Source organism: Drosophila yakuba, chromosome 2R (genome assembly GCF_016746365.2).
Source record: "Drosophila yakuba strain Tai18E2 chromosome 2R, Prin_Dyak_Tai18E2_2.1, whole genome shotgun sequence".
Lineage (NCBI taxonomy): Eukaryota > Metazoa > Arthropoda > Insecta > Diptera > Drosophilidae > Drosophila > Drosophila yakuba.
Window position 1 is genome coordinate 849,343 of NC_052528.2, and position 72,089 is coordinate 921,431.

The window sequence follows — 72,089 nt, forward strand, 5'->3', positions numbered from 1 at the left end:
AGACTGCAGCGTCTTACAAGCGCTGCATTATATAATTAGATGATAAGAACCTATGTAAGAATGAATAAAAGGCGATGCCCTCGCAGTAGCGAGTTAGTTAGATTCAAACACCCGAATTGAACTCATTAAGTGTACGCATTAGTTTATATTGTCAACATTTTTGGTCCTTCGAGAACATCAATTGTTTTCCCCCACCAGTGGTAAGAAACACAGAAGAAAAAACCAGCGCTTCAAAGTAAAAAGAGCAAGGTTATTCGAGTGATTCTGTTGTTCCCCCACCAGTGGTAAGAAACACAGAATAAAAGACCACGCCTTAAAGTACTAGGACGATAAGGTGAAGCATTGGGTTTTTGTCACAGTGATTGTTTTCCCAAGATGTTGTCGGAAAGATCTGTGAAATTGATGCAAGACCATGGAGAGCTGCAGAACAAAATACTGCAAGCCATTAAGGAAAAGGCATCTATACCAGCAATAAAAACATTGGTAGTCCGATTTACTACTAACAACAATGAGCTGGTAAAATTGGGAGTTGGCGATCATCAATATTTTAATGATAAAATATTTATTAAAACTATGGATGCTGTCAAGGCCTACAAGGAGTCGCAGTTAAAGGTAGAAACACTTGAAAAGATAAATATACCAAGTGGATCAAAATTATCTGATACCGCATCAGCTCGGAGCTTCAGTCCAGTTTATAATCTGGTTCAACTGGTGGACAAAAGAGCGGACAGGGTGAGGCAACAGATGAGCCTAATTTACGAAACCCTAGATAGTTCCAGTGAGATTGAACTAGTCAAGCAGCTGACAATAATGAAAAGTCATTGGTCCAACGTGACGGACACACTGAAACTGCTTGAAAACAAGTATGACAGAACTGCCTTTGATCAAGGCAGACATTCTGCAATCTGAAGTTTCCGCACTAGAGATGGTACTTCAGAGGAAGTTGGAACAGTTCAAAAATTGGAACTACGACTTGCCAGAACTCCCAAAAGTGGAAATGCGAAGGAATGGCCAACATTTTAAGAGCTGTTTTCTTTAGCTAATAGACAGCAGGAAGGATCTCAGCAACACAAGGAAGCTGGGATATTTAAGAGCCTGCTTAAAAGGAGCAGCTCAAATGGTGGTTAGCCATTTGATAACGGGATCAGCGGCTAGCTATGCAGCAGCGTGGGGGCTTATCGGCTATCGCTATGAGAATAGCAGAAAAATATTCTCCCACAAATTAATGGAACTGGAGTGCTTGAGATGATGAGAAAAATTTAGGGAAGTTTTTGGATACTGCGACCGAGAGCATATTCATCATAAAGCAAAAAGGAAAAATAGGTAGCTCTGCTACGTAATTTTAGCAGAAATTCTGCTGCGGAAATTTTCGCCATAAGCCTGTATGAACAGCATGTAAAAAGGGCAAGGATGGCCACGATATGATAAAGTGTCTCAAATTCAGAGCACAATAAATCGAAAAAAGAAAAGAATTCGTTCAAAAGAACAGCACGTGCTTTAGATGCTTTGAAAATCATTATGCTATCGACTGCAGAAAGGAAATTACATGCAATCGATGCTTCAAAGGACACAACAGCCTTCTTCATGAAGACACAAAACGCAGTATCAACAAAAGCCTCAAGCAAGGCCAAGACACACAATTGGCTACAGCTGTTGTTTTAGTGAAAAACAAAGTTGGAGGTTACAACGAGTTGAGGGCGCTTATTGACGGTGGATCCCAGAATACGCTGATTTCAGAGGAAGCAGCACAAATATTAAGGATTCTCAGAGTAAGGAGTACTATAGAGGTCGAATGTATCTCCCAGACTACTCAATTATCAAGAAATAGTGTCCACCTGACGACCAAACCAAAAATTCCAAGGCGCTTCAAAACATCAACGGAAGCATTGGTTTTACCAACACTCCATAGAGCCCTTCCCAGCAAAAAGTTTGATATTGATATCAACAAAGAGTGGAAGGGCTACAAGCTAGCAGATCCACGATTCAACGAGCTAAGCAGAATTGACTTGGTGATAGGTGTGGATCTATTTCCCCTGATTATGATGGAGAAAATAAAAACCGTAAATGGAATCTTGGGACAAAAAACCAAATTTGGATGGATTGTGTCCGGAAATATAACTCGAGCAGCAAAGCAAAAAATTATAAGTGCCACCACAACAATAAATCTAAAGGACCTGGAACGCTTTTGGGAATTGGAAGATGAAGCCGATGAGACGATTACAGACAATGCAGAATGCGAAAGAAAATTCCAAGAAACAACTGTCATCAACGAGGAAGGCAGATTTGTGGTTTCAATTCCATTCCACCAAGAGGCAAAGCTGGGAGACTCTCGCAAACAGGCAATGGCAAGGCTTATGCAAATGGAAAATAAGTTTCAAAGAAACCCAAAGAACTGGGCTGCATACAACGAGTTCATGAAAGAATACCTTAAGATGAGACACATGGAATCTGTAAAGACAACGGGCCAAGGTAAATACTATTTACCCCATCAAGCAATCATCGGGCCTGGAAGCCTAACTACGAAGCTACGAGTAGTTTTTGACGCATCCGGAAAGACGACAAATGGACTAAGCCTAAATGATATTATAGCTGGTCCTAAGACTTAAAAGGATATATTCGATATTCTAATTAAATGGCGCAAGTGGCAATATGTTATGGTAGCTGACATTGAAAAAATGTATCGCCAAATAAAGGTTGCTGAGAAAGACCAAGAATACCAATATATCCTATGGAGAGATGATCCAAAATTGACGATCAGTGAGTTTAAGTTATCAACCGTAACTTATGGCACCTCGGCAGCTCCTTTTTCAGCAGTCCGATGTCTACGAGAGTTGGCAGATCGCTTTTGTCAAGAGGATAGCGTCTAAGCAGGAACAATTAGAGACGACTTTTATATGGATGACCTCATAACTGGTGGAGACACAGTCAACGAGTGCTATGAACTTCAAAGGAAATTGAGACAAGTGATGGAGAAGGCCGGCATGCATCTGCGAAAATGGTTTGCAAATGACGAACGTATTTTATCCGACATTCAGGACGACGGTGCTACGGAGAAAATCTGCATTGAGGAGAAGTTGTCCAGAATTTTCGACCCACTAGGATGGTTGGCACCTGTATCAATTCAAGGCAAATGTTTCATTAAGGAACTGTGGAAGTTACCGATGACTTGGGACGTTGAATTGGAATCCAACTTAGCTAACTGGTGAATGGAATATGCTAAAGGTCTATCATATTTAGAAGAAATTAGCATTTCACGCTGGACTGGATGGTCCAAAGGTATTATGGAGCTACATGGATTCTGCGATGCATCAGAGAAAGCATATGCAGCGGCTGTGTATACAAAAGTAGGCGACAGAGTTACTTTGCTAGCAGCAAAAAGCAAAATAAATCCTATAAAAAACAGGAAAACAATTCCAAAGTTGGAATTATGTGCTGCGCATTTATTAGCAAAGTTATTAGCGAAAGTGCAGGCTATATGGAGCAACAAGATTACAACGGAGTGATTCGCAAATTACTATTGCTTGGATACAGAACAAGCGCAGCAAAGATAAGTTCATCAGAACTAGAGTGGCAGATATCAATAAACTAATTCCCAATGTCAAATGGAATTACGTTAAATCGGAAGAAAATCCAGCAGCCGTGGCTGCAAAAAGGATATCACCGCAAGCTCTTAAGATCTGTGAAATTAGGTGGAGAGGGCCGAATTGGCTATCTATAGATGCACAACACTGGCCCACTCAAAAGGAATCGGAAATTGTTGTGGTATCCACATTGGTAAAATCCGAATATCTGCAAAACTATCTTTTAACGAAGTATTCATCGATCGACAAACTTCTTAGAGTAATGGCGTATGTATTAAGCTTCATAACAAATTTGAGAGGCAAAACGCAACAGCCGTCACATCTTACGGTGGAGGAAAGCTAGCGAAGATTGACGTGGTACAGATACAACAACACCTGGATTTTGGACTCGAAGTCAGACTACTCAAAAACAAAAGACCATTAGACCCAAAAAGTAAGTTACAGGCGCTAAATCCATTTTTGGATAGTGATGGCGTACCTCGAGTTTGTGGACGACTACAAACCCTATAATGTAAAACATCCAATTATACTGGATAAGTCACATTTGACTTGGTTAATTGCAAAGGATGCTCGTAAAGAAACTCTGCATGGCGGAATTAAAATTATGAGAACTTATATTTACAGAGAGCTCTGGATATTTGGCATACAACAAAATTCCTTAAAGAAATATGTAATATGAAATATGAAATATGTAATATGAAATATGAAATATGAAATATGAAATATGAAATATGAAATATGAAATATGAAATATGAAATATGAAATATGAAATATGAAATATGAAATATGAAATATGAAATATGAAATATGAAATATGAAATATGAAATATGAAATATGAAATATGAAATATGAAATATGAAATATGAAATATGAAATATGAAATATGAAATATGAAATATGAAATATGAAATATGAAATATGAAATATGAAATATGAAATATGAAATATGAAATATGAAATATGAAATATGAAATATGAAATATGAAATATGAAATATGAAATATGAAATATGAAATATGAAATATGAAATATGAAATATATATGAAATATGAAATATGAAATATGAAATATGAAATATGAAATATGAAATATGAAATATGAAATATGAAATATGAAATATGAAATATGAAATATGAAATATGAAATATGAAATATGAAATATGAAATATGAAATATGAAATATGAAATATGAAATATGAAATATGAAATATGAAATATGAAATATGAAATATGAAATATGAAAATATGAAATATGAAATATGAAATATGAAATATGAAATATGAAATATGAAATATGAAATATGAAATATGAAATATGAAATATGAAATATGAAATATGAAATATGAAATATGAAATATGAAATATGAAATATGAAATATGAAATATGAAATATAAAATATGAAAAAAAAATATGAAATATGAAATATGAAATATGAAATATGAAATATGAAATATGAAATATGAAATATGAAATATGAAATATGAAATATGAAATATGAAATATGAAATATGAAATATGAAATATGAAATATGAAATATGAAATAGGAAATGTATTGTATGCATACGATACAAGCAAGAGATGTCCAGTCAACTAATGGGAAATTTACCAGTTTATCGAGTAACGGCTGATTACTCGTTTCAAAATATTGGAATCGACTACGCCGGACCAGATTCCAGATTCGCTGCTCAAAGGGAAGAGGTCAAAAAACGTATAAAGGATACATTTGTGTATTTGTTTGTATGGCAACAAAGCAACAGCCGCCAAGTAAAGCTAAATCTGCCGGAGGGACAGCTGGTTCTTATAAAACATGAGAACACTTCACCAATGAGAAGAATCATTAGTACGACTAAAGGACAAGATGATAAAGTCCGGGTAGTCACGGTTAAACCAAGCGATGGGGAAGTAAAAAGATCGCTAAACAAGACCTGTAAACTTCCTGTTAGCGAAGCAAAACCAGCTGGAGCTGCAACGCCATCTATAACGGAGTCATTGCAGCTATGCAAGGACAAGAAGCTTAGGCAGCGAGTTCCAAAAGGCAAAAGGAATGGCACTGGAAGCATAGCTACTGTGCTATGCTGTTTATTGATGTTGCAAGCTACAATTGCGACAGAAAATTCGGAAGAAGTTCCCAAAGAACTTGGGAAAATTTACGACATCGACGCAAAAGCTGCAGTTATGGTGAACAAAATTCGTAAAATTGAAGTCGCTACATCCAGTTGGCAATTATTGTTTTATTATGACATGCAAGCCTATTTTGATGTCAAATCCCGCTTGGCTTGCGAAAAAATCAATTCTAAATTTTTTGCGTTCAATACAGACATAAACGCATATCACCTAATGTCTGAAATGGAAATTAACCAATGCAGACAAGAGGATTCGACAACATGGCATTGCGAAAGTAATTGGGCATGGAAAAACGCAGATGATCACTCTTGCGAAATATCTCCATTGAAACCAAGCAAACCGAGCACTCATGAGAAATGATGGAATTCCAAAGCAATTCGTTCATCAAAGAGATAAGTGGATCCAACCGTTGGCTATTTAGACTGTTTCGGAATACAACAGCTAATATAAGATGCAACGAACAGCATCAAGTAATAAGACTGCCCAATTAAGGCATTATACAACTACTTGCAGGATGCACAGCAATATTAGGGGATACAACAATAATTACTCCTCAAATAGTAATTTCGACAGCGTCTGAAATGTCTATCTTCCCCAGTTTACGAATTATAGATGACAAGGAGACATGGAACGTGGTCCCGCTGAAGCACTTGATTGTCAACAACACTAATGAACTGCAAAATCTTCAAATGCGCATCCAGACTCTGAAAAATAACAAAGTACACATTGATGACTTGATTTTCCACACGGCAAGCGGACACTCGGCTCTAGGGCTGACAACGATTATCATAATTATAATGGTCATTTATATCCGGAGGCAACGCATAAATGAGAGACAACTACTGACCGTAAATTTTTCCCCCCCCGCAATGGTCTATTGCCGAAGTGTCAAGAGATATGACCACGCGGAGGTGATTGGCGTGATCATAGGCCTCAAACATAGATTTAAGAATAAATCTCAGCTGCATTGACCAACGCAGACTGCAGCGTCTTACAAGCGCTGGATTATATAATTAGATGATAAGAACCTATGTAAGAATGAATAAAAGGCGAAGCCCTCGCAGTAGCGAGTCAGTTAGATTCAAACACCCGAATTGAACTCATTAAGTATACGCATTAGTTTATAGTGTGAACAGCCTTCTTTTGCGTTCTGACCCTTTTATAATAGATCAAAGAAAACTACCAGAAAAAGATAAATCTCAATTTTTTTTATCGACATTTGATTTGTTAGATTATATTTGTTAAGTTTTTGCATTCAAATTAAAATTCGTTTCAATTTTACTTTTCCTATTAAGAAATATATTTTTTCTTATATATGATTGAAAGAACTGGAGATTTTTAATTTGTTTATATTTATGGGACCTGCAACTCTACTGGAATTGTTTTTGCACACCATCGGCATATTAGCAATACTATGGGAGCTATAAGATAACGTCGTCCGATAAGGCGTGTGGCTTAGTCAGCCGTCATTCTTGGTCTGATTTACATTTAAAGGTTCTCATATGTATATCTTAACCTAATGCCGTGCAACTCCGCTGCCAGCGAGACCGGAAGAGGATTGGCTTTTTTATATGCTTAGTTTATGTACTAGAGCGCTGAGAGTAGCGATCGAGCGTGAGAATCGTATGCGCACATATTCTCACGCATAATTATGCTGACACTGCACTTGACCATTCACATACCATGTGTGTGGTCATATTACGCCCAGCCACTTATGCTTAAGACTTTTGGTTACGTAAACAAACTGCAACTAAGTGCCACAATGGGTACAGTGTGTACTCGATATGTGCGTATACCACATAAGTAATGAAGTACATTATTGTTGCCTCCTTGATTATAAGTAATACCCATTACAATGAAACCTATATTTTCAGCAATGTTAATGGTATAATAAAAAAGCGTCTCTATGCAATAGCCTAATATATGTGTTTCAACTTTCCGGTAACACATATAAAAGGCATAGAGACGCTTCTTCCACTTCCTACTTTTTTTTTTAAGTATCCCGAATAACAAATACGTAAATGTTATTAAGAAATACGTAAATGTTATGTTATTAGAGCAATCAAGTTAATGATATAATCCATATTTTACATTAACAGATGCATTGTAAGTTTTTTCCATCTTATATTTGTGTCATTTTCTTCCTTAAAAAATTTATCTTTTAAAAAAAAATATGGCGCATAATTTTTTTTTTATAAAAGCACTATGTATTTAAATTCAAAACTTTGTCAAAAAGCCACAGTACGAGCAGCACGAAATTTTTGTGCGCAAAATTACGAAAATATGTACACAATTAAAAGTTTCTTAATTTTGCACTACTTAGCACAATCTCCTCACTAATCCAGCAAATCAACATTATTTTAATATTGTTTCTAGAAAATAATAAATACTTTAATAAATATTTCATATTTTTTTTATTTAACTACAATAAGTCTTTAAATTTTAGTATAAGTAGCCTTACCGATTTATCCTGGTAGAGGAAAGGTAAAGATCTGCAATATATGTATGTACATATGTATATGTTCATATGAAGAAAATATACATATAACTGCATTAAAACATTTTAATGCTTATAATTGAGAAACCCGAAAATAAAATGGAGAATAAAAAAAAGGAAACGGAAAGAAAAACGCAAATTTAAATTGAAATTAAATTATACATTTTTCTGTTATGAAAGGTTCATTAAAACGCTTTATTATCGACTTTATTATTATTATTATTGAAGAAGAAATAGACCAAATACCTAAAATTTTATAAAATTTTAATGAAGTATCAAAATGTCAATCAAATTCTTGCGTGAGTTCGTCCGGTAAGAATAGGGTCATTTCAAAATGGTTGGTTAAATCGACAAATTTTTGTATATTGTAGAGGATGCATGCTTATTTGGTGAATTGAAAATTCCAACCAATTTATCACTATCAACAGCCGAGCCGATATGCATAACCAGTATGTACGATTCTATACAAAGTAGGGTCTTAGGCATATCTGCATAAAACGCTGTCAAAAATCATCTCTATTGCAGGGCAGAAATATTCGGAAATAAAATATATTTACCTTACAATACAATATACAATTCAGGTTTAAATATCATTAATATCAAACTTCTAGTTCATATAGCACCTATAGAAACCGTCGAAGGATTAATTGGAAATATTTGTAAAAATCATAAATTCGTTGTTTTTTTTATCATAAAATGCTTTCGTGCACAAGCTTATTTTTATTAATATATAATTATCGCACGGAAATTTAAACTTCTGATTATCAAATCAAGTTGACTTTCTTGTTCAGATTCTCTTTGTCTCTTTTCTTAGTTCTTCGTAGTTGTGCCTTTTAGGACTTTCTGTTAAACCAGTGCAAATGAATCTGAAACGCACTTTAAATTATTTTTAATTGTATGTTACAGCTCATTGAAAACAAGAGAGAACGCTATAGTCGTGTTCCCCGACTATCTGATACCCGTTATTCAGATGGTGGCAGTGCGAAGAGAAATTTCAACACTGACCGATTTTGCCGGCTTGAGAGCGTTAGAATGAAAATGAATGAAAATATATCACAACATTTTCAAAAGTGTGGGCGTGACAAAAAGTTTTTCTGCAGATCGATAGAAATTTGCAATATTAATAAACAAAATATCAAAACATTTCACAAAAGTGTGAGTGTGACAGGCATTCTGCCTGTTGCATACTTATCAACGAATCTAGTATACCCTTTTACTCTACGAGTAACGGTTATAATTATTAAGATGAGTGTTTTAACAAACAATATCAGTTTATCTAAAATAATTGTGTATTACCGTTTAGCGGTTCAGAGTGAGCGTGTCCAAAAAATGTTTGAAACATCTTTAAAAATGGGCAATTAAGTTTAAATAAGACAAAATGTGAGCGTGACAGTTTTGGACGGATTTTGGGCGTCAGAGTGGACGTGGCCAAATGTCATAAGCATATCTATAGAAACTGGCAAGGCAAATAATAAAATGTTTAAAAAAAATGAATATTTTTTTTTTGGTTTTTGTGACCGTTAAAATGGAATCTATGTTTTTAGAATCTTCGTGCTTAGTCCTAACTTTCTATCTTCTACAGTTCCCGAGATCACAGCGTTTATGCAGACAGATGGACTCTACGTGGTGTGTGTTTTTGGTTCTGCTCTTCTTAGGCATTCGTGTAGGAATTAAAAATTAAGAAATTGATTTTATATATTTTGATAATAAAATCGATTTAACTTCTTTTAAATCTTTCAACCTTTTTTAATAAAAACTTAAATTATCTCTTCTTTTTTCCTTTTAAATAAATTTAATGTATTCATATTAGGAAATGTTAAACAATTAAATAGTTATTAATTTGTCGAAAGCTTTGCTGTTATTTTAACACAGCAAAAACACTATTTGTTTAGTCAATATAAGTATGTAACTTGATGATAAGAGGCCTTGACAAAGAGTCCTGCCACATATTGGCTTCTCGCTTTCTCATAGCTGTTGGACGGAAACATCCAGTTAATATACGACACTTGGAATCTGTGTGAGTAGCTTTCGAAAAAATATATATAGAACTCTTCGGAGTCAGTAAGGTTTCGCTCTCCTGGTGTCATTCGCTTCTTTTTTTTTAAATGTATAAGTATAAATAGAAGCGTCCTCAGCTCAACCACCTACAGTTCTTCATTGATCGCACATGTGAAAGGTTGTTAACGCCTTGAGCATCTGAGTAAGGGCGTGCATAGAAAAGTAAGAATTGGTAGATTTTTTTCTAAAAGTGGGCCTTTAGTTCATTCCCGTGACTCCATGGCAAGTGTACTTTTATTGATACCTTAATGCCAACGAAAATGTCTACAGACGTATGTAAAGAACATAAGATATAGTTAATAATTGCAAGATAAAAGTTTGTAATGGAAGACAAGTAAGTAAAATACTTGATCAACCATAAAAATAAACGAAATAATTCGAATTCCCTGTTGTTACATCGTGAAAGCAAAACGAGGATATAAACACTAATTAAAGTTCTTAGCGTTCAATGAACTCTCACAAACAACCGAAACCCGACTTGGTTCCCTGCCTCAGTAACTCAAAACTTGTTAAACCTCTTTTTGATTTTGGTTTTATTTTAATCCACCCATACGCTTCTAACTGCCTCTTGTTATTAATGGATTCGCGGTCGTAAATGGTCTGGGATCACGAAGAAAAATTTAAAATAATTTGACACCAAATAATCAAACCGGTTTATATTAGATAAATAATTATTTGTTTTGAAAAGAAAAAAAGTTGAAGAAAAAATATTAGTATGGTAACAAAACGAGTTAAAAAATAGTATTCTTATTTCAATAGTCTCTTATGCTTAATAAAAATAGAATCATAAATCAGAAATACTCGACCTAGCTCACAATTATTTAGAAATATCTGAACAATTTATTTATTCATAGTTAAGAACCAAAGTAACAAGGATAACTATCAATGGCAACATAGGATTTATATTACGTGAGTAAGACATCATTATTTTATTATATTTGAACAAACAATTATTTGGATAACGTTTGGCAATGTAAAAGATAAAACAATTAGAATTTTGATGTAATTGTATACTTAATATATAAAAAACTGGGCTTTACCGAATTAAAACAATTAATGATTACTTACAACAAAACTATATTTTATTGCATAGTATTTATAATTAATTTTTCGACTGTTAATATATCACTGTTAACTTCCATAGAGTTAAGTGATATAGTTTTATCAAATTACTAGAGGGCCCGCTGTTGATCGAAGAATAATAAAAGATGAAAATTTAAAAAAGGGTTTCTATTCAGATCTTTTATGCACAGATGTGCTCGTTGCCAACACATTCAATTCAGTATCAACACGAATATGAGTTAAGTAAATTAAAGGAGCGTTATTATGTATGTATGACAAAGAACGCCATACAAATTACTGCTTCGTTCACGGGAACAAAACAACATCAACATTCGCGACTTTGCTCGCACGGGAGCGAACACAAAAATAAATGCCGTGGCTCCCTTTGCAGTCGAGTCTAACTTTTTTTTTCTGGCTCTCTTTCAGTTGCCCACGCTAAAATTGTGTATGTATGCGTACACACGCATTGAACGTTTTCAATGCTTGCTTAGCGAGCTTGCATTTTATGCAATTTAAATTTATGTTTTTTATTTTTTAAAATAGGTTGCAGGTGGAATTAAAAAATTAAAATACCCATACGATTCTACAATTTTTTTTTCTGATTTTTTAAAAAAAAACTTCAAGTCTCTAAGACATGTGGTTTGGCCATGGCTGTGATATATCAGTCAGTCAGTGAGGACAAAGCATTTTATATATATAGATTAAATTCAGATTAAAATTAAATGTTTACAAAAATTAGTGTATACCAATTAGTGTACACTGTTTACCGAGTAAAGCATTTCACGATTAACAAGAGAGAACGCTATAGTCGAGTTCCTCGACTATCTGATACCCGTTACTCAGCTAGTGGAAGTGCGAAAGAGAGTCTTCAACACTGACGGTTTGAGGGCGTTAGAGTGGGCGTGGCAAAACGTTTTTTGGCAAATCGATAGAAATTTAAAAGACTAATACAAAAATGACAAAATATGAAAACATTTTTCAAAAGTGTGGGCGTGGCAGCTTTGGTCGGTTTCTCAAAAGTGTCGGGGGTGGCAGTTTTGGCCGGTTTGTGGGCGTCAGAGTGAGCGTGGCAACATGAATCGACAAACCATGTCTCTGGAGAATCAAAAGAAAATGGATTATCAAAAGAAAATGTCAAAATTTAATTTGATAATTCTATATCAATTAGCTTTCTTAGAATCAGTTACTAGATTCGTTGAAAAGTATGTAACAGGCAGAAGGAAGCGTTTCTCACCATATAAAGTGTTTATATTCTTGATCAGAATCAATAGCCGAGTCGATCTGGCCATGTCCGTCTGCCTGTCCGTCCGTATGAACATCCAGATCTCAGGAAGTATAACAGCTAGAAGGTTAAGATTCAGCATGTAAACTCTAAAGACATAGACAGAGCGCAGGCTTGGCCATGTTGGCACGCCCACTCCAACGACAACAAACCGCCCAAAACTGCCAACCCCACATTTTTAAAAAAATTTGTTAATTTTTAAATTTTATTTATTAGTCTAGTAAATTTCTATCGATTTGCCAAACAACGTTTTGCCACGCCCACTTTAACGCCCACAGACCGCCTAAAACTGCCACGCCCACAATTTTGAAAAATGGTTTGATATTTTTTCATTTTTGAATGTGACTTGTACATTTCTATCGATTTGGCAAAAAACTTTTTGCCACGACCACTCTAACGCCCACAAACCGACCAAAGCTGCCACGCCCACACTTTTGAAAAATGTTTTCATATATTGTCTTTTTGTATAAGTCTTTTAAATTTTTATCGATTTGCCAAAAAACGTTTTTTCACGCCCACTCTAACGCCCTCAAACCGTCAGCGTTGAAGACTCTCTTTCGCACTTCCACTTGCTGAGTAACGGGTATCAGATAGTTACGTCCACGATTGCCCTTGATGCATTTGCTTGTACAATGGCGAATTTGGAAATTTTATCGACACACGTAAGGAAGAGGGTCCACTCTGTTGAGAATATATCGATGTGGAGCATTTCTCCAGCATAAGAGGGAATTGGCGTCTGTCCGATTTTATGTCGACTATACTTGGCCATAGAACAGATATTGCAGTTAAATGCCGTTTCCGTTTTTAGGCGAAGCATGTTTGGGAAGAAGTAGTCTCGCAAGATCTGTTTCACATTTTTTTGGGATGCGCGATGGACCCTATTGTGTTCAGCTGTGTTCCGTTTTGTCTGTAATATCTTGCACCACATGTTTTGAATATCTAAATGTGGTATTTGGGAATGCTTCAATTGGTGAGTGTTGAATAAATGCTAGGATTGGACGCAATGTATTGCGTTGACGACTCCCGCATTCACAACATCTTTAATGGTTTTTATAAGGTTTTCCCGGTCGGAGGCACGTGCCTCATTTTGTTTTTAAAGAGAATACGGTTACTCACTGAAGAATTTTTATCTTCTTCTATAATGATCTGATTCCTGAAACAATTAATTGGCTTGTCTGTTGTGTCGATGGTATGGGTCAGTGATTCTTCTGTGGCTGCGTCTGACTCGTATGTGTCCTTACAAACCGTTTTGCTTTGGCAAGATAATGCGTCTGACTCGTATGAGTCTTCTAATGCGTTTACGTTCTGTCCAGATAACGCGTCTGCCACTAGGTTTTCTTTTCCTGGCGTGTAAATAAGTTTCGCCCCATAGTCTTCGATAATCCCATTCCAACGTTTTAGCTTCGCATTAGGATTTTTGTCCGAGATGGCGAAAGTGGTTGGTGATCGGTGTAGACGCGCAATTCTTTTACACCGTATATGTAATTACGAAGGTTGTGAAGCGCCCAAACTATGGCGAGAAGCGCTCGCTCGTTGATTGCAAAATTGTTTTCTTTATCACGCAGCGTGCGCGATATCATTGTAATTGGGCGGTTGTCTTGGAATAATACCGCTCCAAGTCCGTACCCAGATGCATCCGTCGTTAAGTCGAACGGTTTTTTAAAGTCTGGGTATGAAAGAAGAACATCTTCTGATGACAGTATCTCTCTTAGCCTCTTAAATGTTCTTTTTTGTTCTTCAGTCATATTTATATTAATTTTTTTTGACTGATACTTGCTTGTTTTCCCGTTTTCGCCTTTAAGGATTCCCGTTAGGGGGCCTGCGATTGACGCGTTTTTGATAAAACACCTGTAGTAACTTGCTAAACCTAGAAAATATCTGAGATCAAAAAGAGTTTTTTGGCACGGGAAACTCCTTTATGGCTTGTACCTTTTTTTTGAAAAACTTCGACTTTTCTTGAGATACCCTCATGCCTGCTTCAAGCAGTTTTCCGAGGACCCACTGTATGTCTTTGAAATGGCCCTTTTTTGTTTTTGAGAAAATAATAACATCTTCGACATACACGTAGCATATCTTCGAGATTCCTTCTCTTAAAACGTCATATATAGCTCTCTGAAAAATACTTGAGGCGTTCTTAAGCCCGAATGGTAATCTGCAAAACTCATATTTGCCATTGTTTATCGAGAAAGCTGTTTTTTCTCGGTCTTTCTCTGCTAACTCGATTTGGTGAAAGCCCGCTTTAATATTATATTTTGACTCGCCCATATTTGACAATATAGTCGAAATCGAAGGAATAGGGTACCTATCATCCACGGTTTTTGGGTTCAACTTTCTAAAGTCGTTAACCAACCGTTTCTTTTTTACCCCGTTTTGGTCAAATCCCTTTTTATCTACAACCCAAGTCGGGTTGTTGTAAGGCGATCGGGATGACATTATTACGCCATTCGCTAGAAGTTGTTTAACCTCCGCGTTTACAAATTCCGTTACGCCCATGGGGTGCGGGTATGATTTAGAGTATACCGGCTCTCCGTCTGTTTTTATGGTTGCCATTGTATTTGTGTTGTATGGTAGGGCTTCATCTGTGTCGGCGAAGGCCCTACAATTTTTTGCTATCATATTGTCAAAAGCGGCTTTTATTGCCGGTGGGACGTCCTTGTCTATTTGGATGAAGTTAACGTTTTCGGTTTTGGAAAATTGGATTTTTTCTACCCCGTTACTAGTTCCTAGTATATTTTTGGTAAGGTTGAGTCTTGCATTCACTTGTTTAAGTAAGTCAAGCCCGATGATTCCATCAAAGTCCTTAAGAACTTTAAGTATAAAAAAATGTGACCGTACATTAAACAGAGAAATTAGGCACTTTTGTTCTATTCTTGTATGGCCATAAATTGACATAACGCTAAACGGTTTTTCTACTGCCGCAATGCCATTAAGCCCTGGGCATGGTGCTATATAATTTTTTGAAGTGCCAGTATCAATAAGTAATTTGATTTTCCTCCCTGCTCCCTTACCCTAAAAAATTGCATACGTCGTCTGTGTCGGCGTCGTCTCCTATTTGATCAACCCTCTCATGTGCCACCTGCCTATAGTCTTCCTCTCCTGACCCCTGCTCTGGCATATAGTTAATTCTTTGTTGAGTCCCTGGGACTGGCCCCTTTGCCAAGTAGCAGGCTGCCTGGATCGAGTTGAGTTATCAATCTCCATTGGTTCGGGTGGCGGCGGCTGGCTGTGGGTGTTTCCCACATACGGACAAGACTGCTGCCTAAGCGAGCCAGTTTGATGGTTTCCTCCCCTTTGGGTTTGTATGAAATGAAATTTTTTTTAATTGCCCCTAGGTTCTGATCCTGTTCAATATAGTTATATGAATTTTTTTGTGATGGATTTCTCCACCCTGCCTGTCGCTGATTGTGTGGTTTATAATTTTTTTTCTCATTATGCCGGGCAAAGTTTGCCGCGAAAACACTTCTATCGTTACTCGATTCGGCTTCTTGAGCTAATGCCAATGCCTAATGCAAGTCCTGTGGTTGTGCCGGAAAAACGGCCATTTTCAGTGACGCATGTAAAGCGTCTTTTCTGTGTTTTTCATTGAGGACGGCTGCTGTGGCCGCGTCATGTGTCATAACTGTTTTATTTGTTAGAAGCGTTAGCTTCCGTTCTACCTCATCGTAATATTTGAGTAAGGGTAATTCCACCTGTCTTGATAAACTTAATTCTTATTTAATTACACGTGTCGGAGTTTTTTTGCGTATGTAAAGTCTAAGCGTCCTATTACCGCATGGAAATTGAACACAGTGCTAAATGAGGCTAGCACGGCGGCCGCTGGGCCTCTAACTTTATTTTTCAGAATTCCGACAGCTTGATAATGTCGGCTGCTGCCTTCGTAAGTCTCAAATACTTTGTATGCCGCATCTGCGGCCTGTCTCCAGGAGACGTAATTTTCTTGTTTCCTGTCAAATTCCGAGACGGATTTTATCATGTCGAGAGGTTCGTTGCACTCGCTTCCTGGTCTAATTTCAATTTCGCGGTATATCTGAATTTTTGGAGTTTTGCCTTTAAGCAAATTTAACTCCCGCGCAATGGCGGCTAATTTCTCTTCGAATATCTCTCCCTGCCTTTGGAGCGCACCGGCTATGGCGGCCTCCATATTTGCAATCTGCTCTGCTTGCATTAGTAACACTTGCTGATTTCCTGAATTCCTATCGTCGAGAATGCTGTCCCGAATGTGTGCAGCCTATTGGCTTGTTTTTGTACTTTTGTTTCTAAAAGTTTTTTATACTCTTCTAACACTTTCTCGTCTGACGAGGCGTTGTCATTCTCTCTATACATGAAAAAAGATCGTTGGTTATATTTTTTTCTCAGTGGGTCTCAGTGAATAAAAATATTTAAATCTATTTTATTTAAGTTTGTTTTTAAATATCGGCAGCATTTATTCTTCCGCTATTTTGTGTTGGCGAATCACTTTAGACAAAAAGCATACTCACATGTTCTTATTTTATCGTCTAGATTTGCGTTTTGCCGAGGGTCCCTTGCTGCTGCAGCACCAGCAGCTGTCGTCGCTGCTGCTGCTGCTGCCATTGGTATAGGTCAGGTGTTGTCGCTGCTACCGCTGCTGCTTTTCTATGGTGTGGGAAGTCTTGCAGTTCCCCTTTGTTGTTTTGTATGTTTATACCCGTTACTCGTAGAGTAAAAGGGTATACTAGATTCGTTGAAAAGTATGTAACAGGCAGAAGGAAGCGTTTTCGACCATATAAAGTATATATATTCTTGATCAGGAGTCGATCTGGCCATGTCCGTCCGTCTGTCTGTACGTCCATATGAACGTCGAGATCTCAGGAACTACAAAAGCTAGAAAGTTGAGATTAAGCATACAGACTCCAGAGACATAGAAGCAGCGCAAGTTTGTCGATTCATGTTGCCACGCCCACAAACCGCCCAAAACTGCCACGCCCACACTTTTGAAAAATAATTAGATATTTTTTCATTTTTGTATTGGTCTTGTAAATTTCTATCGATTTGCCAAAAAACTTTTTGCCACGCCCACTCTAACGCCCACAAACCGCCAAAAGCTGTCAGTGTTGAAGACTGAGTAACGGGTATCAGATAGTCTCTTGTTTTATTTTGTCGTCGTGGCTTGTTTACCGACGGCTTTTGGTTTCTGGTACTGCTGCTGTTGCCGCTTGGGCACGGGCGCTGTTTCTGCAGCTGTTGTTGCCGCTGGTTTTGGTGTTGTTGCTGTAGCTTCTACCGCTGCTGCTTTTTTCTGTTGTGAGAAGTCCTGTAGTTCTCCTTTGTAGTTTTGTATGTGTTAATGTTCTTCTGCACTTGTTTTATTTTTAGTCGCGTGTTGTTGCTGTATTTTCGCACTTTTTAACACGTCGCTTGGGATCGTTAGTTGGTTGGGCGCCAGTTAACAAATCACTTGGTTTGTAGTTTAATATTTTATATCTTTATTCTCTTTATATCTCCCGTTAGGGAGAGGGTTTAAATTGAATTGTCGAGACTGTTAAACCCCGGAGTACAAAATTAGACTAACTTAAAGAGCTACCCGTTTCCTAGCTTGAGGCCTCTGTCTCGCTGCAGCGCAGTCTCCGAAGCGTCAGGTCAGCATTCCGATATTCGGTGTCAGTCACTCGCTCCGCGAGTGCTCCGACCGGGCTCCGGGCAATTGCCTTGGAATGCGCGATCAGCAGTTCCTCCAATGCGCGTGCAAGCCATCGGACATAGTGGCCTACAATTCGGCAGTTTCTCTCCGCGAGAACCGCCTGTCTTATACTTATACTTATACTTTTTAGGGTCGGAAATGCTTCTTTCTTCCTGTTACGTATTTTCAACGATTTGGTGTACCCTTTTACTCTACAAGCTCCCACCGAACTTCTTAAACATCTAACAACAAAAAAGTGGTATCTTTAAAATTCATTCTTAAAATGGGATATATTTTTTATGTATTGATAAATAGTATAGAAGTACGTAGTCGATATTTTTGATAAATAAATCTATAAATGAATTAACTTCATTGAATCGATAGCTGCGCAGCGTCTCCTTTAATTTACTTTCGGACGTACACATTACCGTATCATAGCTTTACACATCCGGCGATTCGATATAAGTTTATTTAGCGCGTAGCTACGGCAATGCGTTGAGAAAAGTTTAGAGAGGGCTCAAAGTAATAGAACAGACAGACCGAGAGAAAAGAGCATAGGGAAATAAACGTGAGGCAGCTCTGGAAGTTATCAAGAAGAAAGACCGCTAAAGAATTAAGACACGTGTAGCTAAGGTTCTAAAAGCAGAACGTGGCTTATCTAAGGTGCCTTGCTACCACGCCTATCGAGAATAGACCATGGCCTCCCAGTCGACAGTGAGTGTAGCGTTGAGAGAGTATTAACTTAACAATTTTTCATAAAACTACGAATTAATTCCAACACCTAGTAGTATACTATTTTACTCCACGAATACAAAAAACCTGGTGTGTATCGAGTTTGGAAATTGTATAAATATGTGGGATTGGAGTAAGTTGGCATTATCATGCAGCCTAGATGTTTGGGAGTGCACACACTGTTTCCTATATCAGCCAGATCCTAACAGCATTGCCAACAGTCTCTCTCTCCCATGGTGTCTCTGAAGTAATTCAGTCGCTGCAGAATTTTTAACGAAGTCAGTCGATGCGTTTATTAGTGCGAGAGTCGTAGTTCTTTTCATATTTATAATTATTAATTTCAAACTTTGTGAACAATACCCTAAATAATAAACTTAATTTGTATTATCCCTACAAATTATTGGGGGCTCGTCCGGGATCGTTCAAAGAATAAAATTAATAAAAGTGCATTAACACTAACGAATTTGAGAGAACGAAGGAGAAGATAAACTGGCGTGCGACAATTCGACGAAGCAAAACTGGAGCAAATTCTGGATCTTTTCTCGACAAAGAAGAGACCCTTTGAAAGAATATTTAAGTGACGGTTGCAACGACGACGCAAGAGCAACGGTGAGACTAGTAGAAAGTCTTTCGACGTGCACATGAAAGTTCTTGGGCATTTTGAAGACGTGTCGAAACAAGAATTTTTCGTGGTGAAATTCCGTATCGAAGAGCGGATAGAGCTGGCGAAAGAAACGACGAATTTTAAAGGAACGACAACGAGAGGATAACGACAAAGAGAGGATAACGACAAAGAGAGGATAACGACAACGAGAGGACAACGACAACGACAAACCAAATAAAGAAGGAAACAGTAAACGAGTAGTGGAGATCATACGACGCAAAAACAAGAGAAGCATCGACGGCGTGAAAAAATACGTGCATTTCGACGGGAACGACGAAGAAATAAAAACAGCAGCTGAGACGCAAATAGAGACAAGGCTTGGAGCTGGCAATATTGCAACAACTAGTTTTGCACAGCGACGAGTATATAAGTACATATTTTTGAACAAAACGACGAAATAACGAAGAGCAGGAGCAGCGACGGCGACGTAAGGGCAATCGACGACGTGATCTGTAACGCAATACGGAGCGAGGTTACGGCGAAGACGAATTTCGCAACGCAGAAGAACTTAAATACGACGACATTGAAGAGACGAGAAGTGCGGCGGAAGAGAGTCGTAACAACTGGTTGGGTGGGCGAGAGGCTGCGCATTTAACAAATTGATTTTAAAATTTGTTTAACATTGTTTAATATAATATATTCATTGTTAACATTTAAATGAATTTGTAAACGGCTCATGCACTAACATGGATGCTAGACAAATTCTCGAATTGACCGTGCCTTTTTTAAAAGCAAAATTAACGGAATTGGGTTTGGATACCAATGGGCGAAAGAGCGCTTTGCAGGACAGATTATTTGAACACTATGGCATAGATGCGGCCGGTGAGGAAGAGGATGCAGTAAGTGTTTCGGGTTCATCTAATTATCAAGATGTTAGTCACCACGTAGGCTCGAGATTTACTCTACGCGATGTCCAAGACAGCATTTCATCATTTTCTGGCTTAGACCACGAAGACGTCTGTTGTGTATGTGTGCATATTAGAAACGACGCGTTCTGCTTTAGGGTGAGACAACAACTGACTTTTTTTATTTTGCTTTGCTGATCAGGAATGATTTTTGGTATACTAGGGTTAGTGTTGTATAACGTAGATATTAAGAGGATAAGTAGAGTAATTTCAACAGAGTGGTGAGATGTATATTTGAATTAACATATATAACACATCTCTCCCCTTAATTTAATGGCATTTTTTTGTTAGTATGGCGCTTCCTGAAGTTCGTGGTCTGATAGCGGTTGACTTCTTGGCGTGTCCGAGAGCTTCTACGAATCGGAATACCTGAACGGCGAGGCTGAGGATTCTTCTGAACGTTGGGCTGTGACTCTTCAGAAACTCGGCTTGGCTGAACATCCTGTGACGGTTCGGATATCGGATCTTCTTGTTGTGTAGCCGCTGACTGAGCTTCCAGCTGAGTTGTGGGCTGATTTGGGAGATCAGGTGCCCACCAATATGTAGTGTTTTCTTCCTTAGAATCCTTGATGGCATCTGGACCAAATCTTGGCTTGATTTGATTGATGTGACGCTTGATGACACCTGTTTTGGTACGAAGGATGAATAGCATATGTCCTACAGGCCGGTCGATGACAGCTTCTATCCACTTTTCCCCTCTTGCGTAGTTTCGAGCAAATACTTTCTGGCTTGGAAAATACTTCGTAGATGCTAGTGGCTTACTATCAGATTTCTTCTCTAATAGTTGGCTTAAAATAGTGCGAACTGGGCGACCGTGTAGAAGTTCTGCTGGAGATTTACCTTCTGCATTTGGTGTAAAACGATACGAACTTAAATATTTCGTAACGGCTGCTCTGACAGATAACCCATCTCTGATATTTTTGCCCACTGCTGTTTTGAATGATTGTACGAATCGCTCAGCAAGACCATTTGATGCTGGATGAAATGGTGCAGTGGTGATGTGGTTTATTCCAAAGTTCTTGCAAAATACCTTGAAACTTTCTGCTGTTAGCTGGGGACCATTATCGCTAACTAAGGTTTTCGGATAACCTTCGATGGCAAATATTGTTGTGAGTGCTGAAATAGTATTTTCTGTTGTGGTGGACGACATTTGCGTTATAAATGGGAACTGAGAGTAAGCGTCAACGCAAATTAACCACATTGAATTAAAAATCGGACCCGCAAAGTCGATATGTATTCTTTCCCAGGCGGATGTAGTGTTTGGCCAGCTAAAAAACTCTTTTGCAGGAGCTGGATTAGCCACTTTGCAGATGTTACAATCTTTTGCTAATTGGTTGATATCCTCGTCGATCCCTGGCCACCACACATGTTGACGTGCTAGTTGTTTCATACGTACGATTCCCCAATGACCATCGTGTAGGAAATTAAGAATCGTTTTACGTAGCTTGCTTGGAATAATAACTCGGTTTACTTCAGAATGAAGGCAAAGAAGGCTGCTGTTGAACGTGAGGGCAAATCTTCGGTTAAAATATGGCATTAATTCTCTTTCTACCTGTTCAGGCCAGCCATTGTAAACGTATTTATAAACTTCCTTTAGAATATAATCGTGTTCAATGTTTCGCTTGACTACATCGACATTTATCGGGCAAGATACTTCGACTATGTTATAGCATGCCTCCTCCTGATCAAATTTATCATCAGAGTTGACTGGAAGACGTGAGAGTGCGTCTGCATTTCCATGTGCGGTTGTCGAACGATATTTTATATCGTACTGATAGGCCATCAGAATTATAGCCCAGCGCTGGAGTCGGTTTGAAGTCATCGTTGGTAGATGCTTGCTTGGTGAAAATATCGTAACTAAAGGCTTATGATCAGTGATTAGGATAAATTTTCTACCGTATAGATACTGATGAAACTTTTGTACTCCAAATATAATAGAAAGTGCTTCCTTTTCTATTTGGCTGTACCTGACTTGGTGCACATCTAGAGTTTTAGATGCAAAAGCGATTGGCTTTTCTCTGTTACCCGGATGCAGGTGTGACAACACGACTCCTATACCGAATGAAGAAGCGTCGGTAGCTAAAACGAGCGGAAGGTCCTCGTTAAAATGTACTAGCTCTGTAGCGTTTAAAATATGTGTTTTAAGTGCTGTGAATGCCCGTTGCTGGTCTGTTCCAAACTTGAATAGTGTGTTTTTTCTGCGCAGCTGATTCAGCGGAGCTGCTACTTGTGAATAATTTGGGATAAAATTGCAATAATAGTTTACTTTACCCATAAACGCATCTAACTGTTGTAGATTAGTGGGCGGCTTCAATTCCTTGACAGCTTCTAGTCCTGAGGTATCCGGAAGGATGCCCTTACTGCTCACTCTTCTCCCCAAATATTCGATTTCTTCTTTGAGGAAGAAACATTTTTCTTTCTTACATTTTATACCATTCTCTTGTAGAATACCTAAAATTCTTTCAAGGCGAGCAAGGTGTTGCTCAGTCGTAGGCGCTGAGATAATTATGTCGTCGAGGTAATTCCCACAACCTTCTATGCCATTTAGAAGTTGCTCGAGATGCCGTTGGAATATAGCTGGAGCGCTGGCTATTCCATACGGTAAACGTTGGTACTGGAAAAGTCCTAACGGCGTGTTGACAACCATAATTTTCTTCGTTGCATCATCTAGTTCCATTTGTAGGTATGCGTCCTTCAGATCGATTTTGGAAAAATGTTTTCCATGGCGAATGGCATGAAATAGAGTTTCTCGCGTTGGCAATGGGTATTGCTCGATGTCCAATTGGGATTTGACACCTTGTTTAAAGTCGCCACAAATACGTAGTGCTCCACCCGGCTTGGGTGCTAGTACTATCGGAGATGCCCAATTGCTGAATTTAATGGGTTTCCAAATACCTGCATTTGTGAGACGCTGCGCTTCCTCTTTAAATTTGTCCATTTGTGCAAACGGAATCTGTCGGCTTTTGTAGAATTTTGGAACCGAATTTGGCTTTAAGTATATGCTTGCCTTAAAGTTTTTTATAGTTCCGATAGCAGGTTCAAATACTTCCTTATATTTGGTGCAAAGGTCAGTCATTTGAGACAGCTGTGCTTCGCTTACATTTGAAATTTGCTGAATTTCGAAATTGAATGTTTTGAACAAATCCAAACCAAAAAGATTGTTTGAATTTTCCACGTTTGCCACGATGATCGTTACGTTTGCTGATTTGTTGCCACACTTTGCCTCAGTGTGCAGTTCACCCAAAACTGGAATTTCGCTTTGGCCAAACGCATGCAAAATACGAATACATTTTGCTAATTTAGGGCTGCCAACTTGGCGGTATGTTTGCAAATTCATCACCGACACAGTTGCACCTGAATCCATTTGAAACGGAACGATTGTATTTAGAATTTGAACATCAATCATGGTTTTATTGATTTCAAACCTAGCTAATTTTTCCACAGTGTATACCGTTTGGATAGTATCGGTGTTTTTGTTTTGGTTCTTTTTGTCACTATTTTCCATCTTCATTTTGCACTGTTTTGACATGCATACAACAGCTATGTGTCCCTTTCTTCCACATGTATGGCAAATGGCATCACGAAATTTACATTTTTCGCGCATGTGTGAGTTTCCACAGCCGGAGCAAGATTTGAGCGCGATCTTGCCTCCTTTTCCATCCCCACTGTTACGGTGTTTGTGATTGTTTTTGTGTACGTAAACTGCGTTCATGTCTACTGATTTCTTGTCACTTTCCTTGATAACAGCTACTGTTTTCATTGTTGCCTCGTATGTTTCGGCAATAGAAATTACATCTTCTAGCGATGGCTGAAGCTTTTGCAAAGCTGCTGTGCGAATTGCGTCGTATGGCGTATGCACTATTATTTGATCGCGGATCATCTCATTTACATAGTTTAATGTACACCCTTCTGATTGGCATACAAATTGGCATTCGCGAGCTATGCCACGTAGATCAGCTACCCACTCCTTGTGTGTTTGTGAGTCCCGCATTTGCCGTTTGAAAAATTCATAACGAGCAGCGACAACATGCCGTTTTTGCTTGAAGTGCTCCGTTAACTTTTCGGTGATTTGTACATATGTGTGTGTGTTCGGATTTTCACTCCCGAATAGATTTTTCACTAGTTCGAAAACATGTGTACCTACCCAAGAAAGAAAATAGGCTTTTTTCTTCTCTTCGGCTAGAACTGAGTACGCTTTAAAATGTTGCGTTAGCTGTTGTAAATACGTCTCCCAATTTTGGCTATCCTTACTAAAACTTGGGAACGGCGGACACACAACGATTTGTTCTCCTGCTACGGGAAAGTTACGTTCCCGTTCAAGAAATGCTTGCATCCATTGTTGTTGCTGCTGAAGTAATTGTTGCTGTTGAGCCAACAACTCTTGTAAATTACTTTGATTCTCCATTGTTTTTTCGTTCGATCTCTTGCAATAGACTACCGACACGAATTTCTGTTTTTTTTACTCGTCGCCAATAATTGTTGTGTATGTGTGCATATTAGAAACGACGCGTTCTGCTTTAGGGTGAGACAACAACTGACTTTTTTTATTTTGCTTTGCTGATCAGGAATGATTTTTGGTATACTAGGGTTAGTGTTGTATAACGTAGATATTAAGAGGATAAGTAGAGTAATTTCAACAGAGTGGTGAGATGTATATTTGAATTAACATATATAACAACGTCAATCATTGGTTGTCTGAGTTCGAAGACGTTGCAGTAACCGTAGGCTGGGACAATTTGCAAAGATTTATCTATGCTAAACAACTTTTGACCGGAGCCGCCAAGCTTTATATCAAAAGCACAAACCGAATTAGAGGGTGGGTCGAGTTACAGCGCGCGTTAAAAGATGAGTTCGGCAAAAAATTATGCTCGGCTGAGATTCATAAGCTTCTGCGGCAAAGGCAAAAACAACCAAAAGAGACATGCATTGAGTTTTTGTACAACATGATGGAGATCAGCAAATCGATAAATCTTGATGAGGAGAGTTTAGTTTCTTATGTTGTAGAAGGCATACCGGATGGCAGGATAAATAAGGCTGGGCTGTATCGCGCAAAAACTATCAGAGAGCTGAAGGACGAAATTTCTATTTACGAAAAGATAAAGGGAAAAGGAATTAATAAGGATATTGTTAAGAAAGAGGTGGCAGTGAAACAAGGACAGAGTAATGGCCAGAGAAAATGCTTTAAGTGCAACAGTGAAGGCCACATTGCCAGAGATTGTAAGGGCGACGTAGTTTGCTATCATTGCAACCAGAAAGGGCACATATCCAAGAACTGCGCGGAAAAGAAAAATAATGTTGTCGTCAAGAATGAGAAAGCGAATGTCCTGGAAGTCAATGTTGAAAAAGGCTCAATATATAAAATGATAGTAGCAAATGGTTTGACATTCGTAGCGATGATCGATTCGGGATGCGACTTGTGCTTGATGAGGGAGGATATTTTCAGAAGCTTTGAGGATTTAAGGCTGAAGCCTGTATTTAAACATCTGAGAGGCATTGGCAAAGGTGAGCTAAGGACAATAGGATGCTTTGATATTAACCTTCAGGCAGATGGCGTATGCATTACCTCAACTTTTCACGTAGTAAAACAGAATGAATTGGAGTACGCAGCCATTATTGGAAATGATGTGCTCCAATGTATCGATGTCGTGTTCAGTTCGAAGGGGGTCTTATTTAAAGAAAAAGAAAAGGATTTCGCTACGGCATTCAAAGGAATGCGTGTCACTGAGATCATCGATTAGTCCTCCGTGCTCGACAAAATCGATCTATCTCACCTGGAAAAGAGTCAGAAGCTAAAGGTAGAAAATCTAGTTAAAGATTATAAACCAGTAAAGTCATTGGCGTCTCCAGTTAATATGAAGATCATATTGGAAGACGATGTACCCGTTTATCAGCGACCACGACGAACTTCGTACGAGAACAAATGTTTCATAGACAAGCAAGTGCAAGACTGACTGTCAGAGGGAATAATCGTACCAAGTTGCTCAGAGTATGCATCGCCTGTGGTACTAGTCTCAAAAAAGGATGGATCGAAGAGATTTTGTTGTGACTATCGGAAACTTAACCAGAAAATCAAGAAGGACAACTTTCGAATGAGCCTGATAGACGATGTTCTCGATAGATTGCAGGGGTCGAAAATCTTTACCACTCTCGACATGATGAACGGATTTTTCCACGTGCCGATCGACGAAGATTCAAGGAAGTTCACAGCATTCGTGACTCACAACGGACAGTATGAATTTACGCATGTTCCATTTGGCATCTCAAATTCCCCAGCTGTGTTTTGTCGTTATGTTTCAGCAGTCTTGCGAGAACTCATTCAAAATCAGACAATCGTAGTATACATGGACGATATAATAGTACCAAGCAAGGACGAGAACGATGGAATCAAGGCTTTGGAAATCGTATTGAGCGCAGCGTGGAAGGCAGGTTTGCGAATTAAGTGGGAGAAAGCACAGATTTTGAAAAGAAGAATCAACTTCTTAGGCTATACGATTGAGAATGGAACCATATCCCCAACTGACGAGAAAATCAAAGCTGTTGTTAACTTTCCAATCCCTCAAAGCAGGCAAGCTTTGCAGAGGTACTTGGGCTTAACGTCATACATGCGACGCTTTATCAAAGACTATGCCTTGGCAGCAAAGCCTTTGAGTGACATGCTTCGAAAGGAAGGCAATCAGAAGAACGATAGGAACCTCGTGATGACTGAGTTGGGTATCGCTTCCTTCAACCACTTAAAACAACTATTGGTATCAGCACCAGTACTGAAACTGTTTGACCCTTTAGCTGTTACAGAAGTACACACAGATGCGAGTAAATATGGCTTTGGCGGCGTTTTGATGCAGAAGGACCCAGATGATCAGCAATTTCACCCGATTGAATTTATGAGCCGCAAAACAAACAATTGTGAGGAGAAATACAGTTCCTATGAGCTCGAGGTTTTAGCCATTGTGAATGCGTTGAAAAAATGGAGAGTGTACTTGTTGGGAAAGCCGTTCACAGTGGTCACAGACTGCAACGCTTTTGCAATGACCATCAAAAAAGACGATCTGCCTCCTAGAGTTGCGTCGATCAAGCGTGATTTTGTGGAATCCGCTATAAGAAAGCACGACAAACGGCTGAGTGCATCTACGTGTCTCATCTTCGTTCCGGCTCGGTGCTCCACTTTATACTCGAATTCCTGCAATGACATTGCCCATTGCAGGAATTGTGGAGCACCGAGCCGGAACGAAGATGAGACACGTAGATGCACTCAGCCGTTTGTCGTGCTTTCTTATAGCGGATTCCACAAAATCACGCTTGATCGAAGCACAGAACAGGGACAACTGTATAAAAGCCGTCAAAGTTATATTGGCAAGTAATAAGGAGCACGAAGATTTTTATATAAAAAATAACATCCTTTGCAAGGATCCAGTAAATGAGCTTATAGTTGTTCCCGACTCGATGGTAGATGAAATCATTGCTACAGCACACAAAGAGGGTCACTTCGGAATAAAAAAAACCAGAGACATTTTGGAGAAGTCCTATTACATTCCAGGAATTCTGCCTAAAGTAGAAAGAGTGGTTAGAGCATGTGTAGAGTGCCTGATCATTGACTCTAAGCGCGGAAAAAAGGAGGGATTACTATCGCCGATCGACAAGGCTCAAGAACCACTCGGAACCTACCACATCGACCACGTTGGCCCACTTACCGATACAAAAAAGAAGTATAACCACATATTAGCAGTCGTGGATGGTTTTTCTAAATTTGTTTGGCTTTATCCAACAAAGTCAACAGGAACAGATGAGGTTATAGAAAAACTCGAGAAGCAAGCAGCAGTTTTTGGGAACCCTCGCAGAATAGTTACGGACAGAGGAACCGCATTCACTTCAGGATCCTTTACTGAATATTGCAATCGCGAAAGCATTCAACTACTCCACATTGCGACAGGTATTCCCAGAGGCAATGGACAAGTCGAACGAATACACAAAATTGTCATCCCGATGCTCGGCAAAATGTGTCAAGAAAACCCACTAAATTGGTATCGCCACGTAGACAGAGTTCAACAAATCATAAACAATACTCCACCTCGAACCACTAAATATAGTCCATTTAGAATTTTGACAGGATTGAATATGAGACTTAAGCTGAATGATATAAAAGACCTAATAGACGACTTAGAACTAGAAGAATTGAACGATGAGAGGGAAGAGATTCGAAAGAAAGCACAGGAAAACATAGAAAAAGTGCAGCAAGAGAATAGGAAAAACTTTAATGAGAAAAGAAAGGTTGAAAATGAATATGAAGAAGGAGATTTGGTAGCCATTAAGAGGACACAGTATGGAACAGGAATGAAACTTCGGCCAAAATTTTTCGGTCCGTATAAAATTACAAAAAAACTAAACCACGGTCGCTATGAAGTAATAAAGGAGGGGAATCAGGAAGGGCCAAAAACAACAACGACTGCAGCCGAATATATAAAAAAATGGAGTTCATTCAGGGGCGAATGAATATTCAGGATGGCCGATTGTGGGATTGGAGTAAGTTGGCATTATCATGCAGCCTAGATGTTTGGGAGTGCACACACTGCTTCCTATATCAGCCAGATCCTAACAGCATTGCCAACAGTCTCTCTCTCCCATGGTGTCTCTGAAGTAATTCAGTCGCTGCAGAATTTTTAACGAAGTCAGTCGATGCGTTTATTAGTGCGAGAGTCGTAGTTCTTTTCATTTTTATAATTATTAATTTCAAACTTTGTGAACAGTACCCTAAATAATAAACTTAATTTGTATTATCCCTACAAATATTATATGTAAAGAATTCAATTAGGTTTGTAGTAGACTACCTATATTATTATATATAATCGTCTGATATTGATACATTTTAAGCCAATGGTAAATAATCTGGTGTTTACCAAATTAGAAAGAATTATAATCGAAGCAAACAAAACTGTGATTTTTTTTTTATACCCGTTACTCGCAAAGTAAAAGGGTATACTAGACTATTTAAAAAGTATGTAACAGGCAAAAGGAAGCGTTTCCGACCATATAGAGCATATATACTCTTTATCAGAAATAATAGCCCACTCGATCTGGCCATGTCCGTCCATCTGTCTGACCGTCCGTATGAACGTCGAGATTTCAGCAGATTTCAGAGACAACGCCGACAAACCGCCAAAAACTGTCACTGTTAAAATTTCGGTTACGTTGCTTTTGTCACCAAAAACCTACCATTTACCGTTCCGTTACCGTTTGTGTGCACAACATTAAAGGAATTCTTTTCTCGCATTTATCGGAATTGCAGCTTCTGGCGGCGTTGTTTCGCGAGAGTTAACCAACGTAGTTAGTTTGGCGGTGAAAATTTTCGAAAACTTTCTGCGGCTTTTTAATTTCCAGACCAAAATTATTCATTGTTTCGAGTTAAACTTTATCCTCCCTGCGACTGTGCTGCTGCTGATCTTCTAATTCCAAACAAACATTTTCTGATTCCTGAATTGTCTGCTTCTATTGGTTGACGACGGAGCATTACCTCCGTTCTCCGGTGGAACACAGCGAGAGTACAATTCGGCTTAGGTCTACAAATTTTACAATTCCTATCATGTATAAAAGCGGTGTCACAGCCACTTCAAAAATATGTAAACCATTTTGTTCGATCACTCAATTAGTTAAAGTTTGTAAGTTTCTTTAGCTTGTTGATGTAAGCTTGTTAATAAATAATATAATAATACCGCCTTTTACGCCATGAAAAAATCATCATGTCGCCTGTACAAAAAAATATCAATTTCTTAATTTCCAAATTTCACCACGGCTTGTGGGCATTAGAATGGCCGTAGCCTAAATTTTTTGATATACCCAAAGAAATTGGCAAGACAAATAATAAAACAAAAAAAATAAAATTGTTTTCAAATGTGTGTGCATGGCAACTTTTATTGCTTTGTGAGAATTAGAGTGGCGTGGGCAAACTGTTTTTCGTATACCGTTAGAAATTGGTAAGATAAATGCTAATACGAAAAAATCAAAACATTTTCTTAGCTTAGTATTGGGGTGTTTATGGCCGTTACAGTGGGGGTGGCCAAAATGTTTTTTTGTGTACCGCTATACATTGGCAAGAATAATAAAACGAAAAGAATTAAAATATTTGTCTAATATGTGGGCTTGTCAGTATTAGGCGGTTTATGGGCGTGAGAATATCAGGAAATAATTTTTTATTGAAACAATGTATCCCAGTGGCGGGGCTGCCACCTGTCGCCATCGGGGATTGGCGTCTACGGTGTTGTGTTGTTATTCGTAGAAAAGCGAACAGTCTGGTAACGCGCTCGCCCTGCTGGGTGTTGTTGCTGTTCGCAGAATAACACAGGGTGCGCTTGGTACTATGTGGGTGCCCCCGTTTTTTTCTCCCTTGAAGTGAGGAGGGGGGGTGGGGCGTTGGGGCAAGTGGAAGTTGTATCCAAGTAAGTATCCACTACACCACGAGGCCCCACATGGGATAAGCCGCATCTGGCCAATCACCAGATCGGAAAAACTTACAATGATTACTGAAACTAATACGAGAAATTCAGCTCTCGTAGAAGCCCTAAGTTCCCGAGAGGAATAGAAGAAATTAAAAAAAAAAACGATGTATAAATGGTCTTTATAAAAAAAGATGTACCCAAAGTCTAATAAGGTGTATTTTCTTTTCGCAGATCTTATACAAAATTTCAAAATGCAACTCAATGCCTTGTGTATGCTTGTGGTAAGTCATCTCCTGCATCTCTTACGTTATTTATGCCAACCAATTGCTTTTCCTTATTGTGTAACAGGTTGTCTTGGCAATAGCTGTAAAAGCCCACATTCGCATTGATGAACTGGAGGTCCATTTGGAATCCAATTATAAGCCTGCATTTATTCGTTCTGCGGTGGAGAGCATCCCTTTGGATAACAACACAAAACTCCTAGTCCGTAACAGTGCAAAACCTGAGTTTGGGAACGCTTTTCTACCACTGCGGAGTGCTGTGGAGAGTATTCCAACGCCATATCAGAGCAACACTTCTAAGCTAAGAAAGAACTCTGATATACGTTCTTTTGTACGTGATGCTGTAGAGTCATTGCCAAATGATGAAGATGGGCTGGAACACATGGGATTTTCCAAAAAATATTATAATAGTGCTAGCGATGATGTTGAAGGTGTAGACCCGAAAAACAAAAAGTCAACACAACATGTAAATTTAAATCCTTGGACCATTTCCAATAAGTACGCTGCTTTTATTGCCCCCGGAAACTCAGAAGACTTTTATCCGATGTCATACCGAGCCGGCTCACCGCATCAGGAGTTGCTTAATATTATGAACATCAAACCGGTTAAGCAAACCGATAAACTTGATCGGTACGCAGAGCGGCAGTCTTACGGTGTATTAGGATACAGTAACCTGCCATATCAGCAGTCCTACGGGGCTTTGGGATTGGTAAACAGGAATGACTTTAAAGTGACTACAAAAGTTCTCTGTTACATGTCGAACTGGGCATTTTACCGAAGTGGTGAAGCTCATTTTGTGCCTGAGCAGATTGACCCTAATCTCTGCTCTGTTATTATCTATTCGTTCGCCTCCCTAGATACCGACCACCTTACCATTCGAGAATTTGATTCATGGGTGGACTTGGATAACCAATACTACCGTCGGGTGACATCGCTGGGAGTTCCTGTATTAATCGCCTTGGGTGGATGGACGGATTCTAGCGGTTCCAAGTACTCACGCTTAGTTGGTGACAATCTTAGGCGACGGGTTTTTGTATCCAGTGTGAGCAGCTTTTTATTACGTCATGGATTCAGCGGGCTGCACCTAGACTGGAACTACCCGAAGTGCTGGCAGAGCGATTGCTCAAGGGGACCGGCGACTGACAGGCCAAATCTGACCAAGCTTCTTCGTGAACTGCGCACCGAGTTTCATAGTGTAAATCCAAAGTTTCAGTTGGGAGTGGCCATCTCTGGCTACAAGGAAATTATAATGGAGGCTTATGATTTTCCCGCTTTGTCAGACATTGTAGACTATATGACAGTAATGACCTATGATTACCACGGAGCCTGGGAAAAGAAAACGGGTCATGTGAGTCCCCTTTACGGCTTATCATCGGACACGTATCCGCAGTACAATACGAACTATACCATGCAGTTACTCCTAAAAATGGGCGCCAAAAGGGAAAAACTTGTATTGAGCATTCCGTTTTACGGTCAAAGTTTCACATTGGCAAACGCGCAGCAAACTCTTGCAGGCCCAGGAGTGGCAGCCACTGGACCTGGAGAGGCCGGTGAATTGACAAAGCAGCCAGGAATGCTAGCTTACTACGAGATTTGTGAGCGCCTAACAAAGTTCAAGTGGAAGAGTGATCGGGATTTAAACCTGACATTCGGTCCATTTGCTATGCTAAACGACCAATGGGTGGGATATGATGACGTAACCAGTGTCCAAGCGAAGGCTCGATATGCGGCTAACAATAACTTTGCCGGAGTGGCAGCCTGGACCGTTGACCTTGATGACTTCCGAAACCTATGTTGCAGTGAATCTTATCCTTTACTTAGGGCCATTAACAGAGAATTGGGTCGCTTAGACTCAAACCCGCCCACTCATCCAAACTGTGAACGTCCTACATTATTGGTCCCTCCGATACCGCCCCAAATGACAACAATTAGTAGCGAGGATTCTGGAGGATTGGTACAGAATCACGATCATACAACATCCTTGCCGATCTGGGAGGACAGCAGTAGCCTCATGTTCAGTACTACAAACAATCCGAATCCTGTAAGCACCACTGCCACAAGTACCGTTCATTGGTGGAGTTCATCTACAGAACGTCCACGCGAACCGACTATGACTACGGCAAGACCCACTCATACCACAATCCCCGTTCCAGCAGTGATGTACCCAGTGGCACAGGCGTCGAATTGCAAAAGCGGCGAGTTCTACGCTGACTCAAAAAATTGTAACGCTTACTATCACTGCATTATTGCGGGAGAGTTACGGCAACAGTTTTGTCCAGGCGGTCTTCACTGGAACAACGAGGCAAAAGGATGTGACTGGCCGTCATCCGCCCAATGCTCACTTAAGATCGATCAACACCTAAGCACTTCTTATCCAAAACCGATTCAAACGTCTAAAAAGCCGGAGACGACTTTGAAGCCTAATAAGAAACCGTTAGCGACTTCCGTGCATCATCCCGTCAGTAACACCTCAAGCGGACCACAATATTTGCGTCCAACTTTTTTGGAGTGCAATGAAGGGGAGTACTACCCCCACAGAAACTGCAGGAAATATTACATCTGCGTTAATAAAGTACTAGTACCCAGTGAATGTGGCGGAGACTTGCATTGGGACGGCATCAAAAAGTTTTGTGACTGGCCTGAGAACGTACAGTGCGTTACAAGCCAAAAATATTTAAAAATAATCCAATCGAGTAGTGCCAACGAAGAGGACCCGTGCAATGGCGAAAAGCGAGTACCCTATCCGGGAAACTGTTCGAAATATCTCTTCTGCCTATGGAATCGCCTACAGGCTAGTGACTGTCCACCTGGGCTGCACTATAATGAAGTAATTGGGAACTGCGACTGGCCTGCAGCTGCAAAATGCAATCCGAAAGGAGATGAGAGCAGCGGAGAGGCAGAGATAAACGATATCTCAAAGCCTCCCAATTTTACGCATCCAATGAACCCGACAGAAAACCCCGTCCCTAAACCTCTTGATAGTTATTACAAAGTTATTTGCTACTTTACGAATTGGGCGTGGTACCGCAAAGGAATAGGTCGTTTTACTCCCGACGACATACACACGGATCTATGCACTCACATAATTTATGGGTTTGCAGTCTTAGACCATTCCGAACTTATACTACGAACACATGATTCTTGGGCCGACGTTGAAAACAAGTTTTATACGAGGGTCAGCAGCCTCAAAAGCAAGGGCATCAAGGTGAGCTTAGCACTTGGGGGATGGAACGATTCGCAAGGTGATAAGTACAGTCGCCTAGTTCGAAGTCCAGTGGCCCGAGCCCGTTTTGTGCGCCACGCCCTCGAGTTCATTGAAAAATACGGCTTCGAGGGCCTTGACTTAGACTGGGAGTACCCCGTCTGCTGGCAAACGGAGTGCAACAAGGGGTCTGCCGAGGAAAAGGAGGGTTTTACCGCTTGGGTACAGGAGCTGTCTGTAGCGTTTCGCCCTCGAGGACTATTGTTGTCGACTGCTGTATCACCTAGCAGGAAAATCATTGATGCCGGATACGACATTCCCCAGCTTTCTCGCTATTTTGATTGGATCGCTATCATGACATATGATTTCCATGGGCATTGGGATAAAAAAACAGGGCATGTGGCACCTCTGTATCATCATCCCGATGATGACTTTGAACATTTTAACGTGGTAAGCACTGGAACTTTAAAGTAAATACCTTTTTTAATTCCTTGTTTGGCAGAACTCTTCCATAAACTATTGGATGGAAAAAGGAGCTCCTTCACGAAAGTTAGTAATGGGTATTCCGCTATACGGCCAGTCATTTACTCTAGAAAATAACAACAGCAGTGGCATAAATGCCAAAGCCCCAGGACCAGGTGTAGCCGGCGAATTCACCAGAGCAGCTGGATTTCTGGCTTACTATGAGGTAACCTAATTTTGAAAACATTTACCTTAATTCAAATAACAAGAAAACAAGATAAAAGCTTTGGTCGTTTTTTCAACTATCAGATATTCGTTAAATAGCTAGTAGGAATTCCAAACTTTATTGGCTAGTTTAATGCAAAATACAAAAAGATGTATACTTAATCTTTTCTTAAATTTTGAACGTGACAGCTTTGTGGGGCTTGTGGCAGTTACATTATGATTACCGACTGTTTATCGGACGGACAGACAGACGGACGGACAGACTGAAATGGCCACACCACTGATACTGATCAAAAATATATATACTTTATAGGGTAGGAAACAGAGATCTGCATGAAAACAGTCGAAGCAGCATTTGGTACTCTTACTTAAGGTTCTGACTGACTGAGTGAGACATTAAGTAAAACGGATTTGGCATATGTGGTAAAGGCATGAGTAAAAAATTTACTATATTCAAACGGCGAAGCAATGCACAAATGAGCACTCGCGACCGAGTACTCGGAATAACCGGGACGGCTAACTGTGCGCCGCTTTTTAATACAAGACATCGAAAAATAAAAAGACATGGATTTATCATTTACTGAATGCAGAAACATAATTTTGTTTATAGTATCAGAATTGTTAAATTAATTAAATTTCTAGAATCTGAAAATGTTCTAGTATTAATGTGTTAATACACGTAACATACACGGTATCACAATGGACCTCTAATGGTCTAAGTGCGTCGGATAACCGACGGCCGGTAAAACCTAACCTAACCTAATGTGTTATTCTATTTACACATATATTATGTATCTACCTATATTATGTTGTACACATGTACGCAATTTACTAAGAACTTACGCTTTCGTTCGAACTCTGCATTCTCATCATTGCCTCTGCAAGCCATTAGAAACCGTTTGGGCACGCCGAATTGCGAGTTAGTCTTGTGAGTACTGAAATAATAATGAAATAAATAAAAATAAAATTTTGAGTAAACTCGTACTGCAAACATTTAGTAGGAAACGATATTGTAAATTTCTATCGGTCTGCAGAACAACTTTTTGCCACACCCACCCTCACGCCCACACACTGCTCAAAACTGTCACGCCCACACTTTTGAAAAATGTTTTAATATTTTTCACATTTTTGTAAGTCTTGTAAATTTTTTCTCTATTTGTCAAAAATCTATTTGCCACGCATACTCTAACGCTCACAAACCGCCTAAAACGGTCATGTGTTGAAATTTCTTTTCGCACTTCCACTAGTAACGGGTATCAGATAGTCGGGGAACTCGACTATAGCTTCTCTCTTGTTTTTCTTTTAACTTCTATTAATAGGCAAAAAAATCGTCCACTCTAATGCTCACAAGCCAAATATGGGTAGCGCACAATTTTAAAAATGTTGTAATTATACCCGTTACTCGTAGAGTAAAAGGGTATACTAGATTCGTTGAAAAGTATGTAACAGGCAGAAGCAAGCGTTTCCGACCATATAAAGTATATATATTCTTGATCAGGATTAGTAGCCGAGTCGATCTGGCCATGTCCGTCTGTCCGTCCGTCTGTCCGTCTGTCCGTCCGTATGAACGTCGAGATCTCAGGAACTAACTAAGCTAGAAAGTTGAGATTAAGTATACAGACTCCAGGGACATAGACGCAGCGCAAGTTTGTCGATTCATGTTGCCACGCCCACTCTAACGCCCACAAACCGCCCAAAACTGCCACGCCCACATTTTTGAAAAATGTTTTAATATTTTTTCATTTTTGCATTGGTCTTGTAAATTTCTATCGATTTTAAAAAAAACTTTTTGCCACGCCCACTCTAACGCCCACAAACCGCCCAAAGCTGCCACGCCCACACTTTTGAAAAATGTTTTGATATTTTTTCATTTTTGTATTAGTCTTGTAAATTTCTATCTATTTTCCAAAAAACTTTTGGCCACGCCCACTCTAACGCCCACAAACCGCCAAAAACTGTCCTTCGCACTTACACTAGCTGAGTAACGGATATCAGATAGTCGGGGAACTCGACTATAGCGTTCTCTCTTGTTTTATTTGCTTATTAGTTATTTATTTAATTTATTTATTGTTTTATAACTATTTTACTTTATTTAGGCAATATCTATCGATATTTTTACGGTATTTTTAAAGTTTATTATTGCTAAGCCTAAGATGGATACAATAGCTGCGGTTTCTGGAGCAGGCTTCTTTTGAATCCTATGGGTAGAATACTAAAAACAATTGTTTTTGTCATTTGAATATTTAAATGACAATTTGTTCTGAATTTTTTAATTGTGTATAGTTAGAATTTTAAGATATTCTTTTTACTGCTTTATATTAGATCTGCGAACGAGTTAATCGTCTAGGCTGGCAGGTGGTGCATGATGAATTTGGCCGCATAGGGCCTTATGCTTACAAGGGAACTCAGTGGGTTTCCTACGATAGCCCAGATATGGTCCGGAAAAAAGCACTCCTGGCAAGATCATTGAACCTGGGAGGGGGAATGGTGTGGGCCCTCGATCTGGATGACTTTCGTAATCGGTGTGGAAATGGCGTGCATCCTTTGCTAAGTGAAATCCACAAAGTGCTTAAGGATCCGCCTAGTTTATGGGAAATGCCGCGTAAGTTAAATAGTAAACTTTTTCAGTGTCAGTATCACTAAATTCCTATAGATGACATAGTTCCTATCGAATCGACTTCTATAGAGTACCCAGGCATTGAAGGAGAAGACCTTGAGTCTGAAGGAGAGAATCTCGAAGTGCAGTCTATTGAAGCGGTGATGCAGACCAGCAATGAAAAAGAACATGAACTCTTAGAGCCTCTACAAGAAGATATATTCGACCCAAACAACCAAATTGAGGTGGAAAACATAGAAGCTACTGATTTGGCCACGAAATTTAAGGTCGTTTGCTACTTTACCAACTGGGCTTGGTACCGGCAGAGTGGTGGTAAATTCCTGCCGGAAGATATTGATGCAGATTTGTGCACCCACATAATTTATGGCTTTGCCGTGTTGAGTCAGGAAAAACTGACGATTCAGCCTCATGACTCTTGGGCGGACCTAGACAACAAGTTTTATGAGCGGATTGTGGCTTATCGAAAAAAAGGCGCTAAGGTAACTGTGGCAATTGGTGGTTGGAATGATTCTGCAGGCGATAAGTACTCCCGACTTGTAAAGAATCCAGAGGCAAGATCTCGGTTCATTCGCAATGTCCTGAATTTTATAGAAGAATATAATTTCGACGGCCTGGACCTGGATTGGGAGTATCCCGTTTGCTGGCAAGTGGATTGCACCAAAGGGACGGCAGACGAGAAGAATGGATTCACAGCTTTGGTGCGGGAACTTTTTTATGCCTTCCAGCCCAAGGGATTAATTCTGTCGGCTGCCGTGTCCCCTAACAAGAATGTCATCGATGCTGGATACGACGTTGAGGAGCTTTCTCATTACTTTTCTTGGATATCTGTGATGGCCTATGATTACCACGGTCAGTGGGATAAGAAGACTGGTCATGTAGCTCCAATGTATGCCCACCCTGACGGAACAGTGAATTTTAACGCCAATTTTTCGATGAACTACTGGATATCAAAGGGAGCTGAGCGGCGAAAATTAGTAATGGGAATGCCTCTTTACGGCCAGTCATTCTCTCTGGCTGAGACTACTAACCACCAATTAAATGCTCCCACCTATGGCGGTGGTGAAGCTGGAGAGGCAACAAGAGCCAGAGGATTTTTGGCATTCTATGAAATATGTTTAAAAATTCGACATCATAGGTGGAACGTTGTTAAGGATAACAAGGGTCGTATGGGACCCTTCGCATATCATGGGGATCAGTGGGTTTCATTCGATGATGTACCCATGATCCGGCATAAAAGCGAGTACATCAAGGCGATGGGTCTAGGCGGAGCTATGATATGGGCCCTAGACTTGGACGACTTCAAAAATGTCTGCGGATGCGAGTCATATCCCTTGCTTAAAGCTATTAATCGCGTTCTCAGAGGTTTTGGGGGTCTTCAACCAAAGTGTTGGCTTGAACAACGCAAAAGCACAAAAAGTAAGAAACTTCTAACATTATTCTACAAAACAAGACTAATACCGTACCATTTCCGCAGAGCCAAACATCAATCCGCCCTTCAGGCCCACCATAAATGCACCACCTAGACCTAGTCTCGATTCTGTCAAGCAAAATTTAGCCTTAAATTTTATGTCCATCAAATGCAACAACAAAAACTATTTGCCGCACGAACACGATTGCACTAAGTACTATATATGCGAGCATGGAACGCACGTTGAGCGTAGGTATGTATTTCGACTATACATTGTTAAGAAGAAGATTGTATGTAATATTTAGAAAAAAGCGTTTCCGACTAGCTGAGTTCGTCTCGAGAGTTAGGAGTTAGAGGTTAATGCATGCAGACTCCAGAGACAGAGACACAGCGCAAATTTCTTGACCCATGTTGCCACGTTCACTCTAACGCCCACAAACCGCTCAAAACTGCTACACCCATACATTTGGAAAATGCTTTGATATTTCTTCAGTTGTGTATTTGTCTTGTACATTTCTACCGATATGCCCAACCACTTGCCCTTGCTAACGCCCACAAGCCGCCCAAAACTGTCACGCCAACAATTTTAAAACATTTTTATTTTTATACCCGTTACTCGTAGAGTAAAAGGGTATACTAGATTCGTTGAAAAGTATGTAACAGGCAGAAGGAAGCGTTTCCGACCATATAAAGTATATATATTCTTGATCAGGATCAGTAGCCGAGTCGATCTGGCCATGTCCGTCTGTCCGTCCGTCTGTCCGTCTGTCCGTCCGTATGAACGTCGAGATCTCAGGAACTAACTAAGCTAGAAAGTTGAGATTAAGTATACAGACTCCAGGGACATAGACGCAGCGCAAGTTTGTCGATTCATGTTGCCACGCCCACTCTAACGCCCACAAACCGCCCAAAACTGCCACGCCCACATTTTTGAAAAATGTTTTAATATTTTTTCATTTTTGCATTGGTCTTGTAAATTTCTATCGATTTTAAAAAAAACTTTTTGCCACGCCCACTCTAACGCCCACAAACCGCCCAAAGCTGCCACGCCCACACTTTTGAAAAATGTTTTGATATTTTTTCATTTTTGTATTAGTCTTGTAAATTTCTATCTATTTTCCAAAAAACTTTTGGCCACGCCCACTCTAACGCCCACAAACCGCCAAAAACTGTCCTTCGCACTTACACTAGCTGAGTAACGGGTATCAGATAGTCGGGGAACTCGACTATAGCGTTCTCTCTTGTTTTTTTTTATTTTCTTCTTTTTTTTATTTATTTCTTTTTTAATCATATTTCTATAAATATGCCAGAAAAATTTCTTGCTAATTTCTAACTAACGGGTATCTGATAGTCGGGAAATTTGACTACAGCGTTCTCTCTTGATTTCTTCTATATTTCCTAACTAACTAGTTGTGTAATCTTGTTTTCTGTTGCTCTTTTAAATTATTTTCCAAGTTTTCGCGGTCATGCATTTTTCGTCTTTGTTCGTTTTGGCCAAATTAGTATGGATCTGTGTTTGTGAGTACATATAATTAAATAATCGCAATACTCATATGTAAAAAAAATATAATTTTATTTTACTGAATGATTACAATATTTTTAGTTGAGAAGAACACCGACCGATTATAATTAGGTTTCAAACTGAACTCTGATAATTACTCTGATTTGATTGACGTTCAAGCCTCGGTTTCGAGCTTTTCTAATATGGACTTTAGACTTTAGGGTTCTGATCAAATGAACAGAGAAAGCTTTGGAGTTGCTGACACTTTCTCTTGGATTCAAGTGGATTCGCTCTTGGATACAAGTGCTATAGATTCTTATAATTTTGTTTATTGAAATCTAATACTTCTGTTTTTCGGGTCTGCGAGTCCGAGCTTTGAACGTGGGAAGGCAACGATGATGCAAGGGCTTATGCATAGATTGTTTAAATAAGACAACGGATGTTTAGTCTACCAGTGGGTGACATATCAGGTATCTGGTATCTGTTGGGTACATCTAGAGTTGTGTAGGGTGTGTGGGTGTGTTTGGGTGTATATGTTGTATGTGTATTAGTGTATAGGCATGTGCTTAAGTCTTAGGGACTTATGGATATGTCGCTCCCCAATCATTGAATTTGGCCTGTCCTCAGGTCGTTAAATTTGGATATATCATTGACGTGTAACATTGTTGGTGATATAAATCGTTTGTGTAAAATCTGCTACATTATTAGAAATTAGGAATTCATCTATTTGCATGGTACAATTTTTAATTTGAATGATGTTTTTTCCTGATATTAATATTTTGTTGTTTGTACAATCTTGGTTGACAACTGTTTCAGGAATATTCCATGTTAAAAGTATATTTGGTTCTATATAATTTATTTGAAAATTTCTTTGGGTTTTAATGTATTTGCATTGAGTTTGCTCTTGTTTAATAAGTCCAACAAAGGAGTCTTCGGACATGTTATTAATTTTTTCCTCTAACTCCTCCCTGTCGTCTTCATCTAACGTACCCAATAAGTATTTATATGCCTTCCCTACTACGTTCAAAAGAACTCTTTTGCTTCTGTTAATAATTCTTAATCCATTTATTTCCCGTTTTAGTTTATCGACTAAATATTGTATTTGAGGTACATTGGGATAGTCATTTGCTTCAGTTACTAGATTTTAAGCATTGTCTTTGTTATGTTTATACTCAAATAGTGGTATTCGTAGCTGGTTGGAATTTCCATCGTTCCGGTTTGGAATATAAGGTATCCATTTTTCGCACTTATTGGGTTTACTTCGATGTTGCTGCATTTGACCATAGTGATAAGTGATAACATGCAACTAACCTTTATTAGAAATATATTGCGTACTTTGCGATTCTCTGGCTGGTCTGGAATTATTGTATTTGCTCTTATTAATTTTTTTTTATTTCTTGAATTTTGATTTATAATGAACGATTTTCCTGCCGCGGTTTGTTTCCTCAAAATGTTTACTGTCTACTTGTTCAATCCTTCCTGTCTTTTTAAATGGATTGATGATTTTACTCTTTACGAGTGGAGCCTGTCTATATTATATATCAACTTCAAAATCATGCCTATTCTTATTAAGATATTCGATCTTATCGATTTTGTTTTGTTGTACGTTAATGTCTGGGCTTCCTGCATACAGAAGAATGTCTGCCGGAGATCGTTTTGTACTATTATCTTTAGTTTTATGATTATAGACGTATAAGATTGTTCTGAATCTTGTTAACCTATCTTCGATATTTTGTTCACTACCGATGATTCTCAGCTTTTCATTTACGGTCTTGTGAAATCTTTCTATATCAGATACACCATTTTTGCTGGTTGTTACAGAAATTTGTACGCCTTCGGATCTTAACCAGTTTTGCAAAGCTATGCACATAAAAGCTGAATCTTTGTCCGCTTTAATTTCCTGTGGCTTTCCCATATCATTGAATATTTTAGTAATGGCTCTTTTCGCTTCTAGCCAATCTCTACTTTTTACTTCAACTAGTGAGGCAAATTTTGAATAAATATCAATACAAGATAAGAAGATCTGGTTACCCATGAGATAAAAATCTATCACGTATTTTTCCCTTGTGTTAAATATTTCTGGTGTTGTTTCAAATGCCAATTTTGTGTCTTGATGTTCTGTTTTTGCCAGATTACAGATTTCACATTCATTGATAATATTTTGAATTAGTTTTTGACTATCTGGGTAATAGTATTTTTCTTTAAACCATTAATGCTTTTTCTATACCTGGATGTAAAATTTCCTTATGTCTCTTTAGGATTAAATCCTTAAATTCCGCATAAGTTATTATATCAATTAGCTTCGTGGTACATCTCAATAGTTTTGTGAAATTTTTAGGGCTTATGATTTCGGTAAATGCCCTCTGGAAGATCAGAAAATCCTCATCATAAGGGAAGTAAATTGAGCTTTTCTTGGTACACACATATTCCTTAATTAGGGTTTTTGGCGAGTTCAAGTGTCATTTCTTTATAGATTATTTTAATCGTTAGTTTTTGAAAGAAGTGGCTTACACTTGTGTCACTGTTGCCTTTTTCTATCTCTACCTGTCTAGAGAAGAAATTGATTGGTCTCTCCGTTATGGATATATAATTTAAATGATCTTCATTAGCACTATGTATAGTTGCGTTTGCGCTGTTTGCGACTTCGCCAACCATGACTTCTTCTATCTTTGTGCGGGAAAGAGCATCCGCGACATAGTTTTCTTTGCCTGGAAGATTGATTTTCCACCTTTGTAATTTCATGTTCGGTTCTTTGATATTATTGAGCCATACCAATGGCTTGTGATCACTCATTATTTCAAATGCCCTGCCGAATAAGTATGACCTGAAATATTTTGTCGCCCAAACTATAGCTAACTATTCTTTTTCAATGGTAGCATAGTTGATTTCGTTTTCATTCAGCGTTCTGCTGGCATAACAAACGGGCTTATGGTTCTGTGATAGCACTGCACCAATAGCTACATTACTCGCGTCAGTTGTTAGAGAAAAGGACTTTAAAAATCGGGGTAGATTAATATAGGATCTGAAGTTATCGAAACTTTTAGTCTTTCAATTGATTCGATGTAGTCTTTTCATTTGATATCTATTACAGCACCTTTCTTTAGTTTGAGGGTCATGGGTTTAACTATTTTGGCAAATTTGGGAATAAACTTGCGATAGAACCCACATAACCACAAAAATGATTTTATCTGTTTAGGTGTCTTAGGTAACGAAAATTTGTGATTGCATTAGTTTTGTTTGGGTTTGGTATAATGCCATTTGTTGTGACAATATGTCCCAGGAATTCAGTTTCATTTTTCATGAATACACATTTGTCTAGCTGGAACTTCAAGTTGACGTCTCTTAGTTTCCCAAAGACTTTCTTTATAAATAACATATGTTCCTCCAATAAAGTGGAGTAAACAATAATATCGTCCAAATAGACTAAACAATCTTTGTAGATCAAATCTTCCAAAAGATTATTCATACATCTCTGAAAAGTAGCTGGAGCACTCTTTAGGCCACAAGGCATACGTGTATACTCGTTATGCCCATGCTTAGTTGAAAAAGCTGTTATCTCGTTTAGATTCCTGTAATCAACTACCAACCTAAATTTTTGTTTCCCAGAGGCGTCTGCCTACTTGGGGACCACCCAAATAGGAGAACAATAAGGGGACTTCGATTTGCGAACGATCCCTTGCTCTATCATTTCTTTGATTTGTTTGTTGACTTCTTGGTCAACACTTTTGGGGTACATATAGGGTTTACGGTAAACTGGATCCTCATGCTGAGTCTGGATGACATGTTTAATAGTACTGGTGAAGGGCAAATTTTCGCCTTCCTTGTACTGAATGTCTCTATATATAGAACTTTCTCGTATAGAACTTTCTTTAAAAATTCAATTTCCTCTACATTTAGATGCTCGAGTCTATACTCGTTACATTCGCGTAACTCATTGTTGATCGCGAAGTTGACTATATCGTTTTCAACGGACATGGGATCGAGATGTGTTACATCATTATCCACTGTGTCACTAACAACTTTTGAAGTGAGGCATTTTGATAACGCGGGGTCCTTCTTCTGTTGTTGATGCTTTGGTTTAAGGCACTTAGATGCGGTCTTAACCTTTTGCATCTTTGGATGCACAAACTCCCTTCTAAACGTGTAATAATTTCCCCTTTGATTAACCGGTATGGCACGAGTGGAATACTGATTTTGATTTATTGTAGGTTGATTCGAATTTTGAGGTTGCGTATTGTTATTCTGATTCGTTCCAGGATAATAATTGCTGTGATTGTAATTTCTATTATTGTAATATTTTTGATTATTGCTTTGACATATAAATTTTATACGGCAATTTTCGATCTATTAGAGATTCAACAGTTCTTTTTAACATTTCAGTGTAATTTGATTTATCTACAGGGTCGCTTTCTAATTCTAACTTGTCAAACATAATCCAATATTGTGATTCGAGCTTCTTGATGAACTTACAGATGCTTCCGGGGTATGATGTATCCTCCAGTTGTCTTATAAGTTTTATAAAGGGCCTGCGATCCTTGAATGCCATCGCCAGGACCGTCTTTGTATCCAGCCATGTTTTTACTCTTTCTTGGGTCACGACCTCCAATGCTGCATCAACTAGTATCCGTTTTACTGCTCTTGCATCTTGGGTAGGGTATAAGTTGAGTAGCTGCTCGACCTGGTTAACAAACACAGAGAGCTTGCCAGGTGTACCATCGTAGTAGTTCAGTTCTTTAATTTGATTTAATAATTGATTTAGGTGGGTTTCCGAAAGTTGCGGAACTGCCATGGTGTATTTGTATAAGTTTCTGAATACACGGTGTTTATTTTAAATTTTGTTTTAAGTTACGAAATTAAAAAAATTAATTAATTTTGTTTTTCCGACCGCACGGGATTTTAAATTGTTTTGCAGATGTTACTGACCACGGGATTTTTTCTTGAATACTACTTTCACGTAGATTCCTTTTCGGATCTCAAAATAATTTTAGAATCACTGTTTTAATTCGCCGATCCTGGGTAGCTAGTTGTATAGCGTATCCTTCAATGGATCAGTACCGTACTAAAAGGACTCTTTATTTAACAGATCCTACGGACCGCGCCAATTAAATAATCGCAATAGTGCATTCGCTCTTGGATACAAGTGCTTATAGATTCTTATAATTTTGTTTATTAAAATCTAATACTTCTGTTTTTCGGGATTGCGAGTCCGAGCCTTGAACGTGGGAACGCAACGATGATGCGAGGGCTTAAGCATAGATTGTTTAAATAAGACAACGGATGTTAAGTCTACCAGTGGGTGACTTATCAGGTATCTGGTATCTGTTGGGTACATCTAGAGTTGTGTAGGATGTGTACCCACACACCCGTGTTTGGATGTACATGTTGTATGTGTATTTGTGTGTAGGCATGTGCTTAAGTCTTAGGGACTTATGGATATGTCACTATATATATGAAATAGATATAGTGTGCGAGTTAGGATAAGTGAATTAAGTGATTCTCTCTAAAGTGTTTCTCCGTAGCTTTGTAGATTAAAAATGTGGGAGATTTTGAGCATCTCTTCTAACTTTGCAGCTAGTATCGTGAGATAACTACTAACTAGATTCTACAAATAGTATGTAACAGGCAGAAGGGAGCTTTTCTTACTATATAAAGTATATATGTATATCCTGGATATGGTGATAAAATGTGCACAATTTTTCAAAAAGCTTGGGTATACCCAACTTGGAGATTTTTCTGTAACCGCTTGCATCTACCTTTTGTTACCTTTTACAAAGAACACCTTCCGCATATGGGGGAACTTTAAAGATTCTAGAGATGCCAAAATCACCTACCAATTGGTTCCTATCGAAAAGCTTTTTTAATAAGGGATAGCTGAAAAATGATTTGGATATTCTGGAATTTTAGAAGACGGCGGAATATTAAAGCACATAATATAAGTAGAGTTATCGGGAAATGACTGCTTTACGCATACGAATTCTACGTTATGGGACTCATCATCTCTGACGTGAGGGTAGACCAGTCCGCACTTCAAACTCCACCTTCCCGCCTGAGGGGCGATCATGCCGGAACCGCCTTTTTAAAGAAAAAAGTACAACTAGTTGTAAGTTTTTTGAAGAGGAAAAAAATAGAAGTAGAAGAGCAGGATGGTGCAGTGGTCTGACCACGGGAAGGAAATTTTTTTCCTAGAGGATCTTTCATAAAGAAAGATCAGAATGAACAGAACATATGTTCGAAAAAAGTTCATTAGGGCAGGTTATCTTGTAAGATGAATGGTCCCTAGCGTAAGAAAAGTTAAATTTTTCCACTTTTAGGCTATCGGCCTTTGTGGTGGTAACCTAATCGGGATAGGCGGAATCACTGGTTGAGAAACCAGTGCAGACAAAATGGAATCTCTAGCAATTCGAAATTGGACTTCCTCCATAACGGACTAATCATGTTCGGACGCCAGAACCCGTACAGCAAGAGCGCCGTCAGAAAGCTTAGTACCTATGATTTTTTGTGGGAGATCAAGAGAGCGTCTGCGTAGGGCAGTTTATGTGCATACAAGACAACTCCAAACAGCACCACGGACAACGCACAAAAAGAGAAAAAAACAAGAGAGAACGCTATTGTCGAGTTCCCCGACTATCTGATACCCGTTACTCAGCTAGTGGAAGGGAGAAGGAGAGTCTTAAACACCGTTTTTGGCGGTTTGTCGGCGTTAGAGTGGGCGTGGCAAAACGTTTTTTGGTAAATCGATAGAATTTTACAAGACTAATACAAAAATGAAAAAATATCAAAACATTTTTCAAAAGTGTGGGCGTGGAAGTTTTGGGCGGTTTGTGGGCGTTAGAGTGGGCGTGGCAACATGAATCGATAAACTTGCGCTGCGTCTATGTCTCTGGAGTCTTTATGTTTAATCTCAACTTTCTAGCTTTTGTAGTTCCTGAGATCACAGCGTTCATACGGACGGACAGACAGACGGACATGGTCATATCGACTCGACTATTGGTCCTGATCAAGAATATATATACTTTATCTGGTCGGAAACGCTTCCTTCTGCCTGTTACATACTTTTCAACGAATCTAGTATACCCTTTTACTCTACGAGTAACGGTAATTATACAGACGTACAGTAATTATACAATTCTCAAAAAAAAGGGGTTCATCAATTTGTATAAAAAAAAAACGCTCAAATCAAAAGCGATTCACTCGTAAAGCGAACTGAGTTTTAATATAGTAACTAACTAAATATATTAACTTTTGACAGAAGAATTCTGGGCGCAAAAAAAAACACGGCGGTTTGCTTTGAAGTCATTAAAATAATTTATCATTTATCCACTTCCATTATTTAGCCAGCACCTGCATAAGGGTTCAAATATTTAATATAACAAATTAATTAAGATAAGATGATATTAAATAAATAAACTAACATACTTCTCCGACTGCAAGGCTCTTATTAAGTGATGTTTAAGTAGTTTTTATATAAACTCATTAATATATTTAATTTAAAAATTTCAATAATGTATGTTAAGATAAAAAAAAATGTTTCTAGTTTCAGTGTTTCAAGTGCACAAATTTGATCATTTATAGGAATAATATTCATATTTAAAATTTAAAGATCTTCCAGATTCGTCGCTTGCACGTTGTGCTGAAAGGTATGCAACCTGATGGGAATCTCTCTGAAATCACAGAGTCATAATTTTCTGCATAAACTGTGAGGAACATAATGTATTCGAAAAAAAACACTCTTTAAGGTCAAGTTAGAAGCGGCTAACAAAACCTTGTAAACAATACGAAGTTCACTCGATATACAAACTGCAATACTTCTGGAATCGTAAAATTACCATTAAAGATCCGCACAAGCGATTCCAGAAGTATGTCGACCAGGTTTTACTGCACTCTAAGCCTCCGAGACTTAAAACTGTGCTCTGTTAATAAGAAAATCCTTAAAATTATAAAGTATGGAAACTGGAGGAAACCACATTGCACAGTACAATGGCAGTACAGATAACGAGGAGCTGAAAAGTTAGATGCAACGTGCGTCAACGTCTCGATTCAAAAATTACAATATACTGAATCGCAAACGACTTCAGAAGTTTTATTTGCAAAAGCAGGTTGATCATCATTAAATCTTTCGTTTGCTACCACACAAGCAACCAGGCAGTCAGACAGATTATAAAAAGCTTCTCGACAGTGACCTAAAATTATTCTCGCAATATAATAATTGTAAAAGCGCGTATATTCTTAGCTGGTTACATACCAGTTCAGACCCATTAAAATCCAAAAAGTCACTAGGCGCTGTGTCCAAAATTAAAACAAACAAGAGAGAACGCTATAGTCGAGTTCCCCGACTATCAAATACCCGTTACTCAGCTAGCGACATTGCGAACAAGAAATTTTTACAATTATCTTGAATATTGATAAAAATAGGTAAAAAAATAATTAAATGAAAAAATTTTAAATGTTTCAAAAGTGTATGCGTGACAGTTTTAGGAGCTTTAAGGGTGTTGGAGTTGCCGTGGGCATGGGTCAATGGCATGGCTGCGTCTATGGAAGTCTGCATGCTGAATGTTAATTTATACCTGCTTCTTATAGACCAATGATCTTATTCTGGTGTCCCAAAAAAGGCTATAACGAGTTTAATCGCTATCCCGGCACATCGATTTGCCTTTCACTATAGAGCTATATAGCAAGTTTACAGAAAAACGAACGGCAAATCGGGAATACTGCAGTAAGATATTTCATGACGTTACTAACCCTGAATAACATTCAAATATTACAAGCCATCGATATAACGTACTTTGGCGTCCACCTAGACCGTCGACATACATTACATACATAAAACTAAAGGCTTATAGCCTCTATTTGCTTATAAACATCACCCTTCTGCTTGAACTTCCTGTTTACAAATCTACGCAAGTAGCAGTAACATCAATATCAATCCAAAGTCCTGATAAGTATCTTTGGGGCACTACGGAATATTTGAATCGACAGTCATAGAGAACTTGGTATCTAACCCGTAAAAAATTAAATATTCAAGCACTCAAAATTAACACTTTATCAAAAAGATCTGGCAATGGGTCTACCCCGGAATCCTAACCAAACCGGCCAACTACGTAACTATTAGAGACACTAAGTTGTAACTGCTACTAACAGTGACTAATAGTAACAGTGACTTTGGTGTCTGCATATATTTAAATTCATATTATGCCAAAGTCTTTATAAAAAGTGGGCGTAACAAAAAGTTTTTTGGAAAATCGAGAGATATTTACAAGACTAACAAAAATGTGAAACAAAATATAAAAAGATTTTTCAAAAGTGTGTGCGTGGCAGTTTTGGGCGGTTTGTGGGCGTTAGAGTGCGCGTGGCAAAACGTTTTTTGGTAAATCGATAGAATTTTACAAGACTAATACAAAATGTGAAACAAAATATAAAAACATTTTTCAAAAGTGTGGGCGTGGCATTTTTGGGCGGTTTGTGAGCGTGGCAACATGAATCGATAAACTTGCGCTGCGTCTATGTCTCTGGAGACTTTATGCTTAATCTCAACTTTCTAGCTTTTGTAGTTCCTGAGATCACAGCGTACATACGGACGTACAGACGGACGGACAGGCGGACATGGCCAGATCGACTCGGCTATTGATCCTGATCAAGAATAACATACTTTATATGGTCGGAAACGCTTCCTTCTTAAATACATTTCAACGAATGTAGTACTGGACGAGTAACGGGTATAAATACCGGGTTTTATATCATTATCCGTTTGCTTCATAGAGTAAAAAGTATAAAGAAAAAAAATTATTTTGTATTTATCGATTTATTTTTTCAGCTGCCCTCTGGGACTTCAATGGAATAAAAACTACTGCGACTGGCCTACCAATGTCCAATGCTCATTGCAATCAGACCAGAGAATTTTGGAGCCATCGATAAATCGCCAAAGTCCTACAAGCGCCATCACAGAGCCTTCAATTACCAATAACGCATACAAAGTAGTTTGCTACTTTACGAACTGGGCATGGTATCGCCCGTCCCACGGCAAGTATGTGCCTGAGGATATAGACGCTAACTTTTGCACCCACATCATATACGGCTTCGCGGTGCTCGACAGCAACTCGTTAACCATTAAAACGGATGACTCCTGGACCGATATTGACAACCGTTTCTATGAGCGTGTTGTAAAATACAAGCAAAGAGGCCTTCGAGTCATGCTAGCCATCGGTGGATGGAATGACTCGATAGGCAGCAAGTACGCACGCCTTGTACTCGATCCACAGTCCAGGAGGCGCTTTGTCGCGAGTGTTTTAAGTTTTTTGGAACAATACGGGTTTGAGGGTCTGGACTTAGCCTGGGAGTTCCCGGTGTGCTGGCAAGTGGACTGTGACAAAGGTAATCCCGCGGAAAAGGAAGGATTTGTTGCTCTTGTCAAGGAACTGTCGCAAGCCTTTAAGGAAAAAGGCCTTATTCTTTCGGCAGCAGTCTCGCCCAGTAAAATGGTTATTGATACCGGATACAACGTGTCTGAGCTCTCTCCACACTTTGACTGGGTGGCCGTCATGACGTACGACTTTCACGGGCACTGGGTTATGCGGACTGGCCAAGCATCCCCGCTCTTTCACAAAGTGGGTGACGACGCAAACTTATATCTTAATGGAAACTTCAGCATCCACTACTGGTTGGAACGAGGTATTCCACGGGAAAAGCTGATTATGGGAATGCCAATGTACGGTCAGACGTTCACGCTGGCTGACCAAAACCGCCGGTCCTTAAATGATAAAACAGTGGGTCCTGGCAAGGCAGGAACCTTTACTAAAGCGAATGGGTTTTTGGCATTCTATGAAATCTGCGAAAAAGTCGGTAATGGTGACTGGGAAGTGGTGAGGGATAAAGAAGGTATATTCGGATCCTATGCATACAGTGGCAACCAGTGGATATCATACGATGATGTGACAACTATTCGAAGAAAAGCTCAGTTTATTAAGAACATGCAGCTAGGTGGTGGCATGATTTGGGCTCTCGATTTAGATGACTTTCGTGGCCTTTGCGGTTGTGGCAAGCACCCATTACTCCGGACTCTAAATCAGGAGCTGCTAGGCATTTCTAGACAAAAGGCTAAGGATTGTACTTAATAATTTTTGCAAACAAGCTTGGCTTGTAATCTATTTTAATTTATTTTATAAAACCACATATTTATAAATAAAACTTTTTAAATAAAGAGTTTTAAAACATTTCAAATCGATGAGCTCATTAGCAATATAAAAATTGGGATAAAGCGCTTGAGCTTGCTCTTTTTCTATGAAAACAAAATTTTGTGACACCACGCCTTTTGCAGCACACACAATACAATTCGTAATAATATTAGTGTAAGTTGAGTATGACAATTTAGGCAAGTCCGTTTCATTTATTTTGCGAAGGATATATATTGGGATATACCTCTGTTATTATTGCCCCATTAACTCATTCAGTACGCGTATTTGCACTCGAAATTTAATTTTTTGTTTTAAATAATTTGCGTTAGCTTTGCATAGAAAATTTATAAAATTCCTTTATTACTGTATCATAAAATATTGAATTATAATCATATTTGATTTATAATTTGTTATATGGGAATACATTCTCAAACAACACACAAAAATTAGACCATGATAACATATTCCTAAAGTTTATGGGAGAAAAGAAGGAAATAGCAAATGTGTTTGTTAAAGGCGAAAGGTAGATGTCAAGTGGATTGCATTAACCAAACACCTTAATGATGAAAGTCTATAAATGACATCTCCGGATGGAAAAAGGTAAGCTTACATTTGTGCACTTAAATTTAAATATCTTCAAACATTTTCACAATGTGACAAGCCCTTATATTTCCTATACATTTGGGTGCAGAAGAAAAGAAAGCATTGAATCTTTTAATAAATCTTAGCAATGAATCGATTTTCTGAATATAATACTACTAACAGAGTTAAAACCATTATAATTTATTATCAATAAATTATCAACCAATAACGTTTTCCTGATTTTTTGTATTTTAGAATACTTACAAGTTCCAATTTTTTACTATTTTGTAAATAAGCGTAACAAACTGCCGGTTGAGCTTCCGCTAAACATCTGCCATCTTCGCCATTCATTGTTGGTCAAATTTATGTAGCAAAAATCTGTCAAAAAACTGATTTATACGAGTGCTTTTATTTTACAATACCCCGTTAGAAATTTACTAGCTCTGCCCAGCATCTGATGTCAATTTAAAAATATTTGAAAATAAGTGTTTTTGTCTTCTTGCTTCGACTTCTTGCATACAATTGTATACAATTGCTTTATTAAAAACCAGAACAGGCAAAAATGTTATCAGCCTAAAGACTAAAAAACAAATGCTTTTGCTCAAAGCGTCAACCTCTCAAACATTTTTTTTATCGGTTTTAAGGATACTTTTATAGAATATCCCTAGCGAATAATGAACATTTTCTGTAAAATAAGGTCACTGTTGTCAAATTAAGTTTTGAGTGAAAATTGGATAAAGAACAAAAAAAAAGTGATCACTTTGGGAATTATAGTTAGGAACTTGAGATATAGCATGCAACTCTAGTGACGTCTATGCGCGATTGTTTCAGAATGTTGCCACGGGCACTATAACGCCAAAGCAAATTTGTTTTTAAATTTCAATCAATATACCTAAGATGAACACCAAACATACACCAAGAAAACTCTCGATTGTTGCTAAGATCGGCAGCTAAAAAAAGATTTGCAGCAATCCGATGAATTGAGGGTGTGTAGCTAGAGACCGCTAGAAATTCGTACTGGTCGGAAAGGGTTTCACACCCAGGGATTCCAGTTGTCTCGATTAGTTTAATGCATCAGTGGAGTATTAAGTCCGGGTTACCCGCTCAAGTTGTGTCTGCAGAAATAAAACCTGAAGTAAAATTCCATTCACTAAAAAAAAAATTCGTTCCCCTGATCAATGTTCATTTAATGTGTTGTATTTTACATAAGAAAAAACAAAAGACGATAACATAAAATATTCTCTTTCTTGCGTTCTCCAAGTCACATCCGCCGTCCTACAAGAAAGCCACCTAGTCCCATTCCTTTTTACCTTTTTCATTTCCTTAGTTATATAACATTTGCGTGTATTTATGTTCGCATACAATGTGTAGTGCGCTCGATCTAAACTCTATCTAATACATATATATATTAAATATCTTTATCCAATATGAATTTAACCCTATAGGTACGAATGTAATAAAATATACATATATAGCAGCCCTCGTATACTTGTGTTTTGACTAATTTTCTAAGCCGCTTTTCACTTCGTAAGGCCAGCTTTAAATTATACTTCATAATGTTTTCGGATTAAGTTTTTCATAATATTTTGCAAACTAAAACCGAAAGGATGGAAATTTAATGACAAGTAGAATGATTTACAATGAAGAGAAAAAAAATCAATTAAAAACAACACTTAACTTACAACATTGAAAATTATCATCATACTAATCTACCTAAGCAGCACACATTAATAAAAAGTTAGGATAATGTGACTAAATAAAAAAAAAAAAAAGAGACGCAGATAGAAAAGTTAAAAAATAAACAATCTACAAATAAATATTCTAACTGCAAACAGTATTAGTTTTTTTTAGTCATTCGCCTATCCCACATAGACAATGAATATAAGATTCGAAGATAAATTATTATGGAAAAATAAATTAGTTAACTAACAACACAAACAAAAAATAGAATAAAAAAAAAAAAGATTATTAAGATATGATGTACTAGATAAAATGTTTTCTAGAATGGTATTATTATAACTTTTCTTTTGCACACATTATGAAAATTGAATTTTTTAAATTTATTGATTTTGTTTCGCACCAGGTTAATAAAATTATAATTCGTTTAAATTATAGAAATTATTAGTATATAAGTTAACACGAGCAAGTCAAAGGGGTGCAACGACCTGCCGAAATGCCATCCAAGACCGCATGCGCCAACAATAACATTGACGACGCTGAGCGAGCCCAGTAACGCATTTCGCTTAGCGAAGGCGATGTGCAAGAGTATTTAGTTCGTAATTGACCAATTGATTGATGAAAAAGATTCGTAATTGATGAAGAGCAGTTGGCTCTAATAAAATAATACAAACTTAATTGATTTAATTTATAAAGTATATACATACATTTATAGGAATATACTTAGAGAAACAAAATACTAATAATTATTTTATACCTTTTAAAATTATAATTATCTTTTTCACTTTATGACTTCCTTTTTACCATTGTTATTATTAGTATTAATTTTTTAAAATATATCAGCCCTCGCCTGACGTTATGCCTATACGAATTAAACTTAATTAAATTGCCTAATACTCAAAAAATTAATCATCATTCTCGAGAATTCAATTCTCTGGATTCCGCTCTCGAGATTCCATCCTCGGGATTCTATTCTCGGGAGCTCTATTCTCGGGCGGAATCATACTCAAGTGAAGACTGTCTTAAGCGCCAAGAACTTCGGTCTAAATTTAAGTGCCGAGAGAAGCGAAGACCCAATCCTGCAAAAAACCCCAGGGTACCAGGATTTAGATTAAAAGGATTTAGAAGCGATCAGTACAGCGGGACCATCACCATACCCTGGTGTTGGGTTCTGGGGGTTGCTGTCCTGGAATTTTCCTAATCGGCTGAAATATAAACACTCGCAAGAAAGCGAACACTTGACTTTTCGTAAATGCGCGGGCGCGACCGGGCGTATGTTTATTCGGCGAAAATAGGTTTTACACTGAAGCTTATTCTAATTAGCTAGGCTCTTCCAAGAGCAGCGGAGACTCCTTGGAGACTCTGTGGTGAAGAGCGAGAGAGCGGAGTGACAGTCCAAACCCCGTAACATGGACATTCCGCCCCCCTTGCAATCACTGGGGTTGCAACATAGCCATCCTACGGTAGGCTGCAGGCACCGGACACGATCCACCCAAGGTCAGGAATACGGATTGGATGACCTTTGGATAAACGTCTGCTCCCAGGACCATGGAGACGGGTGCAGGCCGATGGAACTGGTCATCAGCCAGCATGATGTCCTGGAACTTGGACACACCTGTGTCGCTCAATGCCTGGACAGGTGTGCGGATCTGCACACTGCGCTCGATCTTAAGTACGACCTCTAGTTTCGTGCGTCGACCCTGGAGCGAATCGTCGTCGTGCAGACCTTCTTGTCGCCAACGTTGGTCATCGGAAGCGTAAAAGCTGACGCCAACGAAGCGTCGATGCAGCTCATGGGAGTGCACGGATCGATGAGTGCTGCGGTCTCGAAGGTCTTCGTTCCGGTCTCCAACTTGACCAGCGCTGTCGGAAGGATGTTCACGCTGTGGCGTTGCAGCAGCGACGAGAGCGATGGACCTGGCGTGGTCGATTCCGGGCGTTGTGGAGGTGAACTCCTACGCTGAGTTGTCGGATTTTAGCGGCGGGAACGCTGGGACGAGTTGGCACGTGTGGTGGGATCGGTCGCACTTCTTGCAATGATCACCGCTTCGGCAGTCTCCCGTTGAATGCTCGTGAGCGAGTCAATTGGCGCAGTAATTGTCAATGAGGACTGCTTGCAGACGCTTTTCAGGGCTGAGCTTTAGGAACCTCGCGCACTTCCGAAGAGGATGGATACCGCGGCAGACTCGGCCACGGTAGGATTGAATACCTCGGGTACGTCTTCTCTCCAAGGCACGAGCACTGCGTGCGTTTTGTTGACGAGGGGCCATGCTGCGTGTAGTTGAATGCCGAAAGGAGATCGAAAACGAAATGATTTACTGTGGAGATTCGGAAGACTCCATCGGCAAAAGCACCACTTTTGCCACTGGACGTTTAACAACTCCAAGTGCAGTACGGAGTACTCCACGTGCAGTATGTCCTCGGACATAGGAGAGAGCGGCCTGGAGTTAAGGCATGCTTCTATTTTTGCCAAGAGCGTGGAGAGCTCTTCGAACGTGTATTTTCGTGTGGCAGTGCATTTGTAAAATAGCGTCTTAAAACTTTTTACTCCTGCTTCCCAAAGGCCTCCCATATGGGGTGCCTCCGGAGGAATAAATTGCCATTGCATCTCTTGATGACTATAGGCATTCGTCACCGACTCTTTTACGGCTTGAAGGAAATCGCGGGAAAACAGGGTGGCAGCGCCAACAAAGGTTTTACCCATAGTCTGACTGGACTTGACGTGGACAACCTCTTCTGGAAACAAAACGAGCGAAAGCGGCATGAAACTTTTCGGTCGTTTAGTCAGATGTAGGCTCTAAATGGATGGCCTTGGTGGAAAAACAAACAATAACTAACACATACCCCTTTGTAATAAGACATGCTCTTCCCGTATAGTTCTTTATATCGAACGGACCGGCGTAATCCATGCCAGTATACGTGAATGGTCGGGAGAACGATGCTCTTTCTTTGGGCAGGACCCATCATTTGGCTTTGCAACCGCTTCTTGTGGATCACACATACTTTGCACGAATTTACTACTGCTTTCATCAGGTTCTAAATTCTCGGAATCCAGTATTTCGACCGGATGAGGCGCACCATTAACTGGTTACCACCATGGAGAGTTATGCGATGTGTGAAATTCGCAAGGCGGCGAGAAAGCATGCAGTTATATGGAAGATTTCAGTGGCCAGCAAATGCACATCAGATGGAGATGTCTGCTTCGTGCACCGCTGTATTAAGCGATGAACATAAGCAAGGATCCGTAGAGCTTTCTCAAGCATGGAAAAACGTGCCAACAACTCTTCAGAAGGAGCTTTTGCGAGATGGACTTTCAGAGCCCGCTTCTCCAGGTCGGTCACCGGAGCGTTGTCGACCTGAGTAGGCCATTGGTTGCGTGGATTTTGCAACCAAGTCGGTCCGTGCCACCATAACTGGCTATCGGCTAGATCTTGGAGGGAAACTCCTCTACTGGCCAGGTCTGCTGGATTATGCTCAGATTGAACATGAGACCAATTCTCTGTTTTTATGGCCTGGGCGATCTTCGTCACCCTATTGGCTACAAATGATGTCCACTGGCACGCTGGCTTGCTTAACCATGCAAGCACTATCGTGGAGTCCGTCCAACGGATTGATGGCTGCAGCCATTTCGGAAAGCAATAACCGCACAGCTCCAGTCTTGGGAGCGAAACCGTTTTGACTGGTGCTACCCGGGTTTTCGCGGTTAGGAGTTGCACCATTATGGTGCTGCCCACTTCTACGCGGACATATATAGCCGCCCCATAAGCCGCTGGAGAAAAATAAGCCATCGCTGAAAAAGCTCATTTGGAATGTTTTCGTCCCACCCAAGCTCCTGCAGCCAAATCTCCTGCATGCAAATTTTAGCTCGAACGATAAAAGGCGCTAACCAGCCTGCAGGGTCGAACAATTTGGCAATTTGGGACAGGACTTGGCGTTTTGTAAAGGACGTTTCAATAGCCAACTCTGGCGGGACGAAGAAGAATTCGTCGGAGGTTGCCTTCCAGCGAATACCGAGGGTTTTGGCAGTGCTTTCTGCATCGATCTCGAGAAAATCAGTATTTAATAGATGGTTGCTCTGAATGACCGCTAAAACTTCCTTTTGGTTGCAGGTCCATTTCCTCAATGGAAATCCGGCGGAATTCAGAGCGTCTCGGAGCTCTTGCACCATAAGCTAAGCTTCTTCCGTGGAGTCCGCTCCGGCTAGAACATCATCCACATACATAATATTTCGAATGATATTGCTAGCTTTTGGATGGCTGAGTTCTACGTCAGCTGCTAGCTGCTGCAGTACTCGGATGGCTAGGAAAGGCGCGCAATTGACTCCAAAGGTTACTGTTTTCAATTCGAAATCTCTGATTTCCCCTCTATTGTTACGGAATCGTATTCGCTGGAATGGAGTGTGTTTCGGATCTACCCAGATCTGCCGATACATTTTTTCGATATCGGCACTGAACACGTATCGGAAATAGCGCCACTTCAGAATTTGAATGGTCAAGTCGGACTGTAAGACAGGGCCAGCATGAAGGATATCATTTAAACTGGTACCATTCGATGAAGGGCTGGAGGCATTGAATACTGCACGGAGTTTAGTTGTTACGCTCTCCGGTTTTAAGACGGCGTTATGTGGCATATAATAGGCGTTGCAATCATGGCTAGGAAGAACTTGTCGCATGTGCTTTAAGCCGAGATATTCCTGGATCACCGAATCGTATCTCGCTTTTAAGGCCTCGTCTCTTTTTAGACGCTGCTCATTTCTTAAAAACTGAGCCAACGCGAAAGACCTAGAATGCCCTAGCCCGGAACCGATATGTTCTGGGTCGCGAAAAGGCAGAGTAACGACATATTTGCCGCACTCGTTTCTCGTGGTCGTTTGAAGGAAATTCTTCTCGCACATGGAATCGGATTCTTTTACCAACTTTGTTGGTATATTCTCCACCTCCCAAAATTTTGTGAGTAGTTTGTCCAGTGAATTATCGTACGCGTGGGAGATCTGCGTCGAAAAGGAGGAAATTCTGCTTTGGGCTAAAGCTGACACTGGCCCAGTTAGTACCCAGCCGAAAATGGTCTCTTGCCCCAAGAGAGAGCCACAGATGTTGGTTTTTGCTCCACTCAGAAGCACCGAAGACAGAATGTCGGCTCCGATAAGGACATCTATTTTTTGCGCTCTCATAGAATTTTGGATCCGCCAGTGGAAAATCGGGAAGATCCCGAAGAAAATGCCTTAAGTTAGTGCCAAGATGGGAAATATTGATTACGGCAGTGCCAAGAAGGATAGCTCTTGAGCCCGTAGCGAAATAATTTTGAACACCGGCTTGCACATTTGGAACGAAATTGGCCTGATTAGTGGAAATTGGCCTTGCAGGATTTGAAGGGCTTGAATTGCTGGAAAAGGGGTTGTTTCGGTGCAACAACGTGTGATGCCGACCACGGCAAGTAAAACAATTGTGCGTGCTTTTGCACTCACGAAGCTGATGTCCCTTTGCAAAGCAGTTTAAGCATAGCTCCTTCCGTTTAATGTAGGCTGACCGGTCGTCGACCGACATTTGGAGAAAACGCGGACATACACGGACAGGATGGTTTTCGTTGTTGCACAAGTCGCAACTTTTCGATTTTGGAGCCACTTTCGTCTCATAGGAATTTAGTTTTCTAGAGGGCCCACTTGAGTTCATCGCTTTGGAGTGCGACTGACTTGGTACGGACGGTCTCACATCATCGATGGCCCCTAGAGTTCGATGACGTTCTGTGAGGAAGGTGTTTAGCCCATGTCGGGATGTCGGCTTTCTTATGGAGCGACTGCTCCCATAAGGAGAGAGTTATCTTCGGGAGCTTGGATGAACACAGATATACCAGCAGGCAGTCCCAGCTCTCAGTGTTGATGCCTGACAGTTCTAAGGCAGTCAAGCAACCTTGAACAGTACTTTGCAGTACCTTCAAGGCCGCCCCAGATTCCTGTGGTATCGACTGCACATTAAACAGTTTTTTCATTTGACTGTTTACCAACAATCGTTTATTTTCGAAATTAGGTTTTCCCACGCAGAGCGGAAACCCTCGTTGGTGAGAGGCGAAATCGAAACGATGGCATGCGCGTCGCCACCTGTTTTGGCATTTAAATGGAATAACTTTTCAACCGGAGTCAGCCGTGGATTATTGATATAAATGGCTGTGAAAAGATCCCGGAAAGTCAGCCAGCGAAGATAGTCGCATGCGAAAACTTCTGTATCGCATGGAGGCAACCGACAGCCACAGGAAATGTAGGCCTGGGGCGCAGCGTTTGCGGCTGGGATGCACTGAGACGTGTCCTGCTCGATTTTATCAACGAGCTGGGCAACACACCTTTCATAGACTGAAGAGCAATAACCGTATTTAGCCCATTGAATAGGCATGTTGCCTGCTGCCGCTTCGCCTGCTGACACAAGGCACTCTGAGCATAGTTCGAATTCATTTTTAACCTTGTCTCAAAGGGTTCGGACTTGGTCGCGACGGACGCTAAGCATCGTGACGGTTGGAGCTGCGGATTCCGGAGTGTAAATCTGAGCCTCAAATTCGCTTAAGCGGCTAGATCGGAAGCAGCCATATTTTTAGCAGTGCGCTGTACTGTGGCTTTGAATGGAGTAGCAAAGTCGTCGGAATCCTGCGCAGGCGTTTTCACCGAAATGCTTGGAATTCTTGGACTCTTGGGCCCTTGTGGTGAAAAAATAGACCTGGGTTTGTCAGCGGACAATTTCTTCTTATCGTCCCCGATGGGCATAATCGAAGAGATGGAAGCGAAGTGGTTTTGGAGCCCGGTCACACTTTTGAAAATGTAGACAGATTCCTTAGACTGCACTTAATAAATTTAAGCTTGGCGCCGTGAACGGTATAAAGCAGCGGAAAAAGACCGAATAGGATGTACTGGGTGAGAAAGTGGTGTAAAATTTACGAAGTGGAAACGCCGTAGTTTCGACTAATTGGACAGGTGACTCGGAGTAAACTGCAAATTGTATAAATGACCTGTGATTTATGGTAATTAGGTCCACCTGATTTACGGTATGAACACTTGGAATGTGGAACACGGTGAAAAAAAAATTTTTATTAGAACGTAGAAAATTTTATTTTTTGTTTACAACTGGAAACGGAGAAAATGGAATGGTAGAATTTCTCTGCGATGTAAGTACTTCTAAAACAAACATATATTAATATCCAAGCAATACAGGAAAAAATATTTGTCGGGTGAACGACTTATATTTGGCGGTCGTATTATTTATTTATGGATGAAAAAAAAATATTGTCTTGTAGTTTATTTAATTTAATAAATATTGAAAAATTTATTTGTTAAAAAAAAAGAGAAAAAACCGCTTTTAATTTATTGCTCGGAAATTAATTTGGAAATTTACGGAAAAAATTGATGGAAAACAAAACGCCTTTTCTGCGTCGGCACTTGGAATAAATTTTATTTGTGGTTTGGATTGGCCGACGGGAAACAATTTACACTGCGGTATATGTTTAAAAGGAATGCAGATAATATGCGCAATGTATGTCGGTAATATATGTGGATGTAATATATGTAATGTATATGTGATATATGTGGATATATTATAATAATGTTGTATATAATAATATAATGTTGAAGTAATATATGTTGATGTAATATATGTTGATGTATTATATGTAATATATGGAACTGGCGGGTAAATGTTTAATTAATATTTTATTTGGAATGGCCAGAGGGTATGTGTTGTTTGTTTCGTTATTGTACTCTTCGATAGCAAAGAATATTGTATTAAGTGGACTGCGGAGTTAAAGCAAAAATGTGTTGCGAAAAGAATTTGGCTTGCGTTGGACACAGTGAAACGAGGACAGAATTTTTGCCACTTTTGGCAGAGCTTTGGACTTATAAATTTTCACTGATCTCGGCACAAATTATTTTCACTTTTTCACATTTGGAATTTTGCACTTTTCAGACTGGTTGAATATTTAAATATATTCGGAAATTTGGACTTAGAAATTTTCACGAATGAGGGTGAAAGGAGAACGGTGGGTAATATGGCGGCGCCCGTGGGAATGAATAAGTACTTTTCTTTACTTGCCTTTTGTCGGAGAAATCCATTAGATTTGACAATAAATCTTACAGCAAATAGAACGAAATTGGATTTTCGAAGCAAATCGGCTGAAATAGAAAACACTCGAAAGGGCGAACACTTGACTTTTCTTAATTTCGCGGGCGCGACCGGACGTAGTTGATATTAAAACAAGGAAACCTCCCATATTTTTGATTTAAGGAATTTCTTCAAGTTAATTTTTCTAATCACAAAACAAAGGACTTACGATTTAACAGGTAAAAGTAATCTCAACAGGTAAAAGTAATATAAAGTAATCTCAAAGTAATGCCTATATTCTGAAGCATTGACTCGTGTTCTCGGTTGCAGAAGTTGGGGACTTTAACTTATGATAAATAGTAAAAGAGTTAATAAGCGTGTACTGATTCTACTTAAGTCTAATATTCTATAAAACGTCCAATTAATTTAGGACATTAAAAGATGGAACTTCTGTCTATTTAAGTGCCCTAATCTCCCAATACAGAAAACTAGTTCGTTGAACCTAATGACACAATTCCTTAATAAATATGAGAAATCCTTGCGTTAGGCGCCAATTCTGTTACGTCGGCGTATCAGTGACCGTGTCCTGGGTTAGGACTAAGGCCGAGGATGTTTAGGCACCATGTTGCCAGCGTAAGCTTGTCGCTTTTGGGTCGTGGGATCTTGGTAAGCCCCTCACCTCTTCAACAAACCGAGAATAAATATTAGTCAGCAGTCCTAACTGCCCCACAAGCTGTAGCTTCGTCGCTCTGAGAGCTCTTGTCTTTGCATAACAAAAAGAAGGCGGATAATCGCCGCCTGATAGGATTATATATACACATACATTCGTGCACCAATAATTTGTAGACTGAGTAATCTTCCATCTTGACATACCATGGCGTGCAAGTGTGAGTACATGCTTTACATTTGACTGTGGGTCTGAATAAAAAAGGTATTAGTTAAGCAAATGAACCCAAATTTTTACTGTTGATTCATTGAATATTTATTTACAAATTCTTAAAAAAAAATAACAAAAACCTAATTCTTTTCGATAAGAACAAAACAAAAATTAAATTAACTCGCATTTACTCAATTATGCTCAAAATGAGTTTTTCAACAAAAGCTTATCTTTTAATACTTTCCGCACATATCGAATACCCACTGTACTAGCCAATAGTACAGATGCAATCTGTAACACTTTGTTGCAATGTTTATGGAAATATTCCACTTCAAGTGCATGTCATATTTGATCACCCGCTTATGCACATGCGTCATAAATGCAGGATCAGCATTTTTGCTGACCACTTGTGAACGCAAATAGCACTCTCTCTCTTAGCAGAGTAATACATAAGTAATATTCCCTCCCCGCTGTCCAAATGTGGACAGCGCAGCAATGAGGCTTAGGCTAACTTAGCCCCTAAGGAAGAATGTTCAAATCAGATTCAACTGAACGCGGCACCTACGCTGCTTTCAACAATAATAAAGAAACACAAAAGACTCAAAAGGAGCCTTTTTCATTTCTACATGACGACCGTGTGAGAGGCAATCCGTCCCTTACACCAGCGCGGGAAATTGGGAAAATGGAAAAAAACAAAAAAATACTGAGTGAGTAGAGTGGAGGTCAGAAAAACAAAATTATTACACACATTAGCGCTCCGCCACTTTCGCCCACGAAGGAGCGTCAGCGTAGCCAAGCCGGCGACGACCAACTGACGCCAGCTGGCCAGGCAAATGACCTGGACAAAATTTAATTTAAACAAGAGAGAACGCTATAGTCGAGTTCCCCGACTATCTGATACCCGTTACTCAGCTAGTGGAAGGGAGAAGGAGAGTCTTAAACACAGAATTACTGTTAAAAAAACATGCAGAGAAATGAAGCACGTAAACAAGCATACATGGCCAGAAAGAAAAGTTAATTCAAGATCATTGGTCCCAATTATTAAAATTTTTAGAAGAAGAGCGGGTTTTTAATGACCTTACTATCCAAGCTGTTTTGATGTCAGATCTGGATAATTCTACAGATTCTTATACTTCTTCAAGTATAGTAGAGAACAAACCAGGCAATAATATCACAATGGCGCAAACCAATATCGTTTTCATTAATTCAGCATCTAAGCTTATAGCAGGTTTTGATGGTAAAGCGGATAACTTACAAAGTTTTATTGATGCATTACGAATATTGAAATTAATAGCAGCCGAACACGAACAATTAGCATGTTCTATAATAAAAACAAGAGAGAACGCTATAGTCGAGTTCCCCGACTATCTGATACCCGTTACTCAGTCTTCAGCACTGACAGCTTTTGGCGGTTTGTGGGCGTTAGAGTGGGCGTGACAAAAAGTTTTTTGGCAAATCGATAGAAATTTATTTTTCAAAAGTGTGGGCGTGGCAGTTTTGGGCGGTTTATGGGCGGGGCAACATGATTCGACAAACTTGCGCTGCGTCTATGTCCCTTGAGTCTGTATGCTTGATCTCGACTTTCTAGCTTTTGTAGTTGTTGAGATCTCGAGGTTCATACGGACAGACAGACGAACGGACAGACGGACATGGCCAAACCGACTGGGCTTTTGATCCTCATTAAAAATATATATATTTTATATGGTCGGAAACGCTTCCTTCTGCCTTTTACATACTTCTCAACGAATCTAGTATACCCTTTTATTCTACGAGTAACGGGTATAACAAGGCTAAAAAGTGTTGCCAGAAATTTAAGCGGAGGTGAAACAATAATAACTGATGTCATTTCCAAATTAAAAAGCAATGTCAAAGGCGAAACTGTAGAAGTGTTAGCAGAACTGATGAACCTACCACAACGCAATAAAACTGCTAGCCAGTACACACTAGAAGTTGAGCAGATGACAAAAATGTTAGAAGGTGCATATATAGCAGATGGTTAATCCCTAGAGAAAGCCAGAAGTTATTCCACTCAGCATGCAGTGAAAGCAATGATAAAAAATTGAACTATCAATAACGAAAAACTTATCATGCAAGATGGTACCTTCAAAACCATGAATGAGGCCGTATCAAAATTTGTAAATTGTTGCACAGAGAGGCAACCGGACAGCCAAACACTGTATATTAAAAATATAATTCACAGCGCGGCGGAAACCGCGGACGCGGAAATTATAGAAATAAGTTTTGCGGTCGCAATAATAATTTCAGTCACATTAATTATAATAACAATGCCCAATACACTAATGGACGAGGCCAATATAGAGGAATCTCAAGAGGCCGTGGTAACTCGAATCGAGGCCACAACTATAATAACCCAAATAATGTCAAGTTAGCCAATAATATAAACCCGGAAATCCCTTTAAGTACTCAACAATAGAAATTGCAAGGGTTCACACCATTAATTTTAGTTAGAACGTATTTGTATCATTTAACCATGTGGCTACAGGAAAAGAACTTGTCTTTTTAGTAGACACAGGTGCAGACATATCAATAGTTAAAGAAAATTCTGATGTCTTTCATAACATAGAAGACAATTGAATTCTAGATATAAAAGGAATAAGTCAAAAGGTAACCAAATCCAAGGGGTTAACTTCTATTGAGATACAGACCACTAAGTACATAATCCAACACGATTTTCATATCGTGGATTTACAATTCGCTATTCCTTGCGATGGCATATTGGGAGTCGATTTTATTAAAAAGTACAACAGTCAATTAGACTTCAAGCCATCTGAAGATTGGCTTATAATCAGACCTAATAACTTAAAATTTCCAATTTATGTTCCAATAACATACAGTTCTGGCAACAACTCAATACTTCTGCCAGCAAGATCCCAAGTTATTAGAAAAAAAAAAAAAATTATTATAAAATATAAGTATTAATATACTGTAAGAAATGTAACAAAATTGTTCGGTTTTTTCAGCTTTCTTCACTTTTTCTGCTTTGGCGTCACTTCCCTGTCTCTGCTGATTCCTCCTTCTTCTGATATCTCGCTTCCTCTTGCTTCCGCGTTCCCACTCCTTTTTTCCCAAGGTCATAGCGAGACATGTACTCTTCAGCTGCTGCTGTAATGTTAATGTTAAACTGCTTAATCCTCTGCTGATATTCTACTGATTTTTCTGCTGGTATTCTGCTGATTTTCTGCTGACTTTCTGCTGCTTTTCTGCTGGTACTCTGCTGCTTTTCTGATGCCTTTCTGCTGACTCACCGCTGCTTCACCATCTTACATTCATATAATATTTTTATTGATTAATATATTGTTTGCAGTGCAATGCGTAAGCTTGTATAAAGCTACTGGCTGTTCCCGACTACAAACGTTCGTAATTTCTTCTGTCTGTCCGTCCCTATAAACGTCGAGATCACAGGAACTATAAAAGCTAGAAAGTTGAGATTCAGTGGAAGTGCGAATGAGAAATTTTAACACTGATAGAATTTCGGGCGTTAGAGTAGGCGTGGCAAAAAGATTTTTGGAAAATTGAGAAAAAAATACAAGACTAACCAAAATGTGAACAATACTAAAAATTTAAAAAAATCATTTATCAAAATATTTAAAAACTGTGGGCGTGGCAGTTTTGGGCGGTTTGTGGGAGCACAAAACGTTTTTCTAAAATTTTTTAAACATTTACAGCACTAGTAAAAAAAAATAAACAATGTTTTTTGAAAGTGTGGGCGTGGCAGTTTTGGGCGCTTTGTGGACGGTTAAGTGGGCAACATGGGTTGAAAGACAAACTTGCGCTGCGTCTATGTCTTTAGAATCTGTATGCTTAATCTTAATAGTTCCTGAACTATTTCAATATATGTAGTTCCTGAGATCTCGACATTCATACGGACAGACAGACGGACGGAAAGATTTCAGTCGCTTATAAAATTCCGCAGAGTACACACGGTGTATTATTTTTCTGCCCGTTAATTGTGCCAAGGGCACAAACTATGACACCTAGAATTGCAGAGGAGCGAAGCGATAGCACAAAGTCATTCGTCGCTGCACAGAAGCCAAAATCATTCACGAAACAGAAGAAACAAAAGGATAGCGTCTATTTTAAGTGTGGAGAACAAGGCAAAATAAAAGTACAGTGCTAAAGTGTTAGTGACGGAAAAGCACGCGGTGAACCGCCAACGTTGCCTGCTGGTGACGTCAGCAATTTAAGGAGATCAGTGTGGTGTTAAGACAGGGGCGCAACGAGCCATACGTGTTCTTAAAATGAGCTGTTCATAAATTTGAAGAAGCACATTGAACAGATCTTACTACTTAAAAATGTTCTGTTCGTACCGAAGATGACAGGAAACTTCATGTCAACAGATGGCGCAGTGATGTGCAAAAGAGATGCAAAGTGATTTTCGTCATACAAAATGCCAAAGTGATGCAAGACGGTTAATGTAAGTGAAAGCCAATAATATTGTCAGCCTATACTTGTTTGAACGCGAGCGTAGTAATTGTTTTGACGATGGCAACAGATTTCTCTATAATTTTCTTTATCATGAATGTGATGAAATCCAAGGGGGCGATTCTTGGAATGGACAATATTTCTGTAACAAAAAATATTTAATGCAAGACGTCTATAGTCAGCAAAATCCGTTTGTGGAACTTTTCCGACGCAATTTCTGTGAGGCTCGAAGTAACCATTATTGACGACAAATCCAGGAGATCATTTGCATATTTTCTACGTGAAAAGAACGTGGTGCTGACAAAGCTTCATCGAGTTTAAGAAGCGGGTTAAAGTCAAACAGGCAAAAAGCTCAAATGTCTGCGGAGCGATAACGAAGGAAATGGAAATAGAGCGAGATGGCGATCTTGAAGAGATTTTGTTGGGTCATTCACAATATATTTAGGATTTATTGCACAGAGAATTGCAAGACAACCAAGACACCTCTGGATGCAGGATTCCAGATTGCTGCAGAAGCGATCAATGCAAGAAAGTTTTACTTACCAATTCGTTGTTGGTGAGCTTATGTGGCTAGATGATACCACAAGACCAGACATCTTGTACTCGGTATCAAAACTGGTTCAACGGAACCAAAATTCGCATGCTGAACATTTGGCTGCCATAAATCATGTGGTCAGATAGCTTTCACCGACAGTTTAAATGAAGCTACCATATAAACAGTGCGGTCAATCTTTCTGTGGATTTGTGGACGCGGATTGGGTAGGTGATTGACCGAAAGTCTTATATTTTTTTTTTTCGCGCGAGTCCCACGGCCACACCTCCCGCCCAACTGAGTGGCTGACTGAGGGGCGCTGACGTGTATCGTACGGCTCGAGTCGCGGAAAGATAGACGCGATATAAAAGACAGTAAAAAACGAGGAAATATATATATATACTAGTAAGATCTAAGAGTTTGTAAAATACGTTAGTCTAGATCGCTTTAAGGGAACGTCGTTAATAAATAAGGTAAAAAGGAGCGGACCTTGGTGGCTCCCTTGTGACACACCGGATGTGACTCGGAGAATACAAGAAACAGAATTTTTAAAGAGGACCTGTTGCGTCCTGCCATTCAGAAAACAGAATCCATTTTAGGAGATCAACAGGGAAACCTAATAAATCATGTTTTTTTCAACAAAAGTGAATGATTAACAGAGCCGAATGCTTTACTAAAATCCGTATAGATGACATCTTTTTTTTTTTTTTTTTTTTTTTTTAAATGCTTTGCTTTTATTTATTGAATCTTCTCATTTACGAGACTAACAATAAGTGTATCAAATCTTATACTATAACCTAACTAGGAGTCATGTAGACTGAGACAGTGGCCCTGACAAGTTATGGCTGGGTTAGAAGGTCTGTACGTTGCAAGCGGGTTCGGCTGGAGAGCCGAGTCAAGACCCTTGCTAGAGGATTTGGGTGGACAGATAGTTTTTCATTGTACGACGCTTTTTGCTTGTCTATTTCATCTTTTACTGCGAGAATGCCGAGGTCCCTGTGGATGTTTTGGTTACGAATATACCATGGTGCCCCAGTGATAGTTCGCAGGATCTTTGATTGGGCTCGCTGAATGATGTCTATGTTGGTTCTGCTCGCGTTCCCCCACAGCTGGGAGCCATACGTCCAGATTGGCTTAAGAGTGGAGTTGTAGAGCAGGACCTTGTAGTCCAGGCACAAGGGCGATCGTGAGTTTATAATCCAGTGGAGGCTGCTGGCTTTCAGTTTTAGGTGCTGTTTCTTGCATTTGATAAGTCTATGCCATGTTAGACGTCTGTCGAGGTGGATGCCGAGATACGTTACTTCATTAACTTGGGGGATCTGCGTGCTATTCATACAGAGTGGAGGGCAAGTTTGTCTGTTAAGGGTAAACGTTATTTTACACTTTTGTTCGTTTATTTTAATATGCCAGTCAGATAGCCACTTCTCGACTACCACGAGATGGTTGGCGAGTTGGGTTGTTGCACGGACTGGGCATCTGGAGCGGCTAAGGATCGGAAATTGTTGTATTACATGTTACTGCGAAGGCTCTATTGTAGAGGTAGGATTCAAGGAGTTTATGGGTGTACCCGGGCAAGTGTGTTTTGATTTTATGCATGAGACCTTTGAGCCAGACACGGTCGAATGCTTGAGATACGTCGAGAAATATCGCGCTGCAATATTCCCTATGTTCGAAGGCTGTGCGAATTTCTGATGTTATTCTGTTTACTTGCTCTATAGTTCCGTGTTTTTCTCTGAAGCCAAATTGATGGGCTGGAATAATGTTGTGGGCCCCCATATATGGTATTATGCGCGTTAGAAGGCATTTTTCGAATAATTTGGACAGGCATGATAGTAAACTTATTGGTCTGTAAGATGACGGAATCGTGTGATCTTTTCCGGGCTTCGGTATCATTATAATAATTGATTTTTTCCATTTCCTTGGATAGTAGCCGAGACTTATGATTCCATTGAAGAGTTTACAGATGACCTTAATAGCACAGTACGGAAGTTCCATTATCATTTTTGTATTATTAGGTCACCGCCTGGAGCCTTTTTTGGTTTTAGCTCCCTGATGACTTTTTTGATCTCGTTCGGCTGAAATGTAGTTGGCGTGGATTCAGTTTCGAGGTGGATTTGCGGAGGAACATAATCATTTGCTGCAGGGTTCGGCTGGAATACGCCTCTGAGATGTAAGGCAAATGATTCGGCTCTATCTTTGTCGCTGCGGGCCCAGCACCCTGAAGAATTCCTTATAGGGGTGACGGTTTGAATTGGAGAGCTTAGATTTGGGTGAGCCCTCCACAAGGGATGCTTTGTGCTAGTTGGCGAGAGTTTTCCAATATATTTAAGTTGTTCATTTTCAGCTTCTTGCTTCAGGGCCCGGTTAAGATTGCGGGTGGCTTCAGTAAGACGTTGCTTTGAACATGGCGATCTGCTGGTTTGCCACGCTCGTCGCAGACGCCTCTTTTCCAATTCTGTTCAATTTGCCGGTTGGTTTTGAACTTCTTAAATTCCCCATCCTTCCGTTTTGGGGTTGAGATCCTAGCTGCTGTGACGAGTACCTCTTCCAGTGCGGCGGTGGAGCAGTCGATGTCCGATTCGATATTTAGTTGGGGAGTTAGCTCAATGTGGGAACTCACATACTTTCTGTATTTCATCCAGTTAGTGTTGTGCGACGTCAGCATGTGGGGGTGGTCCGCAATTTCTGGGCTTTGAAGAAGGCTTATCAACAAAGGCGAGTGGTCAGATGAGAGATCCGGTAGTGCTATGGCGCTTATTAAATTGCGTGGGATGTTTTTTGTCACCGCGAAATCAATTAGATCTGGGATCGTTTTTGGGTCTGCAGGCCAATATGTGGGGCTACCAGGGGAAACGTAGTCCAGTTTATTGCTCACCTTTATAAGTGCATTATACAGTTGCCTTCCCTTGGGAGTCACGAGGCGTGATCCCCAGTGCGTGTGTTTGGCGTTGTAGTCTCCTGCGGCTATGAAGCGATCCCCCAGAGTGTTGTAGAAGTCCATGAATTGACCTTCAGAGATATTAAATCGAGGTGGGCAGTAGACAGCGGCAATGCAAAGGTTGCCGTTTCCTGAGATCACTTTTATGGACGTGGCTTGCAGGTAATTTGTTGCAAACCTTTGATGAAAGTGGTGTTTGATGCGTTCTCTGATTAAGATGCCCGTTCCGCCGTGGGCCTTGCCATCCGGATGATCTGTGCGGTAAAAGGTATAGCCTCTTATATAGAAGTTATATCTCCCTGTGAGGTGCGTTTCAACCAGCAGCATGGCGTCGATGTGATTTACGTTTAGGAATTGAGTTATTTCAAGTTTATGCTGTGAAATACCGTTGGCATTCCACATGGATATACGTAGGTTAGTCATTTATTATTTGGACTGTTGTGCTACAAGCAACTGAATTACCATGTTCTGGTTCTGAACAAGGGTTTGCATGGTTGTTTTCATGAATGACATAAGTTCCATCATACTTTGTTGCATGGTGAACATCATAGATTCCAATTTGCTTTGCGGCTGCACTGGAACCTGCTGAGCATTTTCTGAGTGAGGCTGGGGCGGATTTTCCATGCCTGTTCTTAGTGCTTCGGCGTAGGAGATTGCCTTGGTTGTATCTAGCTGCCTTGGCGAAATGTTGTTGGTGCGTAGCTGTCGCTCGTCGTATGCGACTCTTCAGCTCCTTGTAGACCGCACAGCCTCTGTAGTTTGCCGTATGGTTTCCTCCACAGTTGCCACATTTTTTCATTTGGGGGTCTTCTTTGTTTGCGGGGCAGTTTACGGAGTTGTGGAAGTCTCCGCAGACTACGCAGACCGACCGAAGTGTGCAGTATGTCTTGGTGTGTCCATACTCTTGGCAGTTTGTGCATTGAACAGGGCCGTTGCGTTGGGGTTCTTCCACGGTGATTCTTCGATGCAGTAAGAGCTGCAGCTTGTAGATCGGGTGCACTTCGTTTTTCTTTAAGGCTTTGCTATCTGGTTCGAGCTCTACCTTGAAAAGTGGTTGCGGTTTTTTGTTTCTGTTAACAATATTGCTAACATTTTTGGCACAGAAGCCCCTGGCCTTAAGGGCTTC

At 39.5% G+C, this 72,089-nt stretch overlaps 1 protein-coding gene across 5 annotated transcripts; it reads left to right on the forward strand.

Moving 5' to 3' along the window:
* Positions 1 to 10,358: 10,358 nt before the first annotated feature.
* LOC6539248 (probable chitinase 10) lies at positions 10,359 to 51,878 on the forward strand. 5 transcript variants are annotated; one of them, XM_039372187.1, is made up of 9 exons: positions 10,374 to 10,427; positions 11,120 to 11,174; positions 31,207 to 31,256; positions 31,324 to 34,908; positions 34,961 to 35,146; positions 37,468 to 37,747; positions 37,799 to 39,178; positions 39,237 to 39,423; positions 50,483 to 51,878. In XM_039372187.1, exons 3-9 carry the CDS (start codon positions 31,227 to 31,229, stop codon positions 51,777 to 51,779), a joined length of 6,945 nt encoding a protein of 2,314 aa, XP_039228121.1. In that variant the 5' UTR covers positions 10,374 to 10,427; positions 11,120 to 11,174; positions 31,207 to 31,226; the 3' UTR covers positions 51,780 to 51,878. The 5 variants fall into 5 exon arrangements, with proteins under 5 accessions (XP_015045240.1, XP_015045241.1, XP_039228121.1 ...); XM_002086110.3 differs by having other exon boundaries at positions 37,808 to 39,178; XM_015189756.2 differs by having other exon boundaries at positions 37,832 to 39,178.
* Positions 51,879 to 72,089: the final 20,211 nt, after the last annotated feature.

Coding starts and splice junctions, on each gene's coding strand:
- LOC6539248 (XM_015189754.3), top strand. CDS start 31,227: ATGCAACTCAATGCCTTGTGTATGCTTGTG. Junction 31,257..31,323: donor ATGCCTTGTGTATGCTTGTG/GTAAGTCATCTC, acceptor ATTGTGTAACAG/GTTGTCTTGGCAATAGCTGT. Junction 39,424..50,482: donor GGAACGCACGTTGAGCGTAG/GTATGTATTTCG, acceptor TTATTTTTTCAG/CTGCCCTCTGGGACTTCAAT.